The 72,089-nt window shown below is 38.2% G+C and overlaps 1 pseudogene; it reads right to left on the minus strand.

Annotated features, from left to right (window-relative positions):
* Window positions 1-30,173: 30,173 nt before the first annotated feature.
* LOC125164755 (FACT complex subunit SSRP1-like) lies at window positions 30,174-48,090 on the minus strand (annotated as a pseudogene).
* Between the last annotated feature and the right edge of the window lie 23,999 nt (window positions 48,091-72,089).

Here is a 72,089-nt window from a genome sequence, read left to right on the forward strand (position 1 = left end):
TGTACATATGCTACATATTTAATTTAGCTTGAGAAAATACCATTTGATTCTACCACATAGCCCAGGGCTAGCATTTCCCTCTCTAAGGCTAAAGGAACCTGACTGAGCATTTTCAAGGAGCAATTGCAATTAGAATTTCCTTCATAGACTTTCCCGAAAACCCAATAAAAAGACATAGAAAGGCGAGGCTGAGCCTATTACATTTATTGTAGGCTCACTGCCTGCTTTCTATTAAGTTTGACAGTATTTATTTTTGAAGCTAGGATAATGTACAAAACTGTGGCTGTAAATATTTTCCCCAAAATATCAAATATCAAATACGCAAACCCTAAATAATAATAATGAAAAGTGTGGAAAGTGACAAAGCTCAAATTCTCCTCCCTACTGCTAAGTCTCAGAAATTCCACTGAGTGGACAGACACTGATACTTCCTGTCTCACTGTAAAGTCTTTTGGTGCTTAGATTTAAGTCTCCATTGAGCATTTTGAAAACAGATGTTGGAAATATTTCTCCATTATATATTGCCTAAATTGTATCCTGAATAAAAACTCTATTTCTTAACCAGTTTAAAAAAATTGTCCCCATTTTTAGTCCATGATGGTATATCAATTGCATTCAGTTAATCCATTGCTGTTCCAATAAAATTGTGTCATCAGTTATGAAATGGGGGTATGTTTTATGAAACAATTAATATTTGTATTATTACCTGTTAAGAAAATTCTAGAAAATTCAAAGGAGTTTTTTTCCCCTTTGAAGTCCAGTGTTATAATATTTTCAGTATAACTGTAAACCTGTCTTTAAAAAGTTGTTACTTATAAATCCATTTTCCCATATTATACACCCAAATTCTAGGCCCTGTCCAAAACTTAGTATTTCTCCCCTACATTTTCTCTTTTGATAGCTGGTCATGTGAAAAAAAAAATTATGTTTCTCTAAGCAGAATGATTTTTCCAATGACTAAAATCTTGGTCCAATGTCCCCAGTAAGAACCTGACCAAGTAACCTTCTTGGTATGTTGTAGAATTTCAAATTCTCCTATGGGCAGAATTTCCTCACAAATGTAGCAAAATTACTGCTCCTACTTTTCAGGGGTTTTTTTTTTGTTTTGTTTTGTTTTCCTGTTTTAAATAGCGGACTTGAAATGACCAAATCTGATTGTCTTTCTTATGGACTATCTTTATTATAATACGTATTATAAAACTTCAAGCTTCGTCATTATTAAACTGGCTATTACTTCTGATATTACCTTTCAAGCAAACGGTATTCATTTAAATTTGGGTTCTGTGAATTTTTGATTTTACAAGAACCCTTTGGCTTCGGAAGGGGAATGAGAACATCTCTGAATTCTTCCACCCCTCTTTAACCGTGGGGCTCAATATACTTTCCACTAAAGGAGTGAGCATTGTCAAGTAGTTAACATAAGCCATTGGAAAAATCCCTGAACTTCGTATGGGCAGAATAATTGCACACAAATGCATTCAGGAATCCTATGGAAAATATAGTGCTGTTAACTGGCATGGTTACAGCACAATTTAGCAAGTATGTTAGAACAAATTACCCCCTTTAACCGTAAGCCATTCTGTTTCACGCTTTTTAATGAAGGCCTGTGCCACACACCAGAATACTTCTCACCTCATTACTACTCATAAAAAGCAATGATCCATTCAAAGGTTCCTCATATCTCCCATATGAGCGGTAAAGAGCTTCGCCTCTCATTCTGGCACAAAAGACAAGGAAGCTTCTTCCCGTCCTGTCTTTGAAGTTGATCGTTAGAATGTTTACCAGATAAAAGAACTCAAAAATTTATCTGCCTTATCTCACTGTTGTCATGGGTTAATGTTCTACCCTTCCCTTAAAAACAAAACAAAACAAAACAAAACAAACAAAACAAAACAAAATAAAACCTGAAGACAGCTCTGTTCTTGTTTCGGGAGTCCATGAGATTTGCGAGACTGTTAGTGAAAATTTTTCTCCTTTAGTATTCACAAGGCATTTTCAAAGAAACTCTAAAAAGCAGGAAGAATTTAATGGGCCACTGAAATACAAAGTATGGATTCAATAAAAAGGCAGGCAGAGAAGAAATCTGGTAGGCCAGTTTAGGAGAAACAGTTCAATTTTTAAATTAAACTATTTTCCCTCTCCCCAGAGTAGCATCCAAAAAAAAAAAAAAAAAAAAGGAGTTGATTATCCTATTCTTGAAACATACTAGCTTTTTATATCTGTTACTGATGGACAGATTTCACCTAGCCTGGAATATTCTCCCCACCCTCCATTAATTTCAGGGACAATATATAATACTATTCAATATATATTTTTTATGTTCGATAAAATTTGAGGTGAATGCATGGTTTTGGGATGGGGGTGTAAGTGGGGAAGGATACGTGTTTTAATATTTTTTTTTTTTTCCCCAAAGGTATTACAGGGCAATTCCAACTACAAAATTTTGTACTTCTTTTTTTAAAGCTCCATGTAATAGGAATGAAAAAGCCTATATACCGAAGAGAAGGAAGATATCGAAAAATATTGTGTGTACAACTTTACCGCAGTTCAACCAGCAAGAGAAACAGTTGTTTATCTTTATCACACAAGAATTTTCAGTTTGGCCATTAGCTTAATGGTACCCAACAGAATCACAACATTTGCAATTCAAGAAAAAGCCTACGCCAGTCCTAAAATAATTTGAAAGCAGAGAACTAGCAACTAAATTCCGTCATGTAGCAAAACACTGAAATCGGGCGCGTGTTATAAATTGCAGTGATGTTTAAAAACCCATTCCTCTGCAGAAAAAACACGTTTTCATGTAAACTTTTTGGTGACATTTCCAACTTTCTTTGTGGTATCGCGGAAAATATATCTGATCACCTGATGCAGTGCTGTCAAACCCTACCAAACACTTAAGCTGAGCAGTTTCTAAATTAAATTGGTATTCTCCAGGCGCTTTCCCAGAAACGCGAGCTCGGGTCGGATCACACTCACCAAGCTACGAGAGGGAAATGTCGGTACTGTACTTTAATAGGCTCGAGGAAGCACGTGCTTGCAGAGACCAGTCGACCCCGGCAATAATAGCTGCACAGCTTTGTTTCATTTGAAAACATAAATCTGTACACACATACTTAGTTAGACATATATCCATGTATACAGAAAAAAGTTCAGCTAATAATAAAAGAAAGGATGAACATTTGGCACTGTAGATGTTGACAGCATTATGCAAACTTTTCAATATTCCCTTGCATGCTCAACTTTAACTTTTGTTTATAAAGTCCACTTAGACATAATTTACAACTTCTGTTAACTTAAGCTGGGTTCTGTAAAATCTGTCTAAAAAAATCAGCCCAGAGTGCTTTTGAGATGTTACAAATATATCTAGATATCAAACATTGAGCCGTGCAAATTATATCCATTTTGGAAACTCTGGGTTTGTATTTATGTACATAATATATTTTAGCTCTGATGTTCTAACGTGATGAAGCAAGTCTTGCTTTCTTTTTTTTTTTTCCCCCCCCTGCCTTTTCCAAGTATTGCTGTAGTATCTATGAAAGAGAATTAGGAGCTCAAGAAAAATAAAATGAGAGGTCCTGGAGGTTGTCACTGTTTAGCAAATTATTGGAGTTCACATTTTGTAGAATGATTTGGGGAGAAAGATTTAAAAAAAAAAAAAAAGGCCAAGCGAAACTTCTTGCCAATTACCTGAAGTTTGTAATGTTATCATAGTATAAAGACTTCAGTACTTAAAAACGTTACAAAACTTTATCTGTTCCTTCCCCCCTGTACAACAATTGCAGAAATCTGAACTTCTCATCCTTCCGGACTAGTTAGAAATGTCGAGGAGCTGAAATTAAGGGAATGGGGTAAATCCCGTCTCTTTATTTGCTCTTCCAAATTTAAATTGCTTTTGAGATCAGAGAGATTGAAGCTGCTCTCAGTGTCCACATTTTACAGTTGCAGAAGAGCAAAAACACTCAGCTTCATTGTTTGCTCTCCTTGCTTTCATCGAGAGAGCAGCCTATACTTTTCTCCCTGAAGTAGCCGTCAAGAGTGAGGCGCCCAGAGTGGTGCCCCTTTGACAACGTGGCAAAAAAAAAAAAAAAAAAAAAAAAAAGAGAGCATACTCAGTAAACAGTACACATTTTCAACAGGCTTTGGTCAGCGTGAAATATTTCCAGCTCAGGAGGGGAACTGCAGGGATCAAATGAAATGTAAAATAATGGAGAATAAAATAACTTGATTATATATATTATATTATTATACATATAATATATATTATTGAAGTATAATTACCATACAGTGTTATATTAGTTTCAGCTGTACAACATAATGGTTCAACAGTTCTATAAAATACTCAGTGCCCAACACGATGAATGTAGTCTTCAATGGCCACCAAAGAATGTTTTTATGATTTTATTGACTATATGCTCTACTTTTCATCTCTATGATTTATTTATTTTGTAACTGAAAGTCTATACCTCTTAATCCCCTTTATTTCATCCCTCCTCCCACCCACCTTATAATATTTTAACGATATAGCAATTTTTCACTATGAAAATATGGACGTAAATCAAGTATTAATATATAAGGGGGGATGAATTCCATATGAAAATACAGCTGGATACACACACGGAGATCTTCTTACAGGAATGGTAGGCTCATATTTAACTTTGGCCAACAAGAGGTGCTAGATAGAGTTTGGAGAAGAGAGAAAAGACCAGCTTCTTTTGTTTCTATTCTCGATTATGCACCAATAACTCTCCACTCTGGAAGCAAGGAGTTCCAGCTTCTAGCCTTTTCCCCATTCTCCGAGAACCAATCTCACCATGTCCTCCCAGGTATAATCAGGATCTGCTGGTCAGTCCCTTCCTTTGAGATCTGGAGTCGAGCTCTGGCCTGTCCTCAAAGCTTCCAGGTCCCAGTTACCCCACCCACCTCCCTTTGTTCTCCCAGCCTCAGGGGCCCCTGCTCTCTGCAGTTACTACCTCTTGTTGCTGAATGCTTGCGAAGCAGTTCCCAGGTCTCTCCGTTAGAAAAACCAGCCTGGTTTCTGTTTTCCTTTTGGACCCTGGCTGGTATACCCACTTTGCTCCACAGAGCAAAGAATTCCTAAGTTCCTCAGATCACCAAGGCTCTGCTCTTGACTTGCCACATTCAGTTCTCTCTGCTAGGTATTTTTTCTGTCCCTGTTCTTTTACCAGCCCTCTTTTACCACTTACCTCTCAGCTTTTGCCCAGGTAACTCCTCCTTGAAAGGTCACTTCCTTAGGGATCCTTCCCTGATCCTAGACCAGATTGAATCTCCATCGTCTCACCTTTATAAGACCAGTTACCTCGCTTTCTTGCCCAACATCCCTCTTCTCTCCCTCCTCCGTGCAATGAGAGATCAGGAGATGTATTTTTTTCCTACCTAGTATCAAGCACATTCTAGGCAGTCAACAAATATGGATTGATTATTGATTAACTTAGCTTCTTATAATTGAAAAAAAATTGGGTACAGTTTTTCAGCTAAATTCTAATTTTAGATTTTTATTTTTTTCCCCTTCCTTCCTTCCTTCCTTCCTTCGTCCTTTCATTCCTTCCTTCTTTTCTTCTTTCTTTCTGGTAGAGAATTTACTTCCTTTATAATCTCTCTCAGGGCCCCCTCTGGTGCCAAGGTGCCCTAAGTAAATATGCTCTCTGAGTGAAAACTGTGTGCTTGCTTGCTAAGCAAATACTGTGTTAAGGAAAGTCCTCTAATTTTCCTTCCAACGGGATGACTATCCCAAGCCTCTCTCATGTAGATATTCTGGAACTGTCACTACTTTTGCTTTTGGACTTTAATTTTCTGTGTGCCTGCTACTTCCTTTTCCTGCCATTTCAAGGATTCTGGTTCCGAATCTACAAGCACATAGAAAGGCTACCTTTAACTCAACTGATGCACCCCCTCCTGGTACCTAGCTACCTCAGAAGATGGCTCTCTGCCATTAAAGAAGAGGCCAAGTGAAAAATTTACAAAGTTGTTGACATTTCTAAATTTTTTTTTTCAACATTTATTTATTTTTGGGACAGAGAGAGACAGAGCATGAACGGGGGAGGGGCAGAGAGAGAGGGAGACACAGAATCGGAAACAGGCTCCAGGCTCTGAGCCATCAGCCCAGAGCCCCACGCGGGGCTTGAACTCACGGACCACGAGATCGTGACCTGGCTGAAGTCGGACGCTTAACCGACTGCGCCACCCAGGCGCCCCGACATTTCTATATTAAGGAGAATATCCAAGAAAATATTCTTTGTGGCTCAGAGAAAATAGCGCTTTTGCGATTGTTGCCAGCGCTGTTTTCATACAAACCTGCAACATAAAATAATTTTATTTACACGGCTCCCTTTCTTTCTTTCCCCACACCACTAACCCATGGCGGTGGTAAACCTGAGCACATCATTGCCTCCTGCTGTTGTGACAGGTTTTCCAGGTAGTAGCTGTGCAGGTGAGAGTAGTTTTGTTCCACCCCCACAGTAAGTTTCCTCTCTTTGTCCCATCTTCTCTCGGGAAAACGAAATGAAAAGCCAATTCATTAGTAGGTACTACAGGGCTAAGGAAATCAATTTTAAGCAAACGGCGCCTTTGAACTAGAATTTTCTTTCTTTCTTTCTTTCTTTCTTTCTTTCTTTCTTTCTTTTTTAATGTCTATTTTTGAGAGAGAGACAGAGTGTGAGCGGGGGGAGGGACAGAGAGAGAGGGAGAGAGAGAACCTGAAACAGGCTCCAGGCTCGTTCAGCACGGAGCTCGATGTGGGCCTCGAACTCATGAACTGTGAGATCATGATCTGAGCTGGAGTCAGACGCTTAACCGCCTGAGCCACCCAGGCGCCCTTTGAACTAGTGTTTTCCAGTGTTGCTATTCCTAAATTGTGCCCTTTGGATATGACTCAGTAGCAAAATAACAGATATTTGATACCTTTTTTTTCTTTACTGGACTGCTGGGAATTTGCACTACTCCTGAAGGTCCTGTACTTGACGGTGACCAAATATAGCTTCAGATTTAATTTGTGGGGCCTTAACCCGAAGGAGAAATCCAATGATGTTTTTTAGATATTTGGGGCCTGAGGTAGCCTCTGGGGCTGATACAAATCACTGCTTACTTTGTCTTGAATGAAGTCTGCCCAGAAAAAGAATCTTGAGTGCGTTACAAACATTTACCTTCTAATGGGTTCCTATCTTTTTCTCCACTCATTTGGTCAGACAGGAAAGAGTATGTCTTCGTAATACTATCACTTACGGATCTGCTGTTACGTGCCAGGTAATGTATATATCCTCTCTCACACGATCCTGACAGCGTTGTAAACTAACTATTGTAATCTCCAGTTTGTTTTTGAGGAAACAGAAGCTTAGCCTGGGTAAGTAGTTTTCTAAAGGTACATGGTTAGTTAAGTGGCTTGACTGGAATTTAGACCCACACTTGGACTCCAACTCTTTACCCTCTGTCTTTCTCTACTAGGTTGCACTGTCTCATTGTTTTTCCAGCGTGGAGCTTGATTCACAACTACTTTTATGACTTATTTCTAAGTATCTTTTTTTTAAGTGTTTTTATTTTTGAGAGAGAGAGTGTGAGCGGGGGCGGGGCAGAGAGAGAGAGGGAGACAGAGGATCCAAAGTAGGCTCTGCACTGACAGCAGCCAGTTCCATGCGGGGCTCGATCTCACGAACCCCGAGATCATGACCTGAGCCAAAGTCGAATGCTCAGCCAATGGAACACCCAGGTGCCCCTAGGTATCTTTAACTTAACTTTCTGACAGGGTTCAAGGTCACTTAATGGAATTTTGGCCAGACCCTGATCTACAAATCCAGTGTCTTGCTTACATTCTTGAAGATCGGGCTTCAGTAATTTTATAGGCTCTTGTGTTTTACACTATAAATAAATTTTGTTCTGAATGTTTTCAATGAGACTAAGCAGACTATTTGCCTGCCACTTCTATTCTGATCACCGCAATTGTTATGGAAACAAAGAAACAGAAAGCCTTTAAACCTATATAAGGTGTAAACCCATGTAAACCCTCTATTGTTTCTTCTATGGTGTGTAAATACACATAGGTATACAATGTTTATAATGTTAACACATTAGCTTTCAAAGCATTTGCCAAATTTGGGACTTCTCTATGAAGTGGTATATTCCTAGATGAAGTTAAAAGAAATTCTCTTCTGATTCTTCCAGTAATCTTTTACCTAGGCAAGAATGGAGATTCAAGAACCTGTGACAAAATGCTAAATATGAAACCCCCTGGTCATTTTGAACAGGAGGCAGTGGTGTGACAGAATCTGCTCACACTGGCTCACAGGAGCTGATGGTTAAGTACTGAAGAATTTTGTGAGCCGGTTGTTAAACATAGCCATTGTTAAAAATCGGATGATAGAAACTTACAACTAAACCAATTATGTTACACACAAAGGCAGTAAATACTCAAAATGTATTACTTCCTAATTAACTTACTATATTGTACTATTATCTATGCTCTTGACATAACATATGTCTACTGTCTCTGTATGGTAGGAACGCCATATAAAGTTGTGCTACTGTAGATTTCTTCTCAACTCTGCCTCAGGGAGGCATGTTAGTAGCTTGACCTCCATCATTGTGGAAGTGCTGAAGCCACAGAAACTGGCAAACGCTATGTATCATGGTTTTATGTATTGGGTTTTTTTTTTCCGATGGCCCAGACTTCAGGCAATGATGGAGGAAATGTTCATAATGCAGATCATATTGAAAAGTGTATTAGATCTGTGGCTGTTCTATTGTGAATAGCGCAAACTTTGGTGACAACTTCTTCTAGTATTTGCAAACTGTTAGGAGAGTCAGCAGAGGAAATGTCCATGTCATTGATAATGAGTGAGGTTCCAAAGTATTTCTTCAGGGTTTTTACTTTCATATTGTTGGTTAAGGTAAAGAAAAATTCTAACCAATGTTCACGTTGGAAATATATTCATTCATGGGTTGTAACCAGAGAACAATTGTGGACTTAAGATTTTGGCAAAAATCGACAAAAAGCCTCCTGTGAACATAAATTGGCTATATGAAATTTGAAGAAGAAAGGGTTTTAGAAACTTCATCACTATTTGTAATTTGTATGCTACACATTCTTTATATAAATAGAATTTATCATAAGCAATAAACATGCACACACACATTTTATTTTCTTCTAGAGAGTCTGTTGTTAAACGTACCAGTATACTACTGACGAGAGGCACATGCAAGCCTTATCCAGATTCCAGTTTATTCTCTCTCAGTTGTAAGTTTACTGTCTGCCTCTACGGGGCCGAGGATTGTCCTTCGCCACTATCAGTTAGAGTATTAGTATAGGTAGTTTAAGAAAAGCATGTCTTACAAAGGCTGCTGGTGAAATCTATCGTGGAATATTAAAAGTCTTCTAAATGTCAATGGATGATTTCCCCAGAATGGACAAACACCTCATCCTGCAAATCTCTGGCAAACTTCCTTCCTCCTGGAGCACACATAGAGTGCAGGGTATTTATAACATCCAAGAGAGCTTTAAAAAGCCTGTTGAATTTTGTTTTCTTCTGGGTATAATTAGTGAATTGAAGAGCATGTGAAATTTTTCAAAATACTTCCTTAATCCTTAGACGCTTTAGTCACCAGCTGTCAACGTTGAAAGCCTTGAGTGGTAGAATCTTGAAGAGATGTTCTCTTTATTTTCAAAATGTTAAATTTCTACCTTTTTTCTTTCATTTTTCCTCTCTACTTTTTTGGCGTCTCTCTTTTTTCTTGTATTGAAAATGTTCATTCACTGAGGACTTTAACTGAGAACAGAGGCATTGATGATTCAGAGAAACATAAGAATTCATGGAAAGTTATCAAAAAAGAGCGAGAAAGCAAGGCATAACTTTAAAAATTATTATTTTAGATACTTACTGTGAAAGGGAAATGGAAAATGATATTTGAGTAATTATTTTAGAAATCTTTCTAACTTGTTTATGTACTCAGAACCTCTAGCACTTTAAACACTGTAGGTAACCTATGAAAAAGTAGTTGTTTCTAATATAAGAATGATGAATGGTTTAAAGGGCCATTCTATTCAAAATTTTATCTCCTACATGCTCCTGGGACGATTTGCCCAAGGGTTAATAAGGTACATTTTGCAGGCACTGTTAGACCATGCTTTTCATTTCCAAGAGAGTCTGTATGTGTGCATGTGTGTGTGTGTGTGTGTGTGTGTGTGTGCATGCGTGCCTGTTGGTGTATATGAATGAATGTGCACAAGTACTTACAATAACTATCTTGAGAATCCTCGTGAGTCTAATTTCCTTTCTGGCTATAGTTTGTGAAATGTTTTGTGACATTATACACTGGGAAGAAATTTAAAATAACAGTCCCTATTTGTTTAAAGCAAAAGCAGCTTGGTGCTCATCATGTGGTCAGTAAGGCAAAAACCACTTTTGTTTATTTGTTTGTATGAATCTAAATTCTTATGATTGTCCTAAGATCTGCGTAGTTAAACAACAGTTTCTGTTTTCCTAACAGCAGAGTTGTTCACTCAAGGATAAAATCGAAGTTATCCAACAGTCCTAAAGAGAAAAGTAAAGTAATAATCAAAAGAATGAAAAGTACCGTGATTAAACAGTTGAACCACCTTGATTAGTAAGCTGTTTGGTGTGTGGGATCTAACAGCAAAATAAAGGTAAAGAGAAATTAATTTCTTACTCTAATATTCAGAAGATATTCTAATGTGGTTCTAGAAAAATTTCCTGCTGTAAGAATATTTCTGAGAATGAAATCCCTCTTTTAAAAAATTTTCTTGCATCTTAAGTCCTAAAAGCAGTATTGATATTTGCTAGAAAATACATTTCACTTTATTTTGAATCCTTCTTCAATATATATTCTCTCCCTACTTTTCTTTAGACGACACCTGTTACACGAGGCTTGGCAAGATTTAAGTTGAGGCTTGACACTGAATTAGTTTCCCCAGAAACATTTGCCTCTCTCATTTCACGGACCTAATGATAAGAAAAATATGCAAAATTGGTCACCTTTCCATTGATCCAAGTGACATCTTTGCTTATCTTTCACTTATTCTACTTTTAGACTTCTCTGGTTTTGAGACCCTTGACACATGAACTTAACTCATTGTTTTATCGTCTAAACAGTATGAAACTTGTCCTTTCACTTTCTCTCTTAACAGTGGAGGTAGGTTCAAGGTAAGCCAGAATGCCAGTTCTGGGGGGAAGTATTGCTTATGAGTCTTCCTACTGGATTTATCTGAGGTAGGCTTTCAGTATTATATGATAATTTGCATCTCTCAATTCGGGTCTTATTTTTCATATGTTCAAGGAATCCCATGATTGTCAGGCATCCTAACATCCCACAAACCCAAACACTTCTTTCTTTAATAAAGAAACTGAGATCTAAAGATCTTAAGTGATTTGCCAACCTCATGAAAATAATTTGCAGCAGGGCAGAGAATAGAATACAGATTTTCAAGCTTCTATTTCTGTTATTTCTACTACTTCATGTGGCCTTTTCTGAGGCCTAAATCATCTTCTGTGTGGTTACTCCTTAGAAATGAACTAAATGCAAATCAGAGAATTTCAGTATTTTTAATATTCATTTGAGAGTCTTAGCTATTGGATTGTTAGAACATGTTCCACAAGTCATAAGTGCAGGATGGATAAAGTTATGATCTGTGGCAATGGTTACTGACTTTCTGAGCCCCAAATAGCCTCTTATGGGAAGAATAAAAATAATTCTAGGTTTCCCTGGATAGAATTAATTGTACATTACAAGTTCCTAAGATAAAGAGCCATTTTGATTCAATTGGGTTTCTCTCTATCTCCCTTCCCGTCTCTCTTTTCATACCAGTTGAGGTTCTGCCACCAAAACATTCAGTCCTTGAATGATAAACCCCTCTGACTCCAAAGGGAGCCAGCCAGCTTGAGTTCATGGCTTTGTAAAGACTCTCACAACACTAGAAATGGAAAGTACTTTGGAGATAATCTCATCCACATCTTTCATTTTACTGACAAGATCCAGAGAGTTGAGCTGGCTTGTTAAGACCACAGATATTAATGGTGCCACAGCTACAACCTGGGATTCCTACTTCATAATCCACTTGTCTTTCCACTACTCCATGATATAATGAGATGGTTAATACCCACAGATGGTCCCTGACTTACAATTTTTCAACTTTACGATGGCGAGAAAGCGATAGCGTTTAGTAAAAAAACATACTTTGAACTTTGAATTTTGATCTTTTCCTGGGTTAGGGGTATGCCGTGCAATTCTGTCTCGTGCTGCAGTTCTGTGGCAACACGTCGCAGCTCCCCGTCAGCCGTACTAGGGTAAATGACCGATATACACTAACAGCCATTCGGTACCCATACTACCATTCCGTTTTTCACTTTCAGTGACGTGTTCAATAAATGACATAATATACTCAGCATTTTAATATTAAATGACTTCGTTAGATGGTTTTGCCCAACTGTAGGCTAATGTCAGGGTTCTGAGCACATCTAAAGTAGGCTAAGCCAAGCCATGATGTTCGATAGGTTAGATGTATTAACAATGTTTTTTTTTGGGGGGGGGGCTCCTGGGTGGTTCAGTCGCTTAAGTGTCCAACTCTTGATTCAGGTTCAGGTCACAATCTCATGGTTTCATGAGTTCGAACCCCACATCAGGCTCTCTGCTGACAGCGTGGAGCCTGCTTGGGATTCTCTCTCTTCCTCTTTCTCTACCCCTCCCCCACTTATGCTGTCTCTGTCTCTCTCAAAAATAAATAAATAGGGGTGCCTGGGTGGCTCAGTCGGTTAAGCATCTGACTTCGGCTCAGGTCATGATCTCATGGTCCGTGAGTTCGAGCCCAGCGTCCGGCTCTGTGCTGACAGCTCAGAGCCTGGATCCTGCTTCAGATTCTGTGTCTCCCTCTCTCTCTGACCCTCCCCCGTTCATGCTCTGTCTCTCTCTGTCTCAAAAATAAATAAAAAACATTAAAAATAAATTAAAAATAAATAAATAAACTTAAAAAATGTTTTTTGGACTTATGATTATTTTTAATTTATGATAGGATTGCCAGGACATAACCCCATTTTAAGGCAAAGAATATCTGTACTTTTTTTGTCCTAGGTAAGAAGTAGAATTAAAAAAAAAAGTGATAGTCTGTACATACTGCAGGCATTTTTGTTTGAATTTACTATGAAACATGGATGCAGATATCTATAATCTCATTTATCCACATGGATACAAATATGGAAAGATTTTCAGTTTCATTACATTCAGTGAATCAATTCTTCAGCATTTTTCAATTATCACAGTAGAAGTTGAAGACGCTGCTTCTATAATTGTAATAGGTACGGTGGAAAGTTTTGGGCAGAGAAAACATCTCTGTTACATTAAATCAGTGATTATTCAATGAGAAGAAAAGTACAATCTATTCATTTGTTTCACTTTGCTCCAACAACTTCGAGGCAACTAAAATATATGTAAATACCAAAGGAAAATGATTAGGTATATGTTGTTTTCATGGCCACTGTGTCAGGGGCAATTGTAAGTGCTCGTTTATTTCCTTTTCTTTCTGAGTATACAGCATAAGTATATTTCCCAGCCTACCCTACCTTTAGATGGGTTCAGGATACTGAGTTTTGGCCAATGAAAAACAGAAGCAGCATATACCTTAAGACCTGGTACCTGGTAACCCGTCTCATGATCCCCACACTCTATTTCTCCTTGTCTTCGGCTGGACGCAGAGGATATAGTAGAGTAACATGAGTTCTCACTAAGGTGGTAAAACCACCTTAATCAAAGACATTTATGTTATGTTAATAAAAGACATTGGTCTCCAGTTTTCTCTTCTGTAGGGTGTTTGTCTGGTTTTAATGTTAGGGGATGTCTCTTAAACTGCAAATGATTATGGTAAGTGTAAGAAACAAACCCCTGTGGGGTCCCTGGATGGCTCAACTGATTAAATGCCTGACTCTTGGTTTTGGCCCAGGTCATGATCTTAGGGTTCCTGAGTGGGGCTCTGTGATGACAACGGAGCCTGCTTGGGACTCTCTCTCTCCCACTCTCTCTGCCCCTCCCCTGCTCGCTCTCTCTCTCTCAAAATTACTAAGTAAACTTAAAAAAAAAAAACACAAAACTTCTGTTGTATTAAGAGATTAGGTTGTTAGTTGGTATAACTGTAATGTAATGGTGGAATCTTTATTTCCTGGAAAAGTTTGTGTATAATTAGTATCATTTCTTGCATAAAGGTTTAGTAGACTTCATTAGTGAATCTTCTTCTCTTTCTCCTTCTCCTCCTCCCCTACCTCCTCTTACTTCGTCCTTCTCCCCCTCCTCCTTCTTCTTTAAATATTCATGGCACTTTTAAGGTTACTTTTTAATTGAGTGAGATGTGGTGGTTTATGCCTGTCATGAAAACCATGCATCATTTTCCTTGCCTATTTACTTGTTTGTCTTCGCCATTAGATCATTGCAGACTCCCTTAAGAGAAAGGCAACTGTACTTTATTTTTAAGATTCCAGATCTGAGTATAGTGTGCCTACACGGTAAACATTCAATAAATATTTCTTAAACAAATGAAGAGGCGGATGAATTTTTAGTGGGTCTGTGAGGAATTTCATAGGGGAAATCCAGAGATGGACCAAGAGGGATTAAGATAAAAAAAGAAGCAGAAGCCCACAAAGAAAGACAGCAAAAACGTAATCAAGAGGAGACGAGGGCAGGGCATGGCGAGGGAATGGCGCAGTGTATATCTTGGGATATTGAGGTCAAACTTAAGCTGGATTAAGATAAGCCAGAACTAAGCCAAGGGGTTTACTGAACAGAGGAGCTTGGCTATTAGTCTGTGTACTCTGGGAAGCCATTGAAGGTTTTTGAAAAGGGGAGTTCTAAGAACTCTTCTGTGTTTAAAAAGATGTTTCTGGTGGCACAATGTGGGACTGATTAGAGAACATAGAGACACGAGGCAATGAAAGCAGTTAGGACGCTGCTGAAATACTAGTTTATTGATTAAATATGGGGACTCCAACTTGGCCATGCTGGAGGTGCAAGGAAAAGAAAAGAGATTTTTTTTTCAAAAGTAAGCTCTTTTTTTTCAAAAGTAAGATTCTTAAGATCTTTTCACTTGCAGTGGTGGTAAATGAGGAGATGACGGGTAATCCTGAGTTTGGGTGGACAGTGATGCCATTAACTAAGACACAACTTGCAGGGAAAGGGCGGTTTTGCTGCAAAGAGGAGCCATAACCACAGCCAAATAGCAGGTTTGGGGACTCAAGAAATTTGAAGAATGTGAAGCCACATGTGTAGTAGTAAAAGCCAAAGCCACGGAGATAAATAAGAACAGTGGATGGGAAGAAGCCCTAGGAATGGACGAAACACTCCATATGCGTAGAGGAAAAAAAAAAAAAAAAAAAGAAAGCCGGTGATGTTCAGGCAGAAGAAGGAGAAGAGACGAGAAAGCACAGAGATGTGATTGCCTTTCAAGAATGCCTTTCAAAGTAATGCTGCGGACTGGGAGTAGTAGAGCCATTAAGAGGCAAGAGCCATGAGTCGGGCAGATTTCCTATGGAATCTCTGCTTTAATGTCTGTACGGTATAAAGGCGATCTTACGACGTATCTCATAAGGCTGTTGCAAAGAATAAATGAGAAATAATACCGTTAAAGCACTTCTTACATTGCGCGGCATATAGTTAGCCAGCAGTAGTACCTACTATTATCAATAATAGTAAAAGATGCTGCAGAGAGGTTGAGAAAAATGAAGGTAGAGAAGCAGAGGTAAGTTTTGCTTCTCTGGAAGGCAAGGCTGGTTACAAACCTGTTGGGACTACTCTTACTCAGACATGGGGTTTTCATGTCTTTCTGGAATACAGATAAAACGCTCACCTGCAGGATGCCTGGATGGTGTGTGTGTGTGTGTGTGTGTGTGTACCTGAATAAAAACAGTTACTTCTAAATAGGTCTGATAATTTATATGAAAAGAGGTTCCAAGGAAGATATCTTTCTTCTGGAAAAATACATGAATAAATGACTTAAAGAACTGAATCAAAGGCAGATAGATTCTAATTTAGCTTTATTTCTTTTCCGAAAATTAGCTTCTTTCATCACAGCATATTACTTTTAAAAATGTGTATTTATTTTTGAGAGAGAGAGGAAGAGAGAGTGCCTGTAGGGGAGGAGCAAAGAGAGAGAGGGACAGAGGATCCGAAGCAGGCTCTGTGCTCACAGCAGAGAGCCTGACGCGGGGCTCGAGCTCAGCCATCACAAGATCATGACTTGAGCTGAAGTCAGACGCTTAACCAACTGAGCCACCCAGGCACCCCTACCATGGCATCTTACATTTCTTCTTATTGCTTTAAAGCAAATAAATAATTTAGGTTTTGATCATGATTTGAACTTCGGCCAGTTTGCTTGTGAAACCAGCCAGGAGATCAACAAAAGCCAGAAGCCTCTGAATTTTCATGTTCAGATAGAATCTATAAAGTTAAAAATCATTTAGCATTTTGATTTATCGTTTGATAGTCTAATCAAATTAATATTTAAACATTTTTTTCTGTGGAGTTTGGAAAGCAAACTGTGAAATATGAGATTGAATCTCAAAAGTTGGAGCATCGTTCTGAAAAATGTAGTTTAAACGTCATTGAATGTATGGAAAGTCATTTCAGTCAGAAAAGAATAGCAGGCATGCTCAGCTACATCATACAGCACATGCGTAATTTACACACATGCGTTGTGGGTACTGATTCCTTTTCAGGGTGAATGCCCAAGAAACATGCTTACCTAGTAGAGAGTTTTAAGCGTTCCCACCTATTTTGTGATTTTGGCAAAGGAAACACAACTGCTTACTCACCTTTCTTTCTGTTTGGTTCCACATTTATTTCAGTAGAGCGAAATGACTGGCTTTCCTCCACGGCACCAACATAACGCCTCCAGAACTGAAATCCCTAGTTTCACTCTTCTGGCTAAAAAAAAAAAAAGATAAAAAAACAAAAGCCATTTTTAAACTTTCTTCTTTGCTAACCTCTTAAGGCACAATAGCAGACCCTACCTTTGATTACTGATGCGGGTCTACTGCGGTCATCAAATATTACACAATAAACTGTTTACATAGCAGTCCTTTTTACAGGTTTTAAATCTTCCCAAGCTGCCAGTTTCTGAAGCTGAGCCTGCCAGCTGGCAGACAGAGAGGTGCTTGTGTGCTAGTTGATTGAGGTAATTAACAGCCCAAACTGTCAGAAGGTGACAGCAGGCAAAAAGTTCTTGCCCCGGGGTCACAGCTGGACTCCAACAACTTGCTCCTGATTTACCAGTAAAACTAATAATGTAAGTAATATTCGTATTAAATTATAAAATCAAGGGTCAAACTAAAATTCTGGTTTGTACCACAAATTCACTAGCAGCAAATTAGCGATAATGTCTTACAGTGACTCTGCTCTCTTAAACGACCGCAGGGAAAAATCAGCAAGTACCCATTTTGGCAACAGTCTGTGGGTTTGATACACTTAAAGAAGCAAAGTGGTGTCTTTCACTTGGATTTCTTTCCATAAATGTAGCTATTAATAGGATATTGTTTAATGTTTAAGAAAATACTCCCCCCTCCCCCCCCCCCCCCCCCGCATTAACAGATCATGCTTAGAGCAGGTTTGCTTATATGTTTGTGATATTGAATTTAGTTTTCAGGGGAAGGTAGAGAGTAGATGGATGGATAGACACACGGATAGATTGATAGATTCGGATACACATCCTAAGCATATCTTTTAAAGTGGTTTCCATTTTTAAGGTATAATCATTATTATCAGAAACTTTTCAAAATTTTAAGAGAAAAATTCAGGGCCTGGCTAATTTGAATGAAATCTTAACTTCCCAAATTTTGCTATACCTTTCTAGCAAAAGTCACATTTGATGTTACAAGAGACATAAGCAATTACAACTCCATGTAAACATTTTCTTTCACATATCCATAAATTCCTAGACATCGTGTAGCATCATAAACTTATGGTCGTCTAGAAAACAAGTGTTAGGTTTGTTTATTTATAAAATCAATAAAAATTACTTTTTAGACTTATCAAAGAAATTTCATAGGGGCCCTGGGTGGCTCAGTCGGTTAAGCCTCCAACTTCAGCTCAGGTCATGATCTCACAATTCGTGAACTCCAGCCCAGCATCAGGCTCTGCTGTCAGCACAGAGCCCGATTCAGAGTCTCTGTCTCCCTCTCTCTCTGCACCTCCCCTGCACTTGCTCACTCTCTCTCTTCCTCGCTCTCAAAAATACATAAACGGGGAGCCTGGGTGGCGCAGTTGGTTAAGCGTCCGACTTCAGCCAGGTCACGATCTCGCGGTCCGTGAGTTCGAGCCCCGCGTCGGGCTCTGGGCTGATGGCTCAGAGCCTGGAGCCTGTTTCCGATTCTGTGTCTCCCTCTCTCTCTGCCCCTCCCCCGTTCATGCTCTGTCTCTCTCTGTCCCAAAAATAAATAAAAACGTTGAAAAAAAATAAATAAACATTAAAAAATAGTTTTCAAAAAAGAAATTACAAATATATGGAAATTTAACTTTTCTGAAAACAAGTCATGCAATGTGCTCAGTGTTCGCACAGAGATTTTAAAATGCACTTACAGGGGCGCCTGGGTGGCTCAGTCGGTTAAGCATCCAACTTCGGCTCAGGTCATGATCTCGCAGTCCGTGAGTTAGAGCCCCGCACTGGGCTCTGTGCTGACAGCTCAGAGCCTGGAGCCTGTTTCAGATTCTGTGTCTCCCTCTCTCTCACCCTCCCCTGTTCATGCTCTGTCTCTCTCTGTCTCAAAAATAAATAAAACGTTAAAAAAAATAAAAAATAAAATAAAATGCACTTACAAACACATCGAGTCCTTTGAATTATGGTTCCATCTCTAGTCTTAGACATGTGGGGGACTGAGGGCATAAATCCGGAAGAAGAAACCTAACAGGTTATCTTTAGTCTCCTTATCTTTGGAACTGGAATAAAGTAAAATGCTAGGCTGAATCAAACAAGTTAGCCCTTTTCTAAATCTAATTGTTTACTACATATTATAACACTATGCTAAGAAATGTAGGAAGAAAAATAACTTTAAGATGTAGTTTCGGGGCGCCTGGGTGGCGCAGTCGGTTAAGCGTCCGACTTCAGCCAGGTCACGATCTCGCGGTCCGGGAGTTCGAGCCCCGCGTCAGGCTCTGGGCTGATGGCTCGGAGCCTGGAGCCTGTTTCCGATTCTGTGTCTCCCTCTCTCTCTGCCCCTCGCCTGTTCATGCTCTGTCTCTCTCTGTCCCAAAATAAATAAATAAACGTTGAAAAAAAATTTTTAAAAAAAGATGTAGTTTCTACTGTTTAAGAAGTTTAGTGTCCAAGTGGGAATAGAAAGAATAAAATTATTAAAATAAACCAGTATGTAATAATTTAAGTTGTACAGTGAGGTTCATTGGATAGAAAGGCAGGCGAGAAAAGGCCCAGAAGTTGATAAGTTAAGTTTGCCTGGAGTGGAAGGTGCTGAATTTCTGAGGGTGGATTTATCTACAGATATTGATAAGCTATCAAAAGTTTTGCAAAAAGAGAGCACAATGATGAAGTTTTTAGAAATTAGTTTTGCAGTCAAGTGCAGAACAGAATTTGTTGAGCAACAGTAGCTGGTAGAGAAATAATTAGAAAGTTTCAGTGACCATTGTGGAGAAAACAGATGAAAAGATAAAGATATAGGAGAGCTTGGTTGGCTCAGAGGGTGAAGCATAGGATTCTTGATCTTGGCACAGCTCATGGTCTCATGGTTCCTGAGATCGAGCCCCCCCCCCCGTTGGGCTCTGCACTGACAGCGTGGCGCCTGCTTAGGATTCTTTCTCTCCCTCTCTCTGCCCCTACCCTGCTCTTGCTCTAAATAAATAAATAAATAAATACACTTAAAAAAGATATATATGTATATCTACGCAAAATGTAGGATCATTTGTTAGTTGGTTTATATCCCTCTTTGGCAAGTCACTTTTCTTGTACTAGAGGCTTTAAATAAACCTCTAAGCCTTTGAAGACATTTTATTGCCATTCCAGAAAAAGGTAAGACAACCATTTGAATGTCAGCACAAAGGCTTTGACACCCGCCACTAAGTCCCCATCCAGGAAACAGCATCGGCTCGAAGGAGGCTCAAAGTCGTGGGTCTACTAAGGTCCTGGTTTAGATGATTGCCGGAAGTCCTGCCTGGTATGTGCGAAATGATTAAGAACTATTTTGATACATCTGATACAGCCTGACATTTAGGAAGCTCAGTCTCTAATTCAGAAGACATCCTCCCAGACATAGCTGACCCTTCATGAACAAAACTTACTAGATAAAATTCCTTAGCCTTTTATAGAGCCTGGAATATAGTAATTTCAATCCAAAGTGAATATTAGAACGTTGGTAAAGACTCTTAGAAATTATAATACTGATAAACAAACACTGGAGTTCAATTAGCCTAAATCTTCAAATGATTGAATTTTCTTTCTTCCAATAAACTTCAAAAAGCTTTTTTATTATGGATATTTTTATACATAAAAATAGGGAGAAGAGTAGAATGAATTTCCATGTACCCATTACATAGTTCAATAGCTATCCTTTTGTCAATCTTTCATTTATCCCTCAACTTTTATGGGAAAAATTTTTTAATTGTTAAAAGTTAAGCTTTAAATATCATATCCTTTCATCTGAAAATCCTCCAGACAAGAAAAATGCTCTATTCTTTCATTTTATTTATCAACGTTAAAAACTTATGTTAGGAATAATAAATCTTTGCCTATAAGTAGGATTTTAGAAAACATTATGTTTTTTAATTTGCTTATGTTTTTTTTATTTTTGTCATGCAAAACCTGTGAATGTGTGTATGTGTGTTCAAAATTATCATTCTTTCCTTTTTTTCTTTTTTCTTTTTTTTTTTTTTGCCTCTTAGGCTCTAAAGTTCACCCGTGTCATTTTCTATTGCATATATGGTTTCAAATCCTACATTTGGATCTGATTAGTTTGGAATTTATTATGTGTAAAAAAGATCCAGTCTTAAGTATTTGCATATGATTATTCTCTTGACAACTGGGATCTTTTTGTTGACTCCTGTATCCTCAGATTCATCCAACTTTACATAACCCTTATTTCTGCCATTTTTGCTTCACTTACAATCTTTGGTCACTCGGTACGCCATTAGATTTCATTATAGTAAATGTCCCAATTAAGCAACTGGGATACAGAGAGGAATCGTTGTAGTTGTTATAATCCCTATGGATATATAGACAACTAGACAAGAATTGTGATATAGCACATCAGGTCCCTCAGTATGAACTACTCTGTGAGTACCATAGACAGACTGAACCTAGACCAGAATAATGAGGAAAAACATCCAGGAGGACATTCAATCTCACTAATTTTTAAGGATAAAGTAGGAATCAATTAAGGAAAGCGGTATTAAAGTTGCAGGAAAAGGACTCTGGATGCCAGTAAAAGGAAGCGGCGTGTGTAAAGACAGAAATCAGAGACAGAATGATACCTTCAGAGAATTGCCAGCAGTTTCCTATAACTGCAGAGAACACAAGACTAGAGACATAGCAGCTTGTTTTTATGGAGTGTTTCCCGTGTACCAGCCACTGGACTAAGAATTTTACATGCATCATTTCTTTTAATCCCTACAACCATGCAAATGCAATAGTACTATTATATTCCTTCTTTTGCAGGATGGGAAATTGAGAACCAGAGACATGAAGCAACTTCCTAGAATCACAGTTAGGTAGTGGTAGAGATAAGATTGGAATCCACATTGTCTGGATCCAGGGCCCACATTCTTCATGGCTCCACTGTAATGCCTTAGGGAATCTGGTGGGTCACCAAGTGGTTTTCAGCAGAAGAAGAATGTTGTCTAAATTTTAGAAGATCCATCCGGAGGAGAATGTATTAGAAAGGCATTGATAAGTGTGTGGAGATTATTTAGGACCTTAATGAAAGCTGGATGGGAAATGCTAGTTCTAGAGTTGACCTGAATGGTTATAATGGGGAGATACAGGGATGAAGATATTTAACAGGTGAGCCTATTGGATGGGTAAAGGAAGACTGGAAAAATGGATTTGGGTTTTGGCAGCTGAGTAAATGGTGGTACATTAGTTACTGAATAAGCCAACTGATGATAATTTCTAGAGAGAGCTACAACATAAAATTTGGGGTTATCTCGATGGAATGTATGGTCTATATGATCATTGGGGGAGCAGTTGGCAACCAATGAAGTTTAACTGTAAGATGATAACATTTAGTACATAATGTGTCAGATGATTAAGTTTATGTTGGCCTGACATGTTTTACCCAACAGTGTTACTTACTAATAGGACATGTGGGCAATGACCAAACATGACCAAACACAGATGTTCTCTAGAATTCCACAATATGCTGAACTGTCTTTCAGAGTCCTAATCTCCCAAAACATTTTTGGTTTATAATCCTCCATAATACCTTTCCCTTGAGGATATCTCTAAGATTGTTGGGGATTATTTTTGCAGAATTGGAATTGCCCAATATTTTCTTAATGTAGTGTTTGACGAACATGTCAAAATAAAAATCAGGTTTTACAATTAAGCTAAAGAGGCAGTTTTGTAGTTAAAAAACTAGGGTTTTTGGTCACCATTTAGTGGTGCTTACCAAATATGGTATTCGTTTAGAACATACTTTCTTTGAACATTCACGTCTTTGTGACTCAGTCTAGACTCTTGCCATTTGCTCCTTATTAGGACTTTTGAGAAAATGTAGTGGGTAAAGAAGATAACTGTTCAGCTATTTAATGTGCTTTCATATAGAGTGGTGGATCTAAACAGTTCTATAATAAGATTTCTTTTTTTTTTTTTTTTTTTTTTTAATTTTTTTTTCCAACGTTTATTTATTTTTGGGACAGAGAGAGACAGAGCATGAATGGGGGAGGGGCAGAGAGAGAGGGAGACACAGAATCGGAAACAGGCTCCAGGCTCTGAGCCATCAGCCCAGAGCCCGACGCGGGGCTCGAACTCACGGACCGCAAGATCGTGACCTGGCTGAAGTCGGACACTTAACCGACTGCGCCACCCAGGCGCCCCAATAAGATTTCTTTATATTACTTTTTGTATACTCTAGACATTTCAAGGTTTTTTTTTTGTTGTTGTTGTTGTTGCTATTGTTTAGATAGAAAGAGTGCACTAGAGTGGGGGAGAGGGGCAAAGGGAGAGAGAGAGAGCAGTGCAGAGCCCAACTTGTAGCTAGAGAGGACCCTGGGAACATGATCTGAGCCAAAGTCAGGAGTGGGTTGCTCAACCGACTGAGCCACCCAGGCCCCTTGTCATTTCAAGTTTTTTTTTTTTTTAATTATACTGTACTTCATTATCAAGTTGTAACTTTTTTCCCATTTCATATCAGAGTTTCTGATCAACATGAAATAACCAATGTTGCCCAATGAACCAATAAAGTTCCAGTCTAAATTTAAAAAAACATGACCTTAGGATTAGTCTGTGTAATTTCATCTTAGGTAAATGCAATATTTCAATTAAACAACATTAACAATGATTCACCAACTTTTATCAGTTAGGATTTGATTTGGTTGAACTTAACAAGGCCCAAAATAGCAGCGGCTTCAAATAGGTTTATTTCTCTTTAACCTAATATCCCAAAGTAAGGATCCTGGGGATAATATGACAACTCTGCTCCATGGAGTTTTAAGGAAAATATACTCACTACACCAGCATCCCTAGGTGTAGCAGGCCGATAATGGCCCCCAAAGATATCACATCCCAATTCCGAAACCCTTAAATCTTTCCTTATTTGGGGAAAAAGCCTTTGCAAATGTGAAGAAGTTAAGAATTCTGAGATGGAGAGACTATCTTGGAGGATTCATGTGGTCCTAAATGTATCTTATAAACGGAGGGAGAGGGAGATTTGACACATATACAGAGGGGAAGGTGATGCAAAAACAGAGCAGAGAGAAATTTGAAAATTTTGGTCTTACGGGGCGCCTGGGTGGTGCAGTCGGTTAAGCGTCCGACTTCAGCCAGGTCACGATCTCGCGGTCCGTGAGTTCGAGCCCCGCGTCGGGCTCTGGGCTGACGGCTCAGAGCCTGGAGCCTGTTTCCGATTCTGTGTCTCCCTCTCTCTCTGTCCCTCCCCCGTTCATGCTCTGTCTCTCTGTCCCAAAATAAATAAATAAATAAATAAACGTTGAAAAAAAAAAAAGAAAATTTTGGTCTTAGAGATTGGAATAACGTGGCCATAAACCCAGGAATTTCATTCTCAAATTTGAATTCAAGGAACAGAAGATTCTCCCCTAGAGACTCTGGAAGATGCATGGCTTCAGGCACTCTGACTGGGGCCCAGGGATACTGAGTTTGGACTTCTGGCATCCAGAACTGTGAAAGAATAAATTTCTCTTGTTTTAGTTACCAAGTTTGTGGTAATTTGTTACAGCTGACACAGGGCACTAATACACTAAGAGATGGTACATAGTCTCATGGTTCAAAATGGACAAATATCACCTATTTTCTGAAAGAGAATGTGTAGACAGAGGAAGGTATACATCCGTTCATTCACTTACCCACTGCAACAGACACGTATAGCAAGCCTGTTAGATGCCAGGCATTGTTCTAAATGTTTGGAATGCACCAATGAAAAACACAAAGACTCCTCTTTCTTTTTGGACGTATATGCTAGCAGTTGAAGACAAATATAGATAAACCATAAGATAAGCAAATCATATATTATGTTAAAGATAAAAAAATTCAATACAAAGAAAGAAAAACTATAGCAGGGGAAGGGGGATTAAGATGGTCATTCGGAAGTAAGGCAAGTTGCAGTTTTAATACATTCATCATGGTAGGCTTTGTTTCATTGAATAGGTGGGGTTTGAGAAATGACCTGGAAAAGTGAAAGTTAACCAATACAATATATAAGATAAGAGCTCTACAGGAAGAAGAGACAGCTAGAGTGGGAATGTTGAGATATGAGAATGCCTTCTGTGTTTTGGAAACAGTAAAGAGGCTAGTGTGATGGAGTACAGTGAAAATAGTAGACGATGTCAGATCGGCAAGGAAAGGACAATCAAGTGGGACCTTGCAAAGTATTGTAAGGTCTTTGATTATTGAAACGGAAGGTATGAGCTGAGAAGTGACATGATCTAAGTATAAGAAGGATCATTATAGCTGCACTGTTAAGAACAGATTGGTGGGGGGAAGGAGTAGACTCAGCGACCTATTAGGTGATTTTTATAATAATCCGGGTGAGATATAATAGTAATTCACATCAGAGTTGTAACAGTACAGATGGAAATACGTAGTTGATTTCTGGGTAAGTCTTGAAGACAGAGCCAACATAATTTCTGAAAGATTGACTAGGAATTCTGAGGGAAAAAAGAGGAATGAAAAATGATTTCAAAGGCTTGAGGTTGGCCAACTAAAAGGAAGTGAGGGTTTGTTGGGATGTGGGGAGGAGTGTCAGGGGGAGCCCAAGGTTTGAGCTGTTAGCTACATAGAGATGTCAAGTGGGCATTTGACTATATGTATCTGGGAGGGAATCTGGGAGAGAGGTCTGAGATGGAAACATCCAGTGAGACTTTTTGCTTCCAGCAAAAACAGACTCTCTTCTTTCAGACCAAGGCACTTACCAAGAATAATTAGAAAATCTGGGCAAAATTTAAAAATAATTGTTTGTAGGTTATTGGTAAGCTAGTAAAGCAGCAAAGATCTGAGAGGATATCTTCAGACAGAAGTGAAATGATACTGATGGAGGCATGGAGACACATTAAGGGAACAAAACACAGTAAAAGGTGAGTATGTTAATATCTCTAAACGAAGATTGCATGACTTTTCCTTTGGATTTGAGGTATTCGTAACATTAAAATATATCTTAATAATTACATAAAAAAGACGGGTAATTGGAGTTCTACTATTCTTGAGTCTTTGCAATTTCTGGAAGGAGGTGAAGTTACAAATTTATATCAGATTTTAATAAGTGAGAAAATCATGCTATAATCTCCAAACTAATCACTAAAAGGAGTAATCTATCATCGAGAGCAAACAAAATAAGATAAAATATTTGATTAATCGTATAGAAAGAAAGAGAAGAGGAAAATGGAATGTAAGACAGGTAGGGAGAGAAAAAAAAAGCAAATGGTAAGATAGCTGATTTAAATCTCAAGATATCGGGTCTTATATTAAATATTACATAACAAAGACTCTCATTTAAAATATATCAAATTCCTTTAAAAAGCTGACTTTGTGCTACTGATAAGAGATATTCCTCAAATACAAAAACAACAAAGAATTGAATGCAAAAAGGATAAAGAATCATCCACAAAGCAAACTAACGAATACCAACCTTGATTTTAGATGTTGTGTAATGATAACAGTTCAATCCGGCAAGATGATTTAAGAATTTAAAATTTGCATGCACTTCACACACAGCTTGAAAATACACACAGCAAAAGTTGACATAACTAAAAGGACAAACAGAATACCCACCGTCATTTGAGGACATTTTAACGTACATCTCTCAGCAACTGATAAGATAGGCAGAAAAAAAATCAGTAAGAATATAAATACAGTTCACTTATTGGATGGAATTAAATATATACAGCACTGCACACAAGAACTGCAGAATATATATTTTCAAATGTAGCTGTCACATTTATCAAAATTTGCCATAAAAATAAATACATACAGGGGCTCCTGGGTGGCGCAATGGGTTAAGCGTCCGACTTCAGCCAGGTCACGATCTCGCGGTCCGTGAGTTCGAGCCCTGCGTCAGGTTCTGGGCTGATGGCTCAGAGCCTGGAGCCTGTTTCCCATTCTGTGTCTCCCTCTCTCTCTGCCCCTCCCCTGTTCATGCTCTGTCTCTGTCCCAAAAATAAATAAAAAACGTTGAAAAAAAATTAAAAAAAATAAAAATAAACCAGTATTAATTAGCACATTGACAGAATAAAGAAAAAAATGTTATCCTTATAATGGCAGATGCAGAAAAACATTTGACACAATTCAACATCCGTTTATAAAAAAGAGATATTAGAAAATTAGAAATGAGATGGAAACTTCATTAATCGAATAAAGGACAGTTACAAAAGAATATACAGTAAGTATTATACTGAATGGTGAAACAGTGAATACTTTCTGAAATCAGAAACAAAAGGTTTGTGACATACAAATGGTATTCAAAGGCATGGTGCTTGATGATATCAGCCAGAGAATGTACATGGAGGAGAAAGGGACTAAGATATGAGTCCTAGAGAACTCCAACTTTAAAACATCGTAGAAAAGAGAAAAGTACAAAGGAGATTGAGAAGGAATTCTATATGAGGAAGAAAGAAAACCAGAGAACAAGTAAGGGAAAAACATTAAAGAAGAGGGAGGCATGAATTGAGTCAAATACTACTGTCCAGTCTAGATAAGGACAGAGAAATGACAACTTGAGAGCGACCTGGAAATCAAAAGAATGGTTGACAGTAGTTGTTTTGGTAAAGTAGAAAAGTATTGGAGACAGTGAGTTTTGACATGTATTCTGAAAAATTTTCAGCAAAGGGGAGAAAAGAAATGAAATGGTAGCTGGCAAGATAAGTGAGGCAAGAGAAGATTCTTTTAAAAGATGGATGAAATGCCATCATGTTTTTGTGCTGACACAAAATGGTCTAGGAGAAAGGAAAAGTATTAGTGATCTAGGAGAGATGGGGAGAATTACTGGAATGAAACCCTGCAGAAGGCAAGAGGAATGGGATCCAGTGCATATGAGGGGCAACTGGCAAGAACAAGAGATAGTGAGGAGGGGTCTGAGAGATGCCTACAGATTCCCTTCATACACCATTGACCAGAACTATAGTATGTGACCACATCTAGGTACCGTGAGGAAGATTGAGATTTAATCCTCATTCTCACTGGCTATATGCCCAACTTTCTATTATTATTATTTTTTAATTACTGAGGACGAAACAGATGGAAATTTAAGTGGGGAGCACTAGAATCATCCGATATACTAACATTTTCTCAGCTACTACAGTTTTAAGCATTGGAGGGACTATGGGCATTTTTTAGATTTCTGATATCAATTGATAATTTATTTACACTGAGATGGTTTTAACAGCTTAAGATAAAATAGAGGTGAAGGGAATTAGCATTTACTGAGTGACTTTTAGATGTCAATCCTTTGATAAATTGTCTCATTAAACCTTTAATGATCCCATCAGGCAGGCATTATCATGCTTATTTTATTGATGGATAAACTGAAACTCAGATTGGTTAATAATTACCTGAAATTATGCAGCTAATAAAGTCAGACATACCCTTAGGCCTATCCAGGAATAAGACTAAACACATTATATCCACAGCCTTTAGATGTATTGGAAATATATATACTTTTAACTCTGAAATAAACCCTGTCCTCCACTAGTGTGAATTAACCTCCCTTTTTTGCTTTCCTGGCATTTCATAGATATCTATGCTATAACATTTCTCTCATTAGTTTTTTAATGTATATTTATTTGTCTGTGCTAATTGTCTTTTCCACGCCTCTCACCCTTCCATAATTGAGTGATGAATTCTTTAGGAACTGAGATTTATCTTGTTCATTTTTGTATCCTATTTTTGATACAGAGGGGCAAGGAAATAATGTTGTTGAATAAATGAGTGAATAAGTAGATATACTTTAAAACACATTAAAAGTTTTAATAGGACACAGAATGTGTCCCGTTTAGAAAAAGATTGACATATCATGGGGCACCTGGTGGCTTAGACGGTTACGTGTCTGACTCTTGATTTCGACTTGGAACATGATCTTATGTTTCAAGAGATAAGCTTCATGTTGGGCTCTGTGCTGACGGCTCAGAGCCTGCTTGGGATTCTCTCTCTCTCTCTCTGACCCACCCCCACTCATGCTGTCTCTCTCTCAAAATAAATACATAAAAATCGTTTAAGAAAAAAAAGGGAAAAAAAAGAAAAAGATTAGCATGTCAGACTACATTAAAATTAGGGGATTTCATTCCTCTGAAGACACAAGAAAGTATTACAAAAACTCCCAGGTATTTTCCAAACATCCCTAAAATGTTTTAACTGTTTCACTGTCATAACAGAAATTCATGTTACTTTAAGAATATTTGTGCAGTAATTAAGCTTTAACCCAGACAAAATGTTAAATTAATTGCAAAATGATAGATTCCATTACAAGGATAGCATTTCTTTTGCTGTAAATTCTGCATGAAATTGTTTCCTCAGTCTAAAAAGAATTAATTTATTCCTACTGGGACATCATTACCATTTTAATTTAAGTTAATATGCCTTTAATTTTATTAATACTCCCATTTTCGCAATCTCTTCTTTCATTGTTTTTATTTCAGAGGAAGTTAGTTCTTTGTGTAAGAAACATGTTTTAGTTATTTTCTTTGTGATTGAAATTTAAAGCATTTATTAAAATTATTAGCTATTATGTGACTGTTTAGTAATTTGTGACTATTCCCATTACAAAGTTTAAACTTTGTTGCCTTGAATTTGTGAGTGGAAGAATCACTTCAGAAATGTAGTCATCTATTTTTTTTTTTTATTTCAACCCATGGATCTTTGACAAAACCAGTTAATTAACAATATTTTCAATTTTTTTGACTTGGAAAAGCGGAACAAAAAGAAAGACTATTTTTTGAATCATGAGATATTTCCCGTATGTTATTTTGTTAGTCATCAGACCAGTTTGAATATAGGCACTATATAACTAGATTGCCAAGATGAAAATTTTGAGGCCCATAATATTTAAGTTTTTTGCCCATAGTCATAAGCTATTAACTGGTGGAGCCTGATTTTAAATCCCTAGATGTATTACCTCAAAGCTCATGAATCTGCTTTTGTCAAGGTCATCATTAACCTCCATTTGCCATTGTCTTTCTCTACCAATCAGTAGTATTTGGCAAAATTGATCACCCCTTCCTTCTCTTTCTTCCCCGAAGTCAGTTCCCTCTATTGAATGTTGATTTTCACAGACCAGAAATACAAAATAAAAGTAGAAATAGGCCCCAGTTAGAAGCGACAGGCCCGACCTCACATGACCCCTGCGATAGCAACTTGACCTGAACAAGAAGCATATATCCTAAAGGTTGGAAATTAGGAGGATTTTGATCCTGCATTACCCTGCCTCTGACCCAATCTCTCCCAAGTTATAGAGTCATCCCTGAGAAGTAGCAGATAAGACACCTCTCCTGCTTCCCCAAGGAAGGGTATATCATCAGGAGAACTTGTTTGGATGGCACATAACCTGAGGATGACATTTCACACAAGGAGAAACTGGTACTGAAACATGGATGGAGAGACTAAGGGGTGACAGGACAAGTACAAGGAAAGAACATTTCCCTCCTCTATGCTTATCAGATCCTGTCACGCAATCCTCTGAGCTGGGGAAGTACTGGCTAGTTCCTCTTCTTCAGAGTCCTTTCCTGCTTGTCTTCTTTTTTTCGCTTTGGTTCTTTCCTGAAAAGTTATCTTCACAGGACACAGACTATTTTCTTGAAGGCCTCACTTAGCTGCCTTGAGAATGACTTGGATAATGAGCTCCTAGAAGGCATTGATTTCTTTCCCACATTTAGTTTTCTTTTCTTTTTCTTTGACTTATCTCTCTTAGAAGACTCACCATGGACCCCTCTATGTTCTCTCATGGCTTTGTCATATTCTCTCTGGTACCCTCAGCCTTGCAATCCCACTTGTCTTTCTTCTCGTTGGACATTCCCCTCCAGGTCTCGTTTGCCTTCTTGGAAAGTTTCATAATACTAATGTTAAGACTGTCTGACTTGATCTTTTCTCACTCAGGATCGAGCCACAGCATCTATGCATAAATATGCCTTTTGGGGGGCACTGAGGTCTTTTCCCTTCTCCAAAGGCTTCTTGCAACCTTTATGATTCTTGGTCTTTTTGAGGTGTTTCCTCTTCTCACTGCAGGCACTGTCGTCCTCATTATTGGAGGAACTGGCAGAGGGCTTGCTGTCAAATCTCTCTGCCATTTCTTCTTCCTCTCCTGAGCTGAATGACTTATTCGTTCCTTCTCTTGAGTCATCTCTACCGTTGATGGCATTCTCTAAGTAGGTATCCTTTTATCAAGTTCAAGTGTGTGTGGCTCTCCTCTTCATCGCAGTTAGAGCCCTATTCGCTGTAGTTTTGGTTTACCCTCTCTTCCAATATTTCATTTTTGATGTTGAACTTTTTGCGTTAACAAAATCAGGTTCCCACGCACCTGCCTCTCGATGCTTCTGAAGGTGCCCTGCTTGGTCTCAATATCAAAGTCAAAGGAGCAAGTGGGGGTGAAGCCACAGGCAAAGTTGACGAAGGAGATCTTGTCAAAGCAGATGTACACGGGTGGCTTATGAACGTAGATAAACCTTGCTCCGGCAGATGCAATAGTCTTGAGCCTGCCTTACAGGAGCAGATGGTGCACAGGCACTGAGCCCCCGAGCGCCCTTGGAAGTTGCCTGGAAACTTGTGGTTGACCAGTGTTTTCATGACCCGATTAACATCTCTTGGAGGCATCTTGACATGTTCTTGGTGATCTGCCTGTCAAAGCGCTTCTTCATCTCTTCCTTATTCGTAATAGGAGTTAAGAAAATGTCCTTGTTCTTGGGGAAAAGAAGGGTCAGGAAGTGGCATTAGGTTTGATCCTGTCTGATGGGCAGATTCAGGCTAATCACAAAAAGCCTCTGGTGCTGGTCGTTGTAGAGTAGCGAAAAGAGATTAAGTATCATGGTGTAGGGGATCTTATAGTCAAAGAACTTGCTGTGCAAGTGCAGAAGGTTGGGGTAGATCCAAATGTTCTCACTATCAAGAGAAGTCACACATTGCAGCTTCTGGAAGATGTATCTTCAATGCCTCCAGGATTATGTACATCTTAGCATGTATCGGGCAAAGGCCTCAAACAGGTCCACGTCATCCTCTAGGGTGGGAGACCCACAGAAGTGCACCTCCGTGAGAGAGATTTTGACATCAACATTCCGGTGGAATTCTGGTGTCACCTCATTCTTGCCTGTGGTGCACTGAGACATGTTGCTGAGGAGTATTTCAAAAAGCAGACGGCCATCAATGTCAAAGGAAGGCAGCAGTCCACCAAACTTCACCGTCCCTCAGCTTCTGCCCTTCATAAATAGGACCTCCTCCATTAGTTCGAGGCAACAGTGAGTTTCGAAGAAATCAGAGTTCCCTAAATCCAGATTCTCATATGCCATCATACTTGTAGACGTGGCTGTTCTTTTTGAGTAATTTAAGTCCATGATCCAGAACTACATTGTACTAGATGACCTTCCACTAACGCTCCAGGCTGGATGTTGTCCACTTTGCCTGTCTTGCTATTCTTAAATATCACACCCAGGAGCCTCAACTTTAGCCAATTAGCATTCATAGAGCCTTTCACTTCTGATAGGTCCCTTGAACTCCTGACTTTCTGCCACGAGAATAAAGATTTGTCTTACTTGTTCCCCACTGTTTTTTCAAAACAGTACAGAGCCTATTTTGCACTCAGTAAATATTTGTGGAGTAAATGAAAGAATTAAGGAATGTATGACTTTCATAGAACAGCTTCATATGGATTGTGTATAGGTTTATGTCCCAGCTATGCCTATATATACATCAACAATACCTCAGTAATAACAAATATTGTTTCTATAAATGACATCAATGTTTACCCTATCATTCACATAAAAAAAAAATCTAAGGGCTTCCTGTTTCTGGTTCCACATGTAAAGAGCTTGGAAGTTGCCACTCTATCCTAAGAACAAGTAAAATGCTGAACAGACAGAAAAATCAACAACTCTTCTAGGATCCAAAGGAGAAATGAGAACACAGGGCCCTCAAGATAGGAGAGACAGGCGAATATAGAAAGTCATAGCTCACAGGAGCAGAGGCTCATGTGTGGAAATTGCCACGTGAACCAGGTATTATTGGAGCCTAACTGTCTTAGAGGGAGGGAAAAACCAAATTCCGGTCGCTCTAGCTTTCCATGTGGAAAAAGGGAATATCCAACTCCAACCCACTCTAGCCATCCTTTACCACTGAAGGATGGAGGAAAAAAACTAAGAAATACTTCTGAACTTCATAGTCCAGGGCTATAGGCTTATTAAAAGTCTGAGACCTAACCTCATGACTATAGAACACTTTCTCTTTCCCCACATCTCACCACCACATTACTAAAGACCTATTTACAGCAACTCCTTTTACCCAAGTACCTCACATGTGGCTCTTGAGAAAAAATTACACGGTATACCAAAAGGCCCCTCCACACACCCCCCCCCCCAATTTGAAAAGATAGAACAAGTGTCAGAACCAGACATGGCAGGACTGTTGAATTTATCATACCAGGAATTTAAAAAACTATGATTCATATGCTAAGAGCTCTAATGGATAGAGTAGACAGCATACAATAACAAATAGCGATTGTAAGCAGAGAGATGGAAATCCTAAAAAGAACCAAAGAAAAATGCTAGAGATAACAACAACAATGACAACAACAACCAAAAAACACACTATGACAGAAATGAAGAATGCCTTTAGTGGGCTAAATAGTAGACTGGAAAGGACTGAAGAAAAAATCCCTGAGCTTGAGGATATGTCCATAGGAACCTCCCAAACTGAAAAGCAATGAGACAGAGACTGAAGGAAAAGAACAGAATATCAAAGACCAAGGGACAACTACAAAAGGTGTGACATACGTGTAATGGGAATTCCACAAGGGGAAGAAAACGAGAGAGGAACAAATAAATATTTGAATCAATAATGATGGAGAATTTCCCTAAGTTAATGTCAGACACCAAGCCGTAGATCCAGAAAGTTCAGAGAACACCAAACAGGATAAATATAAAAAAAAAAAAAACAAAAAACAAAAAAAACAAACACAAAAAAACCTATACCAGGTAGATATTTTTAAACTACAGAAAATCAAAGATAAAAATAAAATCCTGAAAGAAGGCAAAGGGAAGAAACACCCTGACTAAAGAGGAACAAAGATGTGAATTACATCTGACTGCTCAAAAACCATCCAAGTGAGAAGGGAGTGGAGTGAAATATTTAGTGTTGAGAGAAAACAAGACAAAACGAAACAAAACAAAACCACCAATTAGAATTTTGTACCCTGAAAAATTATTCTTCAAAAGGGAGGGCAAACTAAAGCCTTTCTCACATAAACAAACATTAAGAGAATTTGTTGCCCGTAGCATTGCCTTGCAAAAAATGGTAAAAGAAGTGCTTAAAGCAGAAGAGGGAAACAATAGAGGTCAGAAACTCAGATCTACATAAAGAAGGGAAGAGCACTGAAGAAGAAATAATAAAGATAAAGTTAAAAACTTTATATTTTCTTTTTTTTTTTTTAACATTTCTTCATTTTTGAGAGACAGAGAGAGACAAAGCATGAGCAGGGGAGAGGCAGAGAGAGAAGGAGACACAGAATCTGAAGCAGGCTCCAGGCTCTGAGCTGTCAGCACAGAGCCCGACACAGGGCTTGAACCCACCAACCGTGAGATCGTGACCTGAGCCGAAGTCAGACACTTAACTGACTGAGCCACCCAGGTGTCCCAAAACTTAAAATTTTCTTATCCTTAATTGATATCTTTTCAAGTTAGTGTTTTAGTTTCCTTTAGATACATTCCCAGAAGTGGAGTTGCTGGATCATATGTTAGTTCTATTCTTAGTTTTTTGAGTATCCCCATATTGTTTTTCCATCATGGCCATGACAATTTACAATCCCACCAACAATGCAAAGGAGTTTCTTTTTCTCCACAATTACACCAGCATTTGTTTTCTCTTGTCTTTTTTACGATGACGATTCTAAGGGGCAGGTGGTGATATCTCACTGTGGTTTTAATTTGCATTTTCTTAATGACAAGTGATTGTTGAACATCTTTTCATGTACCTGTTGGCCATTCATATATTTTCTTTGAAAAATATCTATTCAGGTCCTTTGCCCTTTTTGAATTGGATTATTATTATTGTTATTGTTATTATTTTTGCTATTGAGTTGTAGGAGTTCTTTGTATATTTTGGATATTAACCCCTTATCAGATACATGATTTGCAGATATATTTTTCTTATTCCAAGGGTTGTCTTCTTTTTTTTTTTCTAATTTTTTTAACACTTATTTATTTTTGAGACAGAGAGACAGCATGAACAGGGGAGGGTCAGAGAAAGAGGGAGACACAGAATCTGAAACAGGCCCCAGGCTCTGAGCCGTCAGCACAGAGCCCAACGCGGGGCTTGAACCCACGGACCGAGAGATCATGACCTGAGCCGAAGTCGGACACTTAACCGACTGAGCCACCCAGGCACCCCCCAAGGGTTGTCTTCTTACTCTGTTGATGGTTTCTTTTGCTGTGCAGATTTTTAGTGTGGTATAACCCCACTTGTTTATTTTGATTTTGTTGCCTTTGCTTTATGTGTGATTTCCAAAAAAAATATTACCAAGACCCATGTCAAGGAGATTTTTTCTTGTTTTTTCTATGAGTTTAATGGTTTCAGGTATACATTTAAGCCTTTAATCATCAGTTTTGAGTTAATTTTTTACTTTCATTTTTCTACATGTGAATATACAATTCTCCCAACACCATTTATTAAAGACACTTTTTTTTTCTCCATTGAGTATTCTTGGCTCTCTTATTAAATATTGGTTAACTGTATGTGCGTGGATTTGTTTCTGGGATTTTGATTCTGTCCTATTGGTCTATTTGTCTGCTTTTGTGCCAGTAATGTACTGTTTTAATTACTATAGGTTTATAATATAGCTTGAAATCAGGAAGTGTGATGCCTCCTGCATTGTTCTTCCTCGGGACTTCTTTTGCTCTCCAGGGTCTTCTGTGGTTCCATATAAATTTTAGTAGTATTTTTTTTTAATTTCTGTAAGAAATGCCACTGGAATCTTGATAAGGATTGCATTAAATCTATAGATGGTATTTTAGCAACATTCAATATTATTTCTTCCAATGCATGAACATGGGATACCTTTCCATTTATTTGTGTCTCTTTCAATTTCTTTCATCAGTGGCTTGTAGTTTTCAGAGTAGAGATCTTTCGTCTTCTCAGTTAAATTTATTCCTAATTATTTTATTGTTTTTGATGTTATTCTGGATGGAATCAATTGTTTTTGTTCTTTTTCAGAAAATTAGTTGTTAGCGTGTAGAAACACTACTAATTTTTGTGTGTTAATTTTGTATCTTTCAATTTCACTGAATTCATTGATTAGTTCCAACAGTTTTTTAGTTGAGTCTTTAGGATTTTTTATACATAAAATTATGTCATCTCCAAATAGAACAGCTTCATTTCTTCCTTTCTAATTCTGATGTCTATTATTATTATTAATTTATTATTATTATTATTTTGTCTGATTTTTCTAGCAAGGATCTCCAGCACTATGTTGAGTAGAAGTGGTGAGAGGGGGAATCCTTCTCTTGTTCCCTATCAGAGGAAAAGCTTTTAACCTTTTACCATGAAGTATGATGTTAACTATAGGCTTGTCATATATGGCCTTTATTATGTTGCAATGCTCCTTCCGTGTCTAACTTATTAAATGTTTTTATCATAAATGGATGTAGAATTTTGTTAATTACTTTTTTTGTGTCTATTGAGATGATCATATGTTTCTTTTCTTTCAGAAACAACCTATTTGATTATGTGTGCTAATGTATGCATCTTACATATGTATATATATTTATACATATGCTTATGTATGCTATAATAAGTTAAATGAATGACAGCAATGATTCAAGGCATGGGAGAGAGGAATTAAGATTATTTTATTATTATAAGTTACTCACACTACCATGAAGTGGTATAGTGTTATTAGAAAGTGTTCTTAGATTTATAATAAATATATATTATAAATTCCAGAACAACCACTACAAAAAGTTTTAAAAAATAGTATAATTTGTACATGAACAAAAGAGAGAAAATGGAGTTATATAAAATGTTCAATTCAAAGGCAGAAAAAGAGTAGAAGACAGAAAAGCAAAAAAGAACAGGGACAACAAATAGAAAACAGTAATAAATATGATAGATATTAATCCAACTATATCAATAATCATCTCAAACGCCAATGGTTTAAATTGGACAATTAAAAGATGGAGATTGTTAGAGTAGATCAAAAAACAAGATTCAAATATGTGTTGTGTATAAGAAGCCCACTATATATATATATAAAGACACATATAGACTAAAAATAAATGGATGAAGAAATATATACCATGATAACTCTAAAAAAAAAAAAGCAGTAGCTATATTAATTACACACAGAGAAAATTTCAAAGCAGGGAAAATTATCAGCAATAAAAAAGGACATTAAAGAATGATAAAGGGATCAATTCTCCAGGAAGATAATGATTTTTAACATGTAGGTACCTAACGTTGGAGCAACAAACTACATGAGGCAGAAGTGCAAGGAGAAATAGATGAGACCACATCAGAGTTGGAGACTTCAGTATCCCTCTATCAGAAATGATCAGATAAAAGAGGCAGAAAATCTATAAGGATATAGTTGAACTCAGCAACACCATTGTTCAACTGGCTATAATGGACATCCACAGACTACTTCATCAAACACAATAGACATGCTTCTTAAGCTCACATGAAACATGCAACCAAGAGAAACCACATTCTGGGCCATAAACACACCATAGCAGATTTTAAAAAATAGAAATCATACAATGTCTGCTCTCAGATCACAAGGGAATTAAACTAGCGGTCAATAACAGAAAGATGAGTAGGAAATCTCAAAATACATGAGTTTAAAGAGCACACTTCTAAATAAAGCATGGATCAAAGAAATCCCAAGAGAAATTTAAAAATATTTTCAACTAAATAAAAATGAAAACACAACCAAGTTTGTAGGATGTAGCAATAACAGTCCATGGAGAGAAATTTATAACATTAAATGAATATATTAGAAAACAAGAAATATCTAAAATAGGTAAACTAAGTCTCTTCCTTAGAAACTTAAAAAAAATAAGAGCAAATTAAATTCAGAGTAAGCATAAGAAAAGAAACAATAAGCAGATATCAATGAAATTGGAAATAGGAAATCAATCAACAAAATCGTATACTTGTTCTTTGAAAGATACATAAAATCAATAGTCTTGTAGCCAGGCTAAGTAAGAAAAAAAAAGAGAGAGAGACAATATAAATTACTAATATGTGAAATAAAAGAAAGGATATCTCTACAGATCCCTTGGACATTAAATGGCTAATCAAGATGTGCTATGAATTAACTCTATGCCCGTAAACTGATAATCTAGATGAAATTCCTTGAAAAACATAAAATACCAAAAGTCACACAAGAAAGAATAGACAAACTGAATAAGCCTATATTTATTAAATAATTTGAGTCAAAAATTAATAACCTCCTCAACTAGAAAGGTGGGGTCTAGACAGATTCACTTTCGAATTCCACTTCACATTTTAGGAAGAAAATGTATCAGTTATTGACAATGTCTTTCAGAGGACAGAAGCAGAAAGAATACTTACTAACTCATTCTATGATGCTAGCATTACTCTAATTCCAAAATCAGACAAAGGCATTAGGAGAAATAATTTCTCTTTGAGCATAGATGTAAAAATTCTCAACGAAATAATAGCAAGTAGAATTCAACAATGTATAAAAAGAATTATACACCATAACCAAATGACATTTATCTCAGGTATACAAACCTGACTCAACATTCAAAAATCAGTTTATGTAGGGGTGCCTGGGTGGCTCAGTCGGTTAAGCGTCCAACTTCAGCTGAGGTCATGATCTCATGGTCCATGAGTTCGAGCCCCGTGTCAGGCTCTGTGCTGACAGCTCAGAGCCTGGAGCCTGTTTCAGATTCTGTGTCTCCCTCTCTCTCTGACCCTCCCCCATTCATCTTCTGTCTCTCTCTGTCTCAAAAATAAATAAACGTTAAAAAAATTTAAAAAAAATCAGTTTATGTAATCCATTGCATCAACTTTCTATAAAAAAAAACCCCACATGATCATATTAGTAGGTGCAGAAAAAGCATTTGACAACATCCAACACCAATTCATGATAAATAATTTTAGTAAGCTAGGAATAGATGAGAATTTCCTAAACTTGATAAGAAATATCTATAAAAAACAAACAACTCCCCCACCCCGCCCCAAACAAACAACAAAAAATCCCTACAGCTAACATAATGATGAGAAACTTGAAGCATATCCACTGGTTATCAAGAACAAGGCAAGGAGGTCTCCTCTCATTACTTCTTTTTAACTATCCTATTGGAAGTTCTAGCTATTGCAATAAGACAAGAAAGGAAAATAAAAGGTATACAGATTGGGAAGTAAAAAATAAAAGTACCTTTGCTTGCAGCTGACATAATCGTATACACTGAATATCTGGGTTTCCCAGATTCAAATGCAATCACGTTCATTGTTCATTTTATTTTTTCTTCTTTCTCTTTTTTTTTAACAATTGAAATATAACTAACATATAATGTTATCTTAGTTTCAGGTGTACAATATGATGATTCAACAATTCTATACATTACTCAGTGCTCATCAAAATAGGTGTACTCTATCTCCTTTATCTATTTCACCCATCCTCCCACCCATCTCCCCTTTGGCAACTGTCAGTTAGTTTTCTGTATTTAAGAGTATGTTTTGGGGGGCACCTGGGTGGATCAGTTGATTGAGCAGCCAACTCTTGATGTTGGCTCAGGTCATGATCATGGTGTCTTGGAATCAAGCCCCGAGTTGGCATCCGTGCTGTGTGTGGAGTCTGCTTAGGATTCTCTCTCTCTCTCTCTGACCCTCTTCCCCCTCCCCTGCTTGCACTCTCTCTCTCTCTCTCAAATAAAATTCAAAAACAATTGTATTTTTTTGTGTGTCTCCCCTTCTCTTTATTCATTTGTTTTATATCTGAAATTCCACATGAGTGGAATGATATGGTATTTTTGTTTCTCTGGTGAGGATGTGGAGAAAAAGGAACACTTGAGTACTGTTAGTGGGAATGTAAATTGGTGCATCCACTGTGGAAAACAATATGGAGGCTCCTCAAAAACTTAAAAATAGAATTACTATATGATCCAGTAATTCCACTACTGGACATTTACCCAAAGAAATTAAAAACACTGATTTGAAAAGATATATGCGCCCCTATGTTTATTACAGAATTATTTACAATAGCCAAGATATGGAAGCAACCCAACTGTCCATTCATTGTTGCCTATTATCTTCAGATGAAGATATAACAGACTCTTTAAGATTTTGTCCCAGTTTTCTTTTCTAGTGGTAGGTCTCCCATTCTATATTCTAGCACCTCATACTTCACCTTTCCAAACTTCTTTCAGAATCCCAAACATGCAATGGTATATCTCACTTTAGAGCATGCTTATCTTATGCCTTGGAATACCCTTACTTTGGTATTTCATTTGGATACTACCTATTTATTCCTCAAAAGTTAGCCTACAGGGCACCTGGGTGGCTCAGTCAGTTGAGCACCTGACTCTTGATTTGGGCTCTGGTCATGATCTCACGGTTCATGAGATGGAGCCCCACCTATGGCTCCATACTTACAGTGGGGAACCTGCTTGGGATTTTCTTTCCTCTTTCTCCCTCACCTTCCCCCACCACTTGTGCTCACTTTCCGTGTCCCAAAATAAATCAATAAATATTTTTAAAAAATTAAAAAGAACATTTTAAGAAAGGTTAATCACATGAATAAATAATTGAGTGAACAAATAAAAATCTTTTCAAATTTAAAAACATTTCTCACATGTGTCTTCCCTCTCTTTTCCTACTGGCACTTTTCATTTCGGGTTTTATCCATTGTAAGTAGAACATTGTAATAATGCCTAAGTAACTTCTTTCAATATGAGGTCCCTTCTCTCCCTACTTTTCCTCTCTACACACACACAGTGTCACAGGGTTCTGGGACACACACACACACACACACACACACACACACACCTATTCTTCTATCCTGAGCACTATTACATTAGACTTTCTTAAAGATTCTTGTCTCTATTCAATCCCTTAGCTAACATCTTTCTGCCAGTTTTTTTTTCCAGTAAATCTCTTTCTCCCCACTTGCATTAATGTAGATTATATTCATCTACCTCATCCATGAATATGCACTGACTGTTCTTGCTCTGAGACTTGAAATCCTTTCTTCAGATGACTTCCTTCAGCTTGCATGTGCACCTCAATTTTTATCATAAATGGATATATAACATGGATTATAACCCCAACTGAATTATTAACCTCTTGGGAGAAAAGCATGCATTTTAGATGTCTATAGCATTCTATAGAATAAAATTCTGAATTAAGAACACAGTATGTAATCAGCAATGATTTAGTGATTGATTCCATGCTAATTTTGGAAATCTTTATTGACATTTTCACTTAACTATTCTTAGATACAAGTACAATTGGATACTCATGTGTTAAGGTAATCCATCTTATTTCAGTAGAACCTTGTGGATTTTTGCATTTTTGTTTAAGGTATACTACAGTGTTGATTTCCATGGATCTGTATGTATGTTTGATTACAGTATTAATATGTTAAGAGCTTAAGATGTAAGACTGTAGAGCAAAAAGGTTAAGCACTTGGGTTATGAGCACAAATTAACTTGCATTAATTATAGGTTTGAAATGATCCCTGGGTCTCATTCCAGCTGAGTAACCTCAGGCAAGCCACTGAATTTCAAAGTCTCAGTTTCCTCATCTGTAAAGCAGAGATAATGAGTTTCTAGTTGATAGACTACTGGGAGAATTAAAGGACATGGAATGTCTTTCAACTTGTAAGAAAAGAACAGTCAACAGTAAAATGTATATCCAGGAAAACTATCCTTTAGGAATGAAGAGGAAATCCAGACATTCTCATATGAATGGACACTAAAAAAAAAATGGTCACAAGCAGACCTACCCTTCAAGAATGGCTAAAGGAAGTCCTTTAAATGAAAAGGAATCAGGGAGCATCAGGAAAGACAGAACAATGGAAAGAGCAGAAAAAAAGGCAAGTATAATAGACAATTTTTATCCTCATGTGTTTTGCAAGTACATAATGCCCCTCTTTTGTCCATTATAATGTTTTAGATTTTAATTTAATTGGAATTTGAAATGTTTCTAATTTAGTTGTATTAATAGCAAAAAAAAAAAAAAGACATAGGGCTTCTGAAATATTTAGTATAGTGCCTGACACAGAACATAAATGCTTGATATACACTAATTGTTGTTATAAAGAAGATTTAAAGATCAAATCTAAACTTCTAATTTAATCTATGAGGAAAATGAGATCTAGAGAGGGCAAATGACTTGCTCAAGACCAATAGTTAATGAGAGAAATGGCCTGGATAAAAATCCAGGTCTCCTGATACTCAATGTAGTCTTGTAATGTCCATATTGCTTTGCAGGCTGTGGAGGACTCCCTGAAGGCCTTCTAAAGATGTTCCGCTTCCTCTTACTGTAGGTATATAGTGCTCTGAGAGCATTTGATATGTAAATTTTTGAAACTGAAAGAATAAAAACATATGGAATCGTTGAATCACCATACAGTACCCCTGAAACTACGATAGCACTCCGTGTTAACGAACTGAAATTAAAATAAAAAGTTTTTCAATTTTTTTTTTTAAAAAGAATAAAAGCAAAAGTATTTATCTCATCATATCCAGTTCCTTTGTTTTTCAAAAGGAAGGGCCTATAAAATTGTCCTTTGCCGGCTAGTGATAAAATTTTCATTTGAATTTATACTACGTTGGCTTCTATTTTCAGGTTGTAAACACTATTTTGAGTCGAGCATAGTGCTATTTCTATCTTACAGGAGTTCATTGTTCTATTTCAGAGGTTTCTTTTTAAAAATTCTTCTTGGAGTTTAAACATGCTCATGGTTTTCCTCTTCGAAATAGATCCTACATGCAGTTTTAAAGAATGCTTCCTTAAACTATGAGAAGGATGACTAATTCCATTTTAAGTTTGTGGCCAAATGATGGAAAGCAAAGACATCCTCCAGAGAGTTTACCAGGGGGCTGGGGTCTGCAAAAACCTTTTAACAGAGATTTGAAAATGCAACTGTATTAATTATCAGGAAGGATACTTTTCCCCTAAAAGAATATTCAGCCAAAACAATAATGATTTGTTTGCCTCATTTAGAAGCATAGATTTTTTTGAAAGTAAGGAAAATTCTTTTACAAGGAGAGCTAAGCCAACTCTCGTGCATATGTAAGAAATAAATCCCAATTCTTTCTTGTTTCTGTTTCTTTTTTTTCCCCCAAAAAAATTGTATAAATGAGGAAGTAGTGCCAAGGACCTATTAGTAATAGTTATTTCCTAATTGCAGTGGGAAGCATCCTGCATGTTTAAATAAATATTGTTAACTCTGACCCCTCGCTTTGCCAGGACTGATAAGGCAATTGTTTGACCTATATGAAGCGCATACAGTATACACAGAGTGGAGTGCAGCAGGAAAACAGGAAACAATAAATCAGAAATTAGAGCACTGATTGTTGTAGCTAATTACATCAGGCTTCTGCTTAATTTCTCACTCTGTCATTCTAACCTGATTTTCTTGCCAACAGACTTTGCAAATTGCTGGTGTCACGTACATTCAGCAAATAATAATCCTTAGTTACTGTGACTGACAAATGAATGAGCAGGAGAAGATAGTTTATTATGCAAGGATGAACTGAGACATTCACCAGATACCTGCCTGGATGCTTTTTTAATTCACTTACCTACATGTGCTGCATGATGCATTTCTCCAGGAGCAGAGATTTTGGCCATCAAGACAGCTTAATTAGATTTGTGGTTTGGTTTGATAATATTGAGCAAGAAGAAAAGACGGTACTGTAAAGCGGAGGGAGGGAAGAGATTGGCTTGGACAAAGAGAGAGATAAAGTGGTAACTTAGCTATTTAAGTCAAATCCAAAAATAATATGTTTAGGGTGAGTGAGATTAGTCAGCATGTTATTGAAGGTTAACCTTGTCTAACATTGATTTGGGGAGCCAACGTGGTATTTTCAGCCTGTTATGGTTTGAGTATTGAAATTCTAAACCACATGTGTTAAAAAAAAGAATAATACAAATGAGATGCTCTTATTCCGAATTAATTGATTACTCCCAGGTGCTACTTCTGTACGGAGATAATGCATGTCAGTTCAGTTTTCCTTGAACCCAGTCCTGGTGTTATTTAAATAGTCTAAAATCAACTTTCCTTTCCTTTTTTTTGATTTTATAAAAAATCCTTAAAAAGTTCTGCTATAGACCCTGAAGATGGAATATGGAAGATCTAAGTGAAGAGAGTTTTCACTCTTGGTTATTTAATTAATTTTCATATTCTGGGTATACTCTCTAACCTTGTTATAGTATTTACTAATCAGATTATCCAACTGCTGAGCAAATCCCCAGCTAGATACAACTTCACCCAGGCTCGCTGCTTCTTTGGTGCTTAATAAAAATCATATTACTTTTTTTAACTGAAGGTTCCATGTATGCAAGTTATTTAAAATGAAAACTGCTTCTCAGTTTAAAATCAAATTTACTTCATTCTTCTTTTCCCCTGGACTCTGATTTTACCCCCGTCTTGCTTTAGCATCATTTTCAGGGGAAGAGAAAGAGAATTTAACACTGAGATGTGAGGGGATCACACCACAGTGACAAAGGATGTGGCAGAGATGTAGGGTCCCATGTTTGAAACCACTGTTCCACTTGGTAAAGCAAGAGGTCAGAGTTAACTATTTACTTAAACGTGTAGGTGATGTCTTACATTCCAGCGATGAACTTGGAATGCAGGCCAATTAAGCAGCCCGGGAACTGTGGTAGAAGGGCCAAAAAATGGAGTATAACGTGCCAGCATTGCTGCCGGTCCAAAGGTCAGAGGGTGCAGAATGCTTCATTCCTTGTGTCTTCAAATTAATTCTCATGTATAGAATGTTTAAACCTCTCCAAATCCCAAGCTGACCTTCCAAGAGTCCTTCTTAATGTCATTTTTTTTCATGTTTTCAGACAAATTTTATAGATATATATTAAATAACCATCGTGTGCGTATTGTGCCATTGCATTCTTCTCACTGTAGGGGAAGATGTCTTCCCACTACAGGGAAGACCGCTTAAGATAGCATCCCAAAGTCATCGCCCTCAAGAGCAGTTGAAGGAAGCAAACTTGAACTTACAAAACAAGAATTAAATGACACAAACCGGAACATAATCTTCTAGATTCCTAAATGTGTGGTATTGACAAGGCTATGGAATTTAACGAGACCAAATTTTTCAGAGAATGGAGATAATTTGACATGGACTTAGATGGATAAATAGCATTTGGATAGCTGGAGAAGAAGGAGAAGACATTTTAAGCAGAGAAAATTGGTTAGAAGAAGTGGGGGAAACACTGCAAAATTGGAAACAGGGAGAAGAGTGGTGAGAAGGGGGTAGGAGGTTGTTGGATGGAGAAGGTGGCACAGATCCTAAGTGTTACAGGAGGGGTTAGTTTTATTATTACAGGTAAAGAGATCGCACCAACGGATCCAACAGTGAGGGCTTGGGGTGTGGAAAATAGGGAAGAGAAAAGGCTGGAACTAGCACATCAAATGAAGACATTATTAAAATAATCCAGGTTTGATGTGATCAGGGTCTGCTCTAGCTGGTGATAGTGAGAGAAAAGGAAAATATAAATTCAAAAGCTACTCAAAAGCAGAGATTGGCAGACACGATGACATTCCATGTAGATGAATAGAAGGGTTGTGTCAAAAAAGAGAGATGTGGCACCTGGAAGAATTATCTTTGCTTTGGCAAATATAGAAAATTTGGAAGAACAAGTGTTTCGATGGAGAGACGAAAGGGCATCAGTCTCCAGGGAGAGAAGGAGAAGGGACAGAGCTCTTTTCTGGTCTTAGCTGCAATAAATCTTCCAGATGCCTCATTCCTTATCAGTTACAGACGTTTGTATTAGCACAGCTTAGTTTGTGTGAAGTGCACAGACTTGTCCCAAGACAGTAAGTACAACATCTGTGTGAAATGTGTCAAAACTAGAAAGGTGTGTGCGGGGGAGATGACAACCTGATGAAATATTATCAAACGCTACCCCTCAAATACCAGAGGTAGCATGGTATTCGGGGGCAGGGAAGGGCACATACTTTTACAAGAAGCCACCACAAAGAACTGTGCATCCCAAAAGGAGATGCGTTTCTCAGTTTCCTTTTGTCCTCGTCCACTCTGGTCAGCTCTAATCTTAACTGTGCTCCAGGACCTTGGTTCTTGCACCTGCTCGGATTGGATCTGGTGTCAGATGCCAGTTGATTGGTATGTGACTGGCCTGTCTCCTGCTCAACTTTTGCTCTAAGTACTAGGCTTTGGGTGGGGACCAGTGTCTGACCTCATGCCACCCTCTAGTGATTGACTTCACAACTCCTGAGTCATCAGTCTCCACGGAAAGGGACTACACAGTCCAGAATGTATAAATATAATCTTCTATTCTCTCCCACTTCTTTCACACCCATGCGCTATAACATTAGCCATAAAAGGCTGATACTTTTGCTTATCACTCTGCTTTCACGGTCTTCATCCTCACTGCCTGACGGTTTGGGCTAAAACTCAAAGTGGAAGCACACTTCAACTTTTCGCACATGTTAGCATCTAGGACCATTTTAAACTGTTGTGCAACCGAAAAGGGTATGATTGTGAATGGCGTGCCTTCATTATCTCGTGTGAATACAATAAGGAGCTCGAGCATATGTCCTTATCCAAGATGGTTCTTATTAATCCAGACATTGTTTGTAGCTACAGGGAGATTTCTGAAGATTCATCACCACCTTTGATTGTGATAGGAGCGATCCCTCCAAGTGAATCCAAGATCACATTTGAACTTGACTTTTGTAGACGAGCTAGTTAGAGTTTTAAGGAGTCCATGGCTTGGTTTACAGTGTCCAGGGAAGCTAAGACTCGAGGTAAGTCATTAAGTTGTTTTCAGTTTTTTCCTTGTGTAAAAGCCATTGTTAACAGAACTTATATAAAAATCAAGACATTGGGCCAAACTTTGCTTCTAGAAGGGACTCTGGTCAAGGTTGGCCCAAATTGACATTACAGGAAAACCTGTTTTATTTCTCCCCTTTTCTTATAGACTTTAAAGCATTCTTTCTCCATGTAATTTTCACCGGTGAATGGTTTGCTGTAAATGGGGTGCACTGTAATAATTCAAAGTTTTGATTTCATTTATGATTCCCAGAATACCTGGCTTAAAAGAGCCTTAAAGCTTTCCTTCTTTTTTTGTTTTTTAACTTGAATTTGTAATATTCCTGCTTTCTTGGACCCTGATGACACCACAAATGAGAATATAACTAAAAGTATACGCTGCTCATTATGCTCATTAGTGGAGCTCTAGCACACCTGTGTTTTATATATATATATATATACACACACACACACACACACCTGTGTTATATATATATATATATATATATATATATATATACACATACACTCTCAATAAAAGGCTGGCCTAACAGCCTCAGAAAGCACTGCCGAAAAGAGGTTGCTTCAGGCAAGCTCTCTCTCGGGAAGAATATTGTTTTCTCTCAAAGAATATTAGTTCTATTAGTTTCTTCCCACGAGCACGTGTGAAGAGAAGGAAAGAAGCTAAAAGGAGAAAAGCACAGCTCTGCCCCAATCCACTTAATCCCCCTCATGAAAACTCATTATTAGCAAGAGTTTTGATCTTTGTACTTTGCTAATTTACTCCACACGCAAAGAAAACTCGATTTTAAGTGTGTGTTCCCCGGGGATGTTAAACGCAAAATTATTAGAAGCCGTGGTTCACCTGAAGACTCCAGGGGACTTCAGAATTTCCACACCTACCAGCTCCATCAACGACCTCCCTACTCCTGCAGCCACACCCCAAATATACATGTCATTTCAATAAGAGCAGAGCACTTGCTATGCAGAGAGGCTTAAATAAAATTAAATCAATTACTTTCCAATCAGATCGTCACCCCCAAATCTTCTCTAGTCAGGGAAGCCGGACTCAACATGGAGGTCCTCTTGGAATGCAGAAAACAATGATCTCTGCCACGGTCCTGCTGGCTCCCACATGGATTCTGTTTATTGTCCTCATCTTCTTACCGACAGAACTCTGCTTTTGCTCAAGGGAGCGTGCCCAACTACAAGATCACCTTCCCAGGTCTCTCTTGCTGTTACAGACGCCATTTAACACAGTTCTAGCCAATGAGAACCAAATAGAAGCTTTGAGCAGAGCTTCTCGGAAAGTCATTTCAAAAGAGTCGACTGACTTTGTTCTTTTTCTTCTTCATTTATGGGCAGAAAATATAATGCTAGAGGTAGAGTACTCATCTTATGACTGGAAATGAGGGGGATGGGAGATAAAACCACATGCCACGGAGAGTCGGATAGAAAGAAGAGATGCAGGTTCCCGAAGGCACTGCAGAGTCAACACGCCATTCCACAGACACATAAAACTGTGCAGCCGTACCGATTCCCAAATGGTATCGTCTCAGAAGTGAACTTTTCAGTAATATTACCAGACATGATAAAAAAAAACACAATTATGCATGTATTTATCTTGAAGTAATAGATCTGTCCCTGGGTCGAGATAATTAATATATTTATTGTGCACTGATTAGATATTCGGCACCTGTTCTTATGCCAATTCATCCAACCTTCATAGCTACACCAGTAGGTGAATGTTACTACCCACCTTTTTACAAAAGAAGAATGCAATGTTCAGAGAGGTAAAAAGGGCATACAGCTCGTGCATTGGATTTATTACATTCTCTTTCCACTGTACAATATTGCACTTTTAAAAAATGTTTATTTACTTTGAGAGAGAGCTAGAGGGAGAGGGGCAGAGAGAGAAGTAGAGAGAGAATCCCAAGCAGGCTCCACACTCAGTGTGGAGCCAGACACGGGGTTCAATCTCAAGACCATGATATCATGACCTGAGCTGAAATCAAGAGTCGGATGCTTGACTGACTGAGCCACGCAGGCACCCTTATCCTGGACACTTTTCAAATGTTTTAGATACTAATTCTTTCTTTATTCTGCATTAGGCACTACTATTTTACTTTATTTATAGGATCTTTTGTTTAAAAGTGTTTTCACTTCCAATGGAGACAGATATATCCATCTTTACACATTTTTGTGTGTTTAGCAAGGTGTCTGCCTTGTTTAAAAATTTTCCCTAAAAGGAAAACACTTTTTCCTGACTCACATACCAACTTCGGACACACAATGTAATTGTGTGGCAGAGACTCCCACCCCAACCAATTTTCCAACTCTCCCGACACCCACCCTGGTGTCTTATAAGTCAATTCTGACACCAGCTTCCTGGAGTTAGCACAGACCCCACAGGTGTAGGGTTCACTTCCACAACATTGCTCCCCACTGTAGATGCCAGTCACCAAGTCCCAGCCTCCCATAATGCTGACCAATAGGCTATAAAATCAAGGGTTCCTATGACCCCTTCCTTGGGTTTGATAATTTGCTATAATGGTTCACAGAATTCAGGAAAGCATTTTATTTACTCTCATTGATTTATTACAAAGGATACAACTCAGAACAGTCCAATGGAAGAGATGCATTGGACAAGGTATGTGGGAAGGGGCATGGAGCTTCTGTGCCTTCTCCACGTTCACCACACTCCAGGCACCTCGATGTGTTCACCAACCCAGAAGCCCTCTGAGCTCCTCGTGTTAGGATGATGGAGACTTCATTACATAGATATGATGAGTGATATCATTGGCCATTGGTAATTCCTGGCCTTCATTACACAGAACCCTACACCTGTGAGGTCTGTGCTAACTCCAGGAATTACCAATGGCCAATGATATCATTCATCATATCTATGTAATGAAGTCTGGGAATCCATTTCCAGCCTCTCTTCCCCAGAGACTAAGGGTGGGGCTGAAAGTTCTAACCTGCTAATCACAAGGTTGGTTCCCCTAGGAACCTACTCCCCATCATTAGATGCTTTTCAAAAGTCACCTCATTAACATACACTCAGGTATGGTTGGCCAGACTTGATACGATAACAGAAGACACTCCTTCACCTTTGTCACCTTTGAGCTATTTCTAGAACTGGCAACAAAAACAAATATTATTACAAAAGATGCCCCTTTAGTCCTTTTCGGGAAATTACAAGGGTTTTAGAAACTCTGACCTGGAGCTGGGAACAAAGACCAAAATATATATTTCTTATATCACAATATCATACTCCTAATTCAAAATCATAAAGATAGAATCCTATAGTTTTATTTCTAGTGTGTGTATAAAAAGAATTTTATAGTTTCATTGAGTCAAATTTATCACTCTTTTGCTTCATGACTTTTTTTTTGGTATATTTTAAAGAAATTCTTTGCTACCTCATCATGAAGATGTTATCTAATACTTTTCCTCTCAAGATATTATTGCTTTGTTTTTTATATTTAGGCTTTTAGTCCATCTGGAGCTCATTTTCATATACAGTATGAGGTAAGGATCTAATTTTGTTTTATTTTACCATACAGATAAGAAATTATCAAGCATTTTTCCTTTCGGTATTTTCCAGACTGTTTTGTACTATTACCATTTTTCTGTAACACGTTTCTGTCTCTGAGCTCTCTATTCTGCAACATGTATCCATTCTGGCACGATTTCCGTGTTGTCTTAATTACAGATAATGCTTAATTACAGCTTTATCATAAAGCTTGATATCCGGTTGATCAATACTGCCAATCTTTATATTCCTTCAAAATTATCTTATGTATTCTATTTTTTTTTCATATTTAAAGACTAATTTCTTAACGTGGTTTTAGGGTTCACAGCAAAGTTGAAAGTAAAGTAGAGTCTCATATATTCCTTGCCCCTCCATATGCATATCCTTCCCCAATACTAACATCCCCCACCAGTGTGGTACATTGGTTCTAACTGATGAACTTACATTGATACACCAGAATCGTCTAAAGTCCACAGTTTACCTTAGGGTTCACTCAGTGTTGCGCATTGTATGGGTTTGGAAAAATGTTTAATAATATGTAGCTATCATCAGAGTATCATACAGAGTATTTTCACTGCCTTAAAAATCTTCCATGTTCCACACATTCACTCCCCCAAACTCAGATCCTGGCAACCATTGATCTTTTTACTGTCTCCATAGCTTTGACTTCTCCAGAATGTGGTAGAGTTGGAATTATACAGCATGTAGCATTTGCAGATCGGCTTTTATTTAGCCCGATGCATTTAAAGTTCCTCCATGTCTTTTCATGGCTTAATAGCTAATTTCCTTTTAGCATTGCATAACACTCCACTGTCTAGATGTACAGTTATTTTAGCCCTAAATCTCCTGAAGGACACCTTGATTGCTTCCAAGTTTTGTTAATTATGAATAAAACCGCCATAAATATCCCGGTGCAGGTGTTTGTGTGCATTGAAGTTTTCATCTCCTTTGGGTAAACATCAATGAGTGTGATTGCTGGATCAGATGATAAGAGTAGGTTTAGTCATGTAAGAAACTGCCAAAGGTCTTCCAAAATGGCTTGTATTTCCACCAGCAGTGAATGAAGATTTTGTTTTTCCACAACCTCTTCAGTGCGAGGTATTATCAGTGTTCTGGATTTTGGCCATTCTAAAATGTGTAGTGGTATCTTAGTGTTGTCTCAGTTCACAGTTCCCTGATGACATATGAGGTGGGGCATCTTTTCATATGATTATTTGCCATCTGTATGTCTGTATGTCTTCTTTGGGGAGGAGATAAGGGTTGTTTGTTTTCTTATTGTTGAGTTTTAAGAGTTCTTTGTATATTTTGGATGGCAGTGCTTAGTCAGATGTGTCTTTCCAAATATTTCCTCTCAGTGTGTGGCTTGTCTTCTCATGCTCTTGACATTGTCTTTCACGGAGAAGAAATTGTTTTAATTTTATTGAAGTCAGCTTCTCAATTTTTTTTCATGGATCGTGTATCTGATATTGTATTTAAAAAGTCGGCACCATGCCCAAGGTTGTCATGATTTTCTCCTATGTTATCTTCTAGTTCTATAAGTTTAAGTCTGTGATCCTTTTTTTCTTTTTAATTTTTTATCGTTTATTTATTTTTGAGAGACAGAAACAGAATGTGAGCAGGGGAGGGGCAGAGAGAGAGGGAGACACAGAATCTGAAGCAGGCTCCGGGCTCCGAACTGTCAGCACAAAGCCCGATGCGGGGCTTAAACTCGTGAACCTGTGAGATCATGACCTGAGCTGAAGTTGGACACAACCTACTGAGCCACCCAGGCTCCTCAAGTCTGTGAATCATTTTACGTTAATTTTTGTATAAAGTCTGTGTCTGAATTCATTTTCCACATGTAGAGATGTTCAGTGTTGTAGCGCTGTTTCTTGAAAAGAATATCTTTTTATATCTTCTCATGCCATTTAAAAGAAGAAAGGAGAACATTTATTTATCAAATTTATTATATTTGCAATTTCTAGTTGTTTTTTTTTCCACCTATGAATTCAACGGAACATGTGTTGTCATTTCCTTACTCTGAATCAACTTCGTTCCCATCCATCTCCTTTTTGCTGGCATTGCCAATTGCCAAATATATTATATTTCTATATACTATAGGCCTCTCTTGCTCTCTCTCTCTATATATATATGACTATATATATTTATATTTCTATATATATATATATAATATATTGCCTTTACTGACACTCTTTTTGTGTGTGTGCAGATTTGATTTGAATTACTGTCTGGTATCACTTACTTTTTATCTTAAGAACTTCCTGGGGCGCTTGGGTGGCTCAGTCTGTTAAGCATCTGACTTCAGCTCAGGTCATGTCATGATCTCGCGGTTTGTGAGTTCGAGCCCCACATTGGGCTCCAGGCTGACAACTCAGCTTCATATTCTGTCTCCCTCTCTCTGCCCCTCCTCCACTCACACTCTATCTCAAAAATAAATAAAAACATTTAAAAAATTTTTGTTTTAAAAAAGAACTTCCTTTAAGTGTTTATTATAAAACATATTTTTTGTTTTTTGTTTTTTTTAACGTTTATTTATTTTTGGGACAGAGAGAGACAGAGCATGAACGGGGGAGGGGCAGAAAGAGAGGGAGACACAGAATCGAAAACAGGCTCCAGGCTCCGAGCCATCAACCCAGAGCCTGACGCGGGGCTCGAACTCACAGACTGCGAGATCGTGACCTGGCTGAAGTCGGACGCTTAACCGACTGTGCCACCCAGGCACCCCAAAACATGTTTGATAGCAACAATTTCACTCGATGTTTGTTATCTTAGGACTTTTTATTTCATTTTTTGAGAGAGATTTTTTGCTGGCTATAAGATCCTTATTTGATAGTTCTTTTCTTTCAGCACTTTGATTATGCCATCGCAAAGCCTTCTGGTCTGCACCGTTTCCAATAAGACACCAGCCATTACTATTATCGGGGTACCTTGAACATAAGTAATTTTTCTCTTGCTGCATTCTTATTTTCCTGTTTGTCTTTACCTTTCAATATTTTTACTATGATGTTTCCAAGTATAGATCTCTTAGGGTTTTTTCTACTTGGGGTTTTGAGCTTCTTGGATTTCCAGATCAATATTTTTGATCAGATTCGGGTAGTTTTCAGCCATTATGGCTTGGAGTATTTTTTTGTGCATCTTTCTCTCTTCCTTCTTCTCCTGGTGCTCCCATTACGTTTATGTTGCTTTGCCTAATGGTGTCCCATGTTTCTCTTAAGTCTCTGTTCGTTTTTTTTTTTTCTCTCTGTTTTTTAGATTGTATAATTTCTATTAATCTATCTTCAACATCACTGCTCTTTTCTTGTGCGAACTGAAATCTACTGTTGAGCCCCTCTAGGGAAGTTTTCTTGTCACTCCAGAATTTCCAGAACAGAAGTTGATTATTTTTTTTTTTATTTTGCCTATCTCTTTAATAATACCTCTATGTGATGAGATATTTTCACAATGCCTCCTTTGACATTTTACTTATATTTTCCTTTAGATTTTTAACATATTTCTAATCATTTCTTTGAATTCTTCTCTGATATCTGGGATCCCTCAAAGACAGTTTCTGTTGCCAGTTTTTTTTCCCCCTGTCTGTTGATAAACACCTAGTTCTTTGCATGTCTCATAATATTTGGTTAAAATCTGGACATTTTATTTTTTTTTTTAATTTTTTTTTCTTTTTTTTCAACGTTTTATTTTATTTTTGGGACAGAGAGAGAGACAGAGCATGAACGGGGGAGGGGCAGAGAGAGAGGGAGACACAGAATCAGAAACAGGCTCCAGGCTCCGAGCCATCAGCCCAGAGCCCGACGCGGGGCTGGAACTCACGGACCGTGAGATCGTGACCTGGCTGAAGTCGGACGCTTAACCGACTGCGCCACCCAGGCGCCCCAAAATCTGGACATTTTAGATGATATAGTAAAGCAACTATTCGTACCAATTCCCCTCCCCCACCCAAAGGCTTATCGTTTCCATGTTGGTTGTTTTGTGACTTGGATGTGAACTATTTTAGTGAAGTTTATTTCCCCTCCAGAAAAACCTCTGATGTCACTCCCCAGTAGGTACAGCCTTGACATGGATATAATCACCCTTAGCTGAGAATGGATTTTGCCATGCTGTGTGTCCCTGATTTCTCTATTAGGGATTGCCTCTGCTGATATCACACATTGCTGCTGGCTTCCAGTCCCTGATGGTGGATTACTCTATTGTTTTTTTTTTTGTTTTTTTTTTTTGTTTTGTTTTTTAAATTTTTTTTTCAACGTTTATTTATTTTTGGGACAGAGAGAGACAGAGCATGAACGGGGGAGGGGCAGAGAGAGAGGGAGACACAGAATCGGAAACTGGCTCCAGGCTCTGAGCCATCAGCCCAGAGCCCGACGCGGGGCTCGAACTCACGGACCGCGAGATCGTGACCTGGCTGAAGTCGGACGCTTAACCGACTGCGCCACCCAGGCGCCCCTACTCTATTGTTTTTGACTAGGCCTTGGGGCATAAATTGTTCCATAGTCTGATCCAATAAATTTGATCCCCTTTGCAGGCGTGATCTTTGAGGAGAATCTTTGTGATTTGTTTCAACCCTAGGAGTTCTCTTTTTATCTCTCTCTCTCTTTCTCTCTGGTTCTCCCTTTTAAACTTCTTGTTCATCTACTGTTTAGCTTATTTCCCTCATGGGGTTGCTAGCCTCCTCTTAAGTGCTCACCACCAAGATCTCAACTGTTTTCCACAACACCCCTACTCATGAACTTCCCCCATACTCTGTTCCAAATAGAATCAATTCACCTTAAGCTGAGCTGTACTGCTCTCTGTTCTTTTTCAATGTTTATTTTTGAGAGAGGAACTGAAAGAGAACGGGAGAGGGTCAAAGAGAGGGGGACAGAGGATCTGAGGCAGGAACTGTGCTGACAGAAGAGAGCCTGATGCGGGGTTCGAACCCATAAACCATGAGATTATGACCTGAGCCGAAGTCAGATGCTCAACCAACTAGTCACCCAGGCACCCCTGCCCTTTGTTCTTTTAATCTCTCTCTCCCCCTAAATGAAACTACTGTGCCACTGCATTGCAGCTGTAGCCTGGACAGGAGCCCACTTCTGCCAGGGTGATACCTCTGGTCTGTGATTAGAGCTCTGAGTGGAGACACTCGACCCTGGTCTTCTCATTTAGCTCCTCCTGGCATGGAATACCTGCCCTATAAGTGAGCTTGGACAGAAGCATGAAAAGTCTCAGTGTTCTCAGCCTATGTCCCTGGAGTAGAGCTTTTCTATGACTGGGGTTGTGTCAGGAAAGAAGACAGGTTCCCTCGGCCATGTCTGCCTGGAATAGTGCTGGGGGCTGTGGACAGGGCCTACAACATGCATCGCCAGTTCCACATCTTCTAGCCGGTCTCGGCCCCTAAGTGGCTTATTTGGGCCTCTACTCAGGAATAGGAAAACTCCACCAAAATCTAATTTTCAAGCACATTTTAGGCCTTGCCCCCTCCCAACAACTACTTACTGCCTGCTGCTAGGTCAGACATTAGCATGACTCATAGCTTTGTGCTTTGGCTCTGTTTTTAAGCCATTAAAATGATTATCTTGCTTTTGAGTTCTACTTTATCCTTTAAAATTTTTTTTAATGTTTTATTTATTTTTGAGAGTGAGAGAGAGACAGTGGGAGTGGGGAGGGGTAGAGAGAGACACACACAGAATCCGAAGCAGGCTCTAGGCTCTGAGCCGTCAGCACAGAGCCCGATGCAGGGCTCAAAACAACGAACTGTGAGATCATGACCCGAGCCGAAGTTGGACGCTTAACCAACAAGCCACGCAGGTGCCCCTCTATTTTATCCTTTTAAGTTTTAGTTTCTGTAATCATATTGTTGCTATGTGTCCAGTGACAGGGGATGCTTGAAAGCGTCAACTCACTCTGCAATTTTGGCTGTTAATCTTTCCTGACTTTACATTCCCTCCCCCAAGCCAACATGTTGAAAGTCATATTGTGAATTAAATCTAATTTTAAAGATGATGCTATGTATTATTGAGCATTTACTTTGTGCCACACTCTATTAAGTTTTTTAAGTACAGTTTCTTGTTAAAGCCTCATACCCATCTCACGAGGTAAGTACTATGATTATTTCTGTATAATCAATGAGGGAACTGAGACACAGAGAAGTTAACCTGGCTGGGTGCAAGGAGCACAGAGTTAATAATTAAGTTTTGGACTAGAATATCATCCAAGACAGTCTGGCTGTGGCATCTACCTTTTGAAATATTACACTCTGCTCACCTCCAATAGACAGATAGATATATCCCTATCTTTGTCTATCTATCTATACAATGTATAGTAACACTATGTATAATATAATAACCAGAGGAGAATGAGCCATCACCTTATAATCCAACACATCATCATCTCTACTATAAAACACAAGTGACACAAATAAATATAAATCAAAAAAAAAATTCAGAGGTTTTGTCTGGTAGAAAAGATACATTGATCTTTCTTTAAAAAAATTTTTTTTTTAATGTTTATTTATTTTTGAGAGAGAGAGAGAGCACGAGCAAGGGAGGCACGGGATCCAAAGCAGGCTCCAGGCTCTGAACTGTCAGCAAAGAGCCCAACATGGGGCTCAAACTCACGAGCCATGAGATCATGACTTGAGCCAAAGTCGGACGTTCAACCAACTGAGCCTCCCAGGCACCTGATACATTGATCTTTCAATCTTTCTCTCTCTCTTTCTTTAAAATTATTATTAGTTTTTAATGTTTGTTTATTTATGAGAGACAGAGCATGAGCAGGGGAGGGCAGAGAGAGGGGAAGACACAGAATCCAAAGCAGGCTCCAGGCTCTGAGTTGTCAGCACAGAACCCAGTGTGGGGCTCCAACCCATGAACTGTGAGATCGTGACCTGAGCCGAAGTCAGACGCTCAGTGGACTGAGCCACCCAGGCACTCCACCTTTCTTTTTTCTTTTCTTTCTTTCTTTCTTTTAAGTAAACAGACAACAGTTAATTTTTTTTTTAATTTTTTTTTCAACGTTTATTTATTTTTTTGGGGACAGAGAGAGACAGAGCATGAACGGGGGAGGGGCAGAGAGAGAGGGAGACACAGAATCGGAAACAGGCTCCAGGCTCCGAGCCATCAGCCCAGAGCCCGACGCGGGGCTCGAACTCGCGGACCGCGAGATCGTGACCTGGCTGAAGTCGGACGCTTAACCGACTGCGCCACCCAGGCGCCCCCAGACAACAGATAATTAAGGGCACGGCATAGAATCGGCATGGTGCTTTTTTGATTCACTAGCTATAAAGACTATGTCCTCTGAGACAAAGGCAGGACAGATGTAAGACTAACAAGTAGAATTTACCAAATAGGAATTAAAAAAAAAAAAACAACAACGCCAAAATATGAAAACAGAAGTAATAAACAATTGCTAAGTGGGGAGATTTGGGTCATGTAATATTAATAAGGAAAGACTTCTTGGTGAAAGGAGAAGCGTTCAAGATTAAAGGAAGAAAATTACAATGTGTGGAATGGAACAAAAGAGGCTATTACATGTGTAAGTGGAAATCTAGGGAACGTTCAGAAAGAATTCTGCCAAGCCCTTAGAGACCAACAAATTGGGCCATGATTGGAGAAAAAGGAACACCCTAAATTGTTTCAGGGAACATAGAAGTGTGGTATTTGAAGAATAAACAGAATGGTTTATATAGCCCATTTTGAGAGCTATAATCCTGAGAACCACTGAAAGGTTTTTCAGGATGGCTGTGATGTGATCCGAATGACGAACACTGGGCAATTATGTTCGTGGAGTTGTGAGGAATCCCGCTATGAGACGGAGCCATTGGGTTTCCAAGCGGGCAGGAAATGTGAGCAAAGTACCATTTTATTGGCAGAAATGGGTTACTTAAAAAAATATATATATATACACAAAAGGAGATGGTCCAAGACCCCAGGGAATTATCCCTGACATTGATGGAAAGTGAAGCAGTGTAAAATTAAGATACGGAAGCGGCTGTCAAATTGGCCTTCTGGACCTGAAATACATACAGATGGAAATTGAGATTTACAATAGCAGATCCTACAATAACCTAAGGGGCTAAGGCACAGGCTCAGGGAAACCTGGCTACAACTTGCATGGAACTGGAAAAGGTCAGTTACAGTGATCCGGAAAGGAGCAGAGGAAGAAAAAATCTACTTAAGGGGTGTCCACCAGACGATGCAGGGGAGAGAAAGAATTGCAGAAAGCTGGATAAGGGTAATTCCTAGGAAAGTGCCCTCCTTTCCTTATTGAGTCATGTGTCAGATTTTTCATATTCAAAAAACTATGGATTGGATTAAAAGAAATATTTTAATTCTGACAGATGTCCACTAGAAACTTGGATAAAACATGCCTTATCTTCTGGTTGTCCACTACCGGCAAAAATTAACTTGAACTTCTCAGGGGAGCGCGTAAAGTAAAATAAGTAAATGAACACACTCGACAAAAGTTCAACTCTAATAGTGTTACTTTGATGTTCTTTTTCTTACAGTGTAATTGTGTTAGGTTTTAAATCGTCGCGTTAAAATATGTTAAGACAATGGAATGATTTCACACAGACCGAATAAGAGGTAGTACATTCATTATATCCAATACATTAATATATTACGGGAAATTGGGAAATTTATTTCTTTACAGTTCTTCCCTCTTCTCCTGCCCCCAGAAGTGTTTGTTTCTTAGGCAGAAGCATCATAGCTAGGGATAATTAGTTTGGTCTTTGGGAACATTTCCCAGATAATAACATCGTGCCCCAGAGACCTGAGGAAAGAACATTGCGCATATGAAACTCTGAGCTCTAATTGAAGCCTAATCACTGACTCACATTCAGATTCCTTGAGAAAATTACTTAACTCATCTCTGGGTCTCTCCACAGCACAAGGAGAATAATGCCTACTTTACAACAATGTGGGATGTATTAGCAATTAAATGGTGGTAAAAATCCCTTGAAAATACAAAGCTACACTATATAAATAAATGTTAAATGAGAATGGAGAAAACAAAAGAAGAAACGAGCTGGGGAATATGTTAGGAATAATTCCTGGAAAAGCCCCTCAAGAGGCCAGGGCTCCCTGCATGGGCTTGTTGGGCACAGCAGCTAAGTCAATAGACCACCCTTCATAGGTAAGAAAGGCGGAGGGACCCTGTGAACTTCACACTGGAGAAGCACAAATTAATTTGGTACAGGTGTTTTTTATACGCTGAGGGAGAATGTTCACAGGGTCCTGTAGCCTTCCTACTCCCGAGGTGGTCTGAGCTGAGGAAATACTAGGCTGTCATCTAAAACCCGGCAGAACAGCAGCTGGACGTAAGCGGTTAGAGCCCTGCATGCTGACTTATGTTTGGTATCTCAAACACATAGAAAAGGCGTGTAAGATATTCAGGAAACATTTTAGAAGACTTATACAGGCCCATGTTTCCTTACCCCCAAATCTCCAGGCCTCATGTGTTTCAGAATTTTGATAATTTTTTTTGGGGGGGGGGGGTGGTTGGAGGGGATGTACCTACGTATCTATCTACCCACCTACCTACCTATCTATATCACCTATCTATCATCTATCAACACAACCAGGGAGGACTAAGGCATCATTGTATAATCCAACACATTATTATCTCTGCCATAGATAGGACATACAAGTTGCACAAATAAAGACAAATCGAAAACAACCTCAGGTTGACTCAGGTCAAACCTTTCTGGCAACTGATTTATGAAATGATTGCTTTCAGCTTTTAGAATTTGGCTTTTGCATGTAAGAATTGCAGAAAGGAGATTGTGGATCTGTTAAAGAAATACATGTACCTCTGAGGCTGAAACTGGAAACTCAGCCTTGTGTAGTGTAGTGTGACTTACATAGTCTGCACTGGATTATATAATTTTGGGAGGAAAACTCCTTAAGCGAGGACTATGCTTATTACTTAGCGGCCACAATTCATTTAGCTCACCGTTACATAAGTTTTGTGATTTTTCTTAATCTGAAGTCCATGGGCCCATATATACGCTCCTGGGTGAACATAAAGCTAGATACCTCCTGAAATAGTGTGCACGTTTCTGTGCATGTGCCTGTTTTTCCAGAGAGATAATTCATAGCTTTTCTTTTTCTTCCTTTTTTTTTTTTTTTGTTTTTTTTTTTTGGTCCCTAAAATCTCCAAGCATTCCGAGAGTGAGACAAATTCACAAGCTCTGCTTTACCCTCTATGAATGTTAATGACAAGAGTATAAAGGCAGGGTTTACATTAGTATTTTAGTAATGCTTTTCATGCTCCTTCTGATGGCCAGGAAGGACCACATGTGCTCCAGTCCCTTCCAGTCTCACTCCTCTTCCCTCTCCTCCCCCTGCTGAGCGTGCTGTGGCCTCGTGGCTTTCTTTACGTTTCTTGTCCTCAGAAAACCTGTTCCTGCCTCAAAGTTTTTGCTCCTGTCGTTCTGCGTGGTGCCCCGCCCCAGATCTTCCCGAGGCTGGCTGCTTTTTGTCATTGGAATCTCAGCTCAAATGCTGCCTCCTCCGAGAAGCCTTCTCTGACTGCTTACTTTAAAATCCCTCCCAGTCATTCCCCATGCACTATTCTGCTGAATTTTCTTCACAATTCTTAGAGTCACAACTTGCGTGGCTAGACACAGTGGCCCTCGGCGCTTATTCCCTATCTGAAATAATCTTTATTTATATATTTACTTATTTACTTTCCGACCCCCCCCCCCCACCCTAAGATGTAAATTTACTGCTGTCCTATATGCCTAGAATAGTGGTTGTCGTTTAACAGGCCGCCGATGAGTATTTGTAGAATGAATGAATGATTACACTCCTTGCAGTAGTGATAATGTACTTATTAAGGTGCTTATTGTAGAAAATAAGAACAGGTAAGCAATAGTCAGTTAAAAGTTACTGTGCCAGGGGCGCCTGGGTGGCTCAGTCATTTGGGCATCTGACTTAGGTTCAGGTCATGATCTCACGGTTTGTGAGTTTGAGCCCCTCGTCAGAGGAGCCCGCTTCGGATCCTCTCACTCTCTCTCTCTCTCTCTGTCCATCCTCCATTTGTTCTCTCTCAAAATAAATAAATAAACTTAAAAAAAAAAGTTATTGTGCCAACCGGGTCAAGTTACTTAACCTTTTTATTTTTTAATTTATTTAAAAAAATTATTTTAATGTTTTTTATTTATTTTTGAGAGACACAGAGAGGGAGAGACGGTGTGAGTGAGGGAGGGGCAGAGAGGGAGGGGGGAGACACAGAATCGGGAGCAGGCTCCAGGCTCTGAGCTGTCAGCACAGAGCCCGTCGCGGGGCTTGAACTCATGAACTGCAAGACCAGGACCTGAGTTGAAGTCCGGGGCTCAGGTGACTGAGCCACCCAGGCGCGCCATCAAGTTACTTAACCTTTTTAAACATTGTTTTTTTAATAAGTAAAATAGATATAATAGTATCCACCTTGCAAGTTTATTGTGAAGTTGAATGAGTCACTGCATTAAAAACACTTGACAGACTAGAATACATTTGTTAAATATTATTGTCATTATTATTGCCATTTTACAAAAATTAGAAAATTACTTAAATGAGACCAAAGGCAAATTCAGCAGAATAAGATTAGGTGCCCTGTAAAATGTATTAGTTAAGATTCCAGATAAAACTGTCTAAAGGTATAGATAACACAATGTCATATTAATATACATTTTAATTACTTATGTATTAAAATGGAAATCCTTAAGAATTTTGGATTGGAATGTAGACTGCTTTGGATTCCAACTTCTGAGTCAATAACATTTGAAACTAAATATATGCTTTACTCTTTTATCGTATACTGAGAAAATGCATGAACAGAATACCAAGGAGTTGATTTTCATAATACCTAAAACTCTCCAGAATTCAACACTCTGCATTTAACAACTCTCTTGAGTATTTGTATATCTTGGGTGTTCATTTGTCTTTATAAAAGAAACACTCAGAATACACTGGCTAACGAGATAAATGAAGAATATGATTTGAGAGATGTGTTCTCAGGAACTAATTTTATTTTGGAAAATTTTGCTATTGCCCTGTGCAAGCAGAGTTAATGAGTGATTTTTCCATCTACTTAGTACTAGCTAAAAAATCATTTCCATTTCGAATAGCATTTCTCATTAAAGTTTTTGTCAATTAGTTCTCTATCTCATTATGCTGGAAAATGTGGTTACAAACCACATTTCTGAAACCTCTGCGTGTGTCCTAATCCAGTTCACTAAATATCACAGCCTAAATGTTTCTTTCTAATGTTTTCATTCAAGCAGTGCAGGCACCAAGTTTGTTTATATCAGCTTTGAAGGAACTGTTTTACAGCTTTATAATATCTTATTTTGCAAAAAAATTATCTTTTTAAATGTTTATTTATTTTTGACAGAGAGAGAGAGAGAGACAGAGAGAGAGAGAGACAGAGCATGAGCGGGGGAGGGGCAGAGAGAGAGGGAGACACAGAACCCGAAGCAGGCTCCAGGCTCCGAGCTGTCAGCACAGAGCCTGACGCGGGGCTCGAACTCATAGACCTTGAGATCACATCTGAGCCGAAGTTGGAGGCTCAACCGACTGAGCCACCCAGGCGCCCTGCTTTATAATATTTTAGAACTGAAATAGTCCTTAGAACATCATCTATTTCAGTTCTCATCATTTAAAAATGAGTGAGCGGAAGTCCAGAAAGGAAGATATGTCAAAGCTCACTAAGTGAATGAATGGAAGAAGAGACGATAGGACTCCTGACTTTCTTTCTTCAGGTCTCTAACCATGAATTCCCAAGGGGCAGTCACCTCCTAATGAGCTCAGCACAGGCTGTAGGCTGGGAGTAGCGTCTTAGTGAAAAAAAAATCATCATCACAGTTGCTCTTAGGTTGTCAGTTTTTTGAACAACCGGAGAGATATTGCCCCAAAAAAGGGAGAACCCAAGACAGAAAAATGCTTTCAGTTGCAGAGAAGTTCTCCAGGCTCACTCTCTGCCCTCCTTGTTCTCTGGAAAATTCTTTGCTGCATGAGTTCCGGGTTAGGCCCACGCTGGTGAGTCCATTTCCTTTGCTTAATTTTTTTTCTTCTCCCTCCTCCTTCTATGAAATATTTTGTTATCTTTGGGTAGAGTCTAGCAAGGAAGTGAAAAGACTTAACAAATACATCCAGTTAAGCAGAGCTTTTACATAAAGTTTAATGTTAAAAATTGAGTCAATTATTTGGCTAATACATGTAAAGAGAATGCCAAAAGTTTTTCTCCTAAAATAGCCAGGAAGTTAAAATAAGAATTCCACTCTTGCATGGATTATGTAATCGGTCCATTCTTTAATTCATTTTCCCCTGACATGCACCCTATTGTTTATCTCTTTTTCTTTTCTTTTTTTTTTTTTTAAACGGAGCCTTTTGATACATATCCGTAGGATTTGTAATAAAATGTTTCAAGAGAAGAGTACTGAAATACACCATGGCCATTGTGTAAATCTTCCGTGTTTGTTCTCAGAATTTATGCCATCTTTTCATCCAGGGATTGTAATCTTAGTTTGTTCACTCTGAAGGCAAGATAAGATTCCAAGCATTTCTAAAATAGTTGGTATAATTTATTGTCACTGCAATGCAGTCAGATTTAAACCCTTTTGGACCCCGATGCCACAAAACAGCTATTCAGAGTTCAAAGGGGTAGGTCTACACATGCGATTAAGTTATCACTAATGGAACTACTCTAACCCTTGCTGTGCCCTGGCTGCTCCTGGTGTTCCAAAGATTAGGTGAGACCCCAAAGCCTTCAGATATTATGCATATTTTATTGCATAAATCACAGGTGTCAAAGTAAAACACATTCAATGAATTGCTTCCTGCCACTAACACAAAAATTATTTTCAAAATAAAAAATCATGTTTCCTCATGAATACGAACTTCTCCTGACAAACCTCCAGTGCCAAATGTGGTTTCCATTTGCTGTTTTTGGATTTATTTGACTGTGCCAAAGTTCAGGTGTGCCAGCTCTTTGTAATAAGCCATTTGGATGAAAGCTTGGCTAGCTCAAAGGATCCTGATGTATTTTATTGCTGCCTTTTAAGATTATTGTTCAGAAATACCAAGTCTAATTTTGAAATCAATTAGCCATTCGGTCTGATGAGGTGTTGGCCCAGCTCAGGTTCACACCCGCTGTCCACAGATTATTGTTCACTTGAGTCAGATCCTTAGGACTGCACTGTTCCCCAGCATCTGGTAGACACATGTTTGATGTTCTTGCAGAATGAGCTGATGGTTTAAATAGCAAACCCTAACGAAGAAAGCTTTGTACATTTGCTGCTGTTAGCCAGGAAAACAAACTTTTTATAATACTCTGTAAAAAAAAAAAAAAGAAAGAAAGAAAAAGGAAAAAAAGAGAGAAAGAAAAGGAGAAACCTTATTTCTTTCATATTTTATTATTTTGCTCTATGATCTGCGTCTAGGGAACTTAAGTTTTCAAAATATGCATGAACACACGTAATGAGAAAAGAATCAAATTATCTGCCGCCTACCAGTACCAGACAAATATTCCTCTTTCCTTGGGTCCTCCCTGGACTGAAAGTATAATATCTTTCCCAGAAAGCTACTTCCCAAAGAGGACCATACCTTTCTATCACAGTCAATCAGCACTTGTGAAGGTGCAAATTCTGCTTGGCAGGGACAGTGCTTCTGGGAACACCGCCAGAGGCCCCAGCACCACCCATGTTGTTCAAAAGAAGTGGCAGATAGTAAAATATAAAGCTAAACTACCCCTGCCCCGCTTTCCCATTCACCGGCCCCCTCACATTTCGATAGAGCAGGGAGATCTGACCTGCTCGTTCACGAGACGTCGAGGATACTGCGAGTGGGCTCATTATAGAGGTCTCCTGTGCAGCCGGACAATAATGGGGTAGATACTGGGCATGTCCCATGACTTCCATAGGCAAGAACATTTTCTTATTCATTTCCCAGCTCTGCAATAAAGTACAAGGTCACTATGAATGCAAAATAAAATTCATCTGATATATTATTCGGTATCAGTAGTAATAAGGATGTAGTAGGCTGAGCAGAGATCAAATGGTATGGAGGACTGTCTTCTATCTGCAGCCCCGTTGTCTTCCACTGAGCTCTTAGTGACTCAGGAAGACCCGTGAGGCTGGCTGTATGTTTGTCACGTTCAACCCTCACTCTCTTAAGGAGGTTCATTAGTTTTCATTCATTCAATCAACACACACTTGTTGAATTGTTACTGTGTGTTGGGCAAAGGGAAAGCAATGAAGAAAAAAACAGACCCGGTCCCTGGCCTCCTAAAACCTACGGTCTAGAGGCAAAGAGACGTGTTCAAGGAATAAAAACCAACTAGTTGAACGTCAGCCTGCAAATAAGAATAATGAGGAAAAGAGGTACCAGTTATATATCTTATTATATTACTTAAAATTTGAACATTTGAACAACTTTTCTTAAAAACCACTGAACACTCTGAGTGTTTTGGATAAGAAAGGTACAGATTTTCAGTGAATAGGAGGAATAGCCAGTTATCTATTTTCTGGTGTATTTTAACCAAGTATTTAAAACCCCACTCCCACTTACTAAGTGTGTATTATGTATGCATCACTCTGTCATACTTTATCACATTTAATCCCTGCCCCCAAACTGTAGCTATTTACCGACGAAGACACCTGAGGATCAGAATGGTTAAGTAACCTGTACCCTGTCCTAGAGCCTATAAATTATAGCTGAGATTAAATTAAGGTACTACTTGGCTCTAAGGTCTATGCTCTTTCTAATGTAACTGAGTATTTCTCAACAAACTCAATAATGGCAAATGGCAAAAAATCTTTTTACTATTAATTGAATGTACTGATTGAATTGCTTAGCAAATGAGCTCTGAACTTGCCTCTACATGATACCAAGACTCTTCAGGTGTGTCCAAATACAAATGGTGGGCACTCATACAAGCCTCTGCCGCCTTTACCTACATGTGAGAAAAGGCACCGATGTCTGTAAAATAAATACGATTACCGCCGAGTACATAGTAACATAAAATTTTATACATATTGTGTGTAATTCTGTGCAAAGAGCTACTGTTCTTAAGTCTTCAAGCTGGGGGTGTGAGAAGGCAGGCTTTGAGTAACCCCCAGAGGAGAATTTGTATTTCTTCACTAAAATGGAGGAAGCAGGCTATGGAGAGAACTTCTGAAAAGGAGTTCAAGAACTTTCTGTTGCTTTTATTGAATATATTGGTACTCATCACCCTGGTTGTTCTCTAGGGAAGATTTGCCTCATCTTCCAGAAGAAACATGACAAAATATGGTGATTTAAAGGAGAGAAGGGTATTATATGGAACCATAGAATGTGACACTTCTTTTTGCTATCTCCAATTTCTCCATTAAAGAATATGTCTGGAGGTTGACGTCATAATAATAAAGCACGGCTTGCTTAATCTTTCTAAAAACAAAGATGAACAACTTGGACCAGAGCACCAAAGTAGGATTAAGGTTGTAACTACTACCATAAGTTACTACTATTAGAAATTCCTGCCGTTGTTAGTTAGGGACTGAATAACAGGCTATGGCAAAGGTTAATGAAGAAATAAATGCTTGTTCTTTCCTCTACCGTGCAAAACATCTCACCGATTTTTATTAAAGATAGAATATGCCTAGATATTCAACAAAAGTGAACGTGTAACATTTCTAAAGCCCCTGTGAAATCTAAGCTTGGTGAATCTTCAAAACCTCAAAAACTTAATTTCTATAATTCAATACTGAAAAAAAAAGTAAATATCAGATATTGCTATGCCTTTGATTTTTTTTTTCTACCCAATAGTAGACCCTCTGATCTCAAATAGGAGAGGATTGTTGGTCGATTAAGAACATGATCACTGAGATTAATATTTTTTCAATGTTAAAAAAACCACATTGGAACAGCATAATGAAGGGGTACGTTTATAATTTTCAGCGTTTGACTCCTTGTCAAGGTGACTGAAATTCAGTAGTGTAAAATAGCGTTACACGCTGTTATTGCTGGCGATGTTATTATTTTTTCCAGTTAAATGCAAGTGTGGATCTTCTGAAGTACAGAAGTCCTACCTTTCTATTTCCATATACCTCATATATTTCATGCATCCCCTCCATTACCCTTTCCTTAGCATTAACATAATAATTTTAACCTTCATGTTGGCTAGAAATTGGCAAAGAGAAACGAGGGACTACCACATATCAAAACCCACCTCAACGTCTTCTGCTAGACATTAATATACCCTGATTTCTGACTGAAAAACACAACCAATCGTGATCCAACATTTCAGAAACAACGTATCAATGTAAGTAATGTAAAAATGGATTGGAACTTTTCCTTACTAAAGTTCTCAGATTTCACATTAACAAAAATATCTAGAACACCGTAGAAAGGTTTCTTTTTCATGTCAACACTGTGATAGTCTTTCAGCTTGGTTTTAGTTTATTCAAACTAAATGGACGATGTAAGCATTTTGCCATCAGCAACCAGAGCGTGCAACTACAATTAGATACACCTTCCAGAATAATTCTATTGACTATAAAATGCAAACCATTTTGTGAGCCTGTGTTCCTAATTTTCAGGAAGGTGTCAGAGATGAGTCATAAATGTCTTTTGATTTTATAAAACAACAAACTACGTGAAATATGCGTAATCCTTTTATTATTTTTTAAAAACTGTTTTTAAACTGTTAAACACCTATCTGCCTCTGAGAAGTATAGCTGGGATGGTGGGCACTTGCAAATGAAGACCAAACAAGAAGGTAAAGCGACCTGGCTGAGTCCACATAGCAGATGAAGCTGTGGTTGAACCTGTTTTTGTCTGTCGATTAGAAAGGCAGTCAGATGGGGCGCCTGGGTGGCTCAGTTGGTTAAACGTCCAACATCAGCTCAGGCCATGATCTCACGGTTCATGAGTTTGAGCCCCATGTTGGACTCTGTGCTGACAGCTCAGAGCCTGGACCCTGCTTCTGATTCTGTGTCTCCCCCCCTCTCTCTCCCTCTCTCTCCCCCTCGCGTGCTTGCACTCTATCTCTATCTCTCAAGAATAAACTTAAAAAAAATTTTTTAAAAGGCAATACGCATTTATTTGCAGATATTTGGAAAATGCAGAAACGTGTGGAGAAGAAAATTTAAATCAACCAAAATCCAAAGTTGATACTTCACCCATGTTAATATGTTCTTAGAGTTCAGTGTAGTATTTTTCTGTGTTTGCTGCTGCTTGAGGCTGGGTACAACATGATGCAAATCAAAGTGTATATAACATTTTGTATCCTGATTTTCTTGTGAGAATTTTGCATGTCACTAAATATTCTGTGAAGAGATATGATTTATAATGGTTGTAGACTATTGCATTTAATGCATGTATTGTAATTTATTCAGCTCATCTTTTTTATTGAGTTTTAAAGTTATCTTTCCTACTATAAATAAAGCAGTTATGACTATCCTTATACATAAATCTTAGTGTGCATCTCTAAATTAATTCCATACGATTAATCCCCAGATACGGAATTGCTGAACCAAGATGCATTGACATTTTTCAGGGCCTGGAATCATATTGGCAACTTATTTTTTTCCAAATGCCTTAATTTAATTCATACTCCCGCCTGCAGTATATGAGAGTGTCTGATTTACCCAAACCACACTAGGCACTATCATTTACTTTTTGATTTTTCCAAAGAGAAAACGAGAAATTGATACTTCAATTAAAGGCAGAATTGAACTTTGTTTTGTATGTCAAATGACTGTTCACGTTTATTTTTTTGAAGTTGTCCGTTCCTGACTTTTGTGTATAATATCATTAGGGTGTGTGTCTTTGTGTTTATTTGTAGTTCTTTATTAGGACTGTGTCCACTAATCTAGCGTGTGTGTTGTAATGCTTTTCCGATTTATCATTTTCTTTTAATACTCGTTTTGTTTGTGTTTTTCTGATTCAGATGTTTCTACTTTTAATGTTGTTAGAACCTTCTGCTTTTGCCTTTATGATATTTTTCTTAGCTTCAGTGCTTAAATTCCTCTACACGTCAAGATCAGAAAAATACTCATATATTTTCTTCTTGATCTTTTACGTGGTTTTTTTCCCCCATCTTAGATAAACTGCTGACATGGTTTAGGCGGTTAAACCTTATTGGTGATTGGTAGGAGTAATGGTATCGCTTCATTTCCTCCCACCCCCACCCCACCCCGAAAACCTACATTCATTACTTTAATGGCTAAATCATTCTTTTCCAATTGTTTTTAAGTGCCGTCTTCATTATGCGCAACATTTTATTTTCCGCAGTGTTTTCTGTTTCTTAGGACTCTCATCTGGTCTTATGTTTGTGCCCACATCACCACACTTGATTAAGCATGGTAGCTTTATAACACATTTTTGTACCTTACTGCAAGTCTGTCTCTCATTAGTCTTGTTTTCTATGTAGCTCGGATTTTCATGCCTCCACTTAGGGAAAATTTATGTTGTTCAAAAAAAATACTTTGGGGATGTTGATTAAAATCCTGGACTGGACTTCTTTAACCAGTGTTCTTCTATCTTAGATTGTTGTTGCAAGAGGGTTTATTTTTGTCTTTATATGGTATTTACAAAAATTTGGTCACACTTCCCCTACTCTATCAGTTCCGTAAATCAGAATAAAAGGAAAACTTAAATCACAGAATCAGTGTGAGATATAGATCTGAGAGAGTATGTGTAATCCTTGGCTCCCCGCCCCTCCCAGAGCGTTTATGTCATTCAGCCCAGAGTCCCCCAGATTTTTCTTTGCCCCGAATTAGGGCAAAATTCACTTGGTCCAAATTATTTAGATACAGAAAAGATGCGTGTAAACGGATAAAGAAGAACTTCAAAGATGCATGTAAACGGATAAAGAAGAACTTCAAGTGGACAAGGGGATTTGTTTTCAGTTTATTTAGATCTGTAGATCTCTGTGCAGGTTTCAGAGGCTGAATAAAGCTATAATACAGCCACCTCTCTGACCAAACTTGTGTGTAAATACAGTTTATTTCACTTGAAGCCTTCCCCCATGACTGATGGAAATTGTAGTAAAACTTCCACCTGGGTTGTCAACTACGGGAAACTTTCTTATTTATTTTTATTTGTCACAGCAGGTTAAGCTCACAAAGTCCAGGTGTTACATGGCTTTAAATCTGGACACAGGCGCAGGAATAGTCTGTTGAAGGTAGTTTATTTAGGATCCCTAAACATGAAGGGACTTAACAAAATGGATTTTATCCAGCTCTGTGGGTCAGGGTGTAAATTCAACATACAATGACCAGAAACAGAAGAACACAAAAGTTGTACCAATAGAACAAAGTCCTGGCGCACATACTGTGACAATGGTACTTTTTTTTTTTCCCCCTGAAGATAGCGGGAGGCAAGGGAGCAAGGAGGCAAAGAAGCAGTAGATTTTTCTGCTAATTTACCTGATTGTTTACAATTTAGTTCAAGGGGGCCACCCCCTTCAGCAATCTTTCTGGTTTTATGTGAATTAACATGACTGCTGCTAACCAGCAGATAGAAGGGTCCCCCCCACCCACATTTAAACATAAAATTTTATAGACCTGAATCCTCCGTTATTTTATATTTGTCCCACTGTATGTTTTTTTTTTAATTTTAATTTCCAAAGCTGTGATTTGTATACTTATTTAGAAAATACATCGTCTTCATACTTACTTAAATTTTTGTTTTGTTTTCTAATGACTTTGCCCAAAATGACACGGTATTTCTTTGTACAGTAATTGCCACTATCTAATTTATTTAACTAGCCGATCATATTTGCCGTAGTTTCTCTGTTTCCTTCCTAAAGCAGCTGAAAATAAAATTATCTTTCTGCCTTTGCCCACACTCGAGCAGATGTCTGCATCATCCATCCAAATGCTTCCACTTGTGAGTATACAACTAATTTGGATCCCATTAATGCACAACTAATTAAAGTTGATTTTTGTATGTTATTCTAATTTTCATCACACTGTGCTTGTATTTCAATACTTTGGTATTTCATAAGCTGTCAGCTTGTGAGACATTCCAGTTATAAGAGACTTTAGTTGACTCTTGTAGGATGTATATATGTGCATGTATCAAATTGACCCATCTGGATAGCACAAAATTCCCAGACAAGCCCGTTTGAACCGAGCCACTTTCGTGATCTGCTGTAATAGTTTATTCTGTCCTGTTTTACATTTATATTTGACATTTGCTTTCTACTTCCTGTACATCATACAAGAATTTAGGAATCTTTTTTTCCAAGTTACCTCTTAGGCTAAGTCTACATTTGCCAATCTATACTCTCTCTATCCACCCAAAATTTCATAGTTAAAAAAAAAAAAACAAGAGTTAAAATTTCATCTTGATTCCACTATTATCAATTCACCTAATGCACTTAATTTTTTAAAAAGGAATTTGGCCCAATAATGCATTAGCATATTTCTAATAAACCAGATGAGTTGAGGTAAGAATTGCTAGAAAATTCCCTCAAGATGAAGCTCTGAAATTCAAGATGGAATTTTGCTTTGGAGTTCTCATTCCAGATATCCTCAGAAACACTTTTAAAAGGTGATAAGCAAGGAAGAACTCAGCAACTCTATAAAGGACATAGAGGCAGTCATGGGAAAATGTCACTTTCATCTAACTAGTGGCCACCCTAAAAATTTTACATTTCACAACCTGATTCTTTCAAAACTGTATTTTATTTTTTATCTTATTCACTAGTTCATAAGAAAGTGTGGGGCAGATTAATATATAAAATTATTTTTAAATGAGTAAATGAATGA

This window comes from Prionailurus viverrinus, chromosome B1 (genome assembly GCF_022837055.1).
Source record: "Prionailurus viverrinus isolate Anna chromosome B1, UM_Priviv_1.0, whole genome shotgun sequence".
Lineage (NCBI taxonomy): Eukaryota > Metazoa > Chordata > Mammalia > Carnivora > Felidae > Prionailurus > Prionailurus viverrinus.